Raw genomic sequence first — 72089 nt, 5'->3', positions numbered from 1 at the left:
CAATTCGGCGGTACGTCCACCCGGCCTCCCGCATGCCCACTATACGCCCTCGCTCAAAGTCCGTCAACTGCACATACGGTTCACGTCCACGCTGTCGCGGCATGCTACCAGTGTTAAAGACTGCGATGGAGCTCCGTATGCCACGGCAAACTTGCTGACACTGACGGCGGCGGTGCACAAATGCTGCGCAGCTAGCGCCATTCGACGGCCAACACCGCGGTTCCTGGTGTGTCCGCTGTGCCGTGCGTGTGATCATTGCTTGTACAGCCCTCTCGCAGTGTCCGGAGCAAGTATGGAGGGTGTGACACACCGGTGTCAATGTGTTCTTTTTTCCATTTCCAGGAGTGTATTTGTAGTTGCATGCTTGATGGTAGCAGACAAGCCTGTCTGCTAGAGAACGGTAGGACCAACGTCGGAACAGGTAGCTACGCTTTCTAGAGCAAAGAGGTTTTCCATTCTTAGTATGTTCCTGTCCGTACCTTGTCATGTTGGTATAGGGAGCTGCCTCTTTGGTCACTTCCGTTTGTATCGGGAAAGCACGCTCGGCAGGAGCGCAGATCAGTCTGTCCGTGGCGAGCGTCTGAAGTGCTAAGATCTCCGGCTAAGCACGTGTCTGCTAAGTCCGTAGGACAATGGATTTGTCAAGTACAGCCTAACTGAAAATTTAATAACCTTTATTTCAGGTTTAGCTCTAAAATATATAATGTTATCTTAAATTGCAACGCAGTGTAATTCGAGTGTGAAGTTCAAAATGTATTCCGGTAGTTGCTTTGTCACTACTTTGTGAGTAAAGTGGAACCATGTGTCGATCAGAAACTCTAACTAAGATCATCAATCTTAAATGCGAATGTGTGTGATATTATAACGTGTCGCCTTGACAATATTTTTCAATATAGCAACTTTTCTTAATGTTCAACTCTCGTGCGGTGTACTTTGTGAGACCAGTACCACGTGCTTATACAATTGTTTGACCCATCAGGTTAATAGTAAGACGATAGTAACCAGTTCGAGGTTTTTCTTTTGTAAATTGCTTTTCGATCTAATTTATTTTAATTATCAGAATTATTGTGGAGTTACACACTTTGTGTAAGCCAAGTTAACCACATGAAGCATGTGGTGTAAGCATCGAAGTATCCCTCAGCTATTCTTTTCGGGAAGATTTCACAGAGAGTTAGTATGAATTTAGTGTACCAGTGTGTGGTAATTACATGACGGACAGGATTGCTTTACGAACGTAACTTCTTTGGGTGAAAATTGAATCGGTTGGTTGTGGTTAATTTCCTCTTGCTTATGTTTCAACGTTCTTCATGTGTTATTTTATGAATGCAGTGTTGTATCAGTCTCCCAATCTTGGCTCCATATTTGATGTGTTCCTTAAGATTACTAACTCACATTTTCACAATCCTGAATAAGGCACCAGCTTAGTTATGACTCAAGTTTAATATGCTGAAATTTCAATGATCCATGTTAAAATAAATTTCCAAATATAAACTGATTTATTTCTTTTTTATTTAAATTCTTTTATATATATATATATATATATATATATATATATATATATATATATATATATATATATATATATCACCGGTTTTCGTATGACTATTAAAAGATTATAATTAATGTTAGTCTGGTTGGGAATTTGGTAAGCTAGACTGGATACCTGGTGAAACAGTTGCGCAGTAATGCAAGGTTAACTTCCACAGACAGCTCACTGCTTTTAACCCGCTTTTATTGTCTATAAGCACCGCTTTCACACGAAATTAATGCAACAACATTACACATGGCGACCCTGATTCCTCTAGACTCTGGAATCTGTGAAACGTTATATTGCAAGCGTTGTATAATCTTAATTTTTTTCCCCTGCAGCGCTCAAACAACTTCTGCGTTGTTTCTGAGCAGACTTTCAAATGATTAACGGCGTTGTTGAGCAGCGTTGTGTTGTTTGTCTTGTTGTTTTGTTTTCTATATTTGTGTGTTTTATATGTGTGTGTGTTTTTTTTCTCGCTTGTAAATTGCACTCCTTCGATCAAAGATAAACATTTGATTTGCGTTTGAAAAAGTGCGTACTAAGTTGGGTACCTTTCGTGCAACTGTCGTAATTTTCGGGGGATACATTTATTCTGATTAGTGTGTGGCGTACCGGGTATAAATTGAACTAATGCAGACACGTAACCAAACTAAAAGTGGGCGGTCCAATAACTTAAGCAGCATGGACCAAAGGGATAATTTTATTTCGAATATTAACGCGTCTGACGGTTCCGAAAATCCAGTAGGGAATACTTCAGACGAAATGCAAAACAGGTCGAACGGGCTCACAGCAGAGCCAGAAATTAATTTGCCTCCTACTAACCAAATTGATTTGGCAGAACTCATGGAAGCCTCATTGCAACAAAATAAAGAAAACGCAGAGAAATCTGAAAAATCGTTCCTGAGAACAAAAAGAATCATCTGAAAAATCGATTCGAGAGCTAGGCGAACAAATGACGCAGAAATCTGAAAAATCTATCCGAGAGCTAGGCGAACAAATGACCCAGAAATCTGAAAAATCAATCCGAGAGCTAGGCGATCAAATGACAGAGAAATCTGAAAAATCGATCCGCGAGCTAGGTGAACAAGTAGACGAAAAACTAATCCAGCACACACATAAAGTGTGCAGGGAGTGTCCGATTATATCTCACAAACAATAAACAACTTGGCAAGTGAAATAAAAAGTGATATTATGAATGAATTAGGCCGTACATTTGAACAAATCGATGACCGTCTGCAAGCCTTAGAACAGGGTCAACGGAGTCGCGATGCGGAATCGAAAGAGAGCGAAGAACAGCTACTTAGGAATTTCCAAGCGCTGAGAGAAGAATGCCAAAGGGAATACCAGCATGTTCTCTCCAGGGTCCAGGAGGCGGAAACGCATTGTCCCGCTTCCGTTAGCAACACAGTAGCTGACAACAGTCAAGCGATTCACGCACTCGAACAGCAAGTAGAACAATTGAAGCAGACTGGGGCGGAGGACAACAGACAAATACATGATAAGATTGCGGCATTAGCTGACATCGTAGGCATGATGAAGGTGACGGAGAGCGATAACAATACTACACCGGTAGCGGTCGTAGAGACTGAAGAAGTGCGTTCGCTTCTTAGATTTCAGAACGGACAGTTCGAAGTGAACAGGCGGCACAAAGCTGTAACAGGTGAATTACAAGAACGCGTGGCGCATCTGGAAAGCCGCATTGGGTGTGATTCCGAACTCGCCAATAGCACCAAAAATAGCCGTACGGACAGTGCAGACAGGGACTCCGGCCACAAGGGAGATTTTGAGGGACAGATATGATAAAAATAGAAACATTCAAGGGCCTCGCCGGGAGGAAATGCGGGGATTTGATTTCAAACAATTCCTTACGGTGAGAAAGTTTGAGATATTTCGAAATTCGCAAAAACTAATACATTCACGAGCATGGCTCGAGCAATTTGAGTTCTGTCTTCCCCCCGACTGGGCAAGTTCACATAAGATAGAATATATGTGTGGCTATTTGCCAATCAACGGAAAAAGCATGCGAAGTTCAGAAGAACGCGAAATCCTGAAGATGGGCTAAAATTTAAAGACGCGCGAAATTTGGCACGTACTTCTATGCGAGATGCCTTTAATAGGTTCCACAACGAAACATTGTCTCGAAATTTGGTAGAAAATCCGAAGAAATTCTGGTCGTATGTAAAGTACACAAGCGGCAAGACGCAGTCAATACCTTCGCTGCGCAGTGCCGATGGTACTTTTATCGACGACTGTGCCGCTAAAGCGGAGTTATTGAACGCAGTTTTCCGAAATTCCTTCACCAGGGAAGACGAATGGAATATTCCAGAATTTGAAACACGAACATCTGCTAGCATGAGTTTCTTAGAAGTAGATACCTTAGGGGTTGCGAAGCAACTCAAATCGCTTGATATGGGCAAGTCTTCAGGTCCAGATTGTATACCGATTAGGTTCCTTTCAGATTACGCTGATACTATAGCTCCCTACTTAGCACTCATATACAACCGCTCGCTCACCGATAGATCTGTACCTACAGATTGGAAAATTGCGCAGGTCGCACCAGTGTTCAAGAAGGGTAGTAGGAGTAATCCATTTAACTACAGACCTATATCATTGACGTCGGTTTGCAGTAGGGTTTTGGAGCATATACTGTATTCAAACATTATGAATCACCTCGAAGGGAACGATCTATTGACACGTAATCAGCATGGCTTCAGAAAACATCGCTCTTGTGCAACACAGCTAGCTCTTTATTCGCACGAAGTAATGGCCGCTATCGACAGGGGATCTCAAGTTGATTCCGTATTTCTAGATTTCCGGAAAGCGTTTGACACCGTTCCTCACAAGCGACTTCTAATCAAGCTGCGGAGCTATGGGGTATCGTCTCAGTTGTGCGATTGGATTCGTGATTTCCTGTCAGGAAGGTCGCAGTTCGTAGTAATAGACGGCAAATCATCGAATAAAACTGAAGTGATATCAGGTGTTCCCCAGGGAAGCGTTCTGGGACCGCTACTGTTCCTGATCTATATAAATGACCTGGGCGACAATCTGAGCAGTTCTCTTAGACTGTTCGCAGATGATGCTGTAATTTACCGTCTAGTAAGGTCATCCGAAGACCAGTATCAGTTGCAAAGCGATTTAGAAAAGATTGCTGTATGGTGTGTCAGGTGGCAGTTGACGCTAAATAACGAAAAGTGTGAGATGATCCACATGAGTTCCAAAAGAAATCCGTTGGAATTCGATTACTCGATAAATAGTACAATTCTCAAAGCTGTCAATTCAACTAAGTACCTGGGTGTTAAAATTACGAACAACTTCAGTTGGAAGGACCACATAGATAATATTGTCGGGAAGGCGAGCCAAAGGTTGCGTTTCATTGGCAGGACACTTAGAAGATGCAACAAGTCCACTAAAGAGACAGCTTACACTACACTCGTTCGTCCTCTGTTAGAATATTGCTGCGCGGTGTGGGATCCTTACCAGATGGGATTGACGGAGGACATCGAGAGGGTGCAAAGAAGGGCAGCTCGTTTTGTATTATCGCGTTATAGGGGAGAGAGTGTGGCAGATATGATACACGAGTTGGGATGGAAGTCATTACAGCATAGACGTTTTTCGTCGCGGCGAGACCTTTTTACGAAATTTCAGTCACCAACTTTCTCTTCCGAATGCGAAAATATTTTGTTGAGCCCAACCTACATAGGTAGGAATGATCATCAAAATAAAATAAGAGAAATCAGAGCTCGAACAGAAAGGTTTAGGTGTTCGTTTTTCCCGCTCACTGTTCGGGAGTGGAATAGTAGAGAGATAGTATGATTGTGGTTCGATGAACCCTCTGCCAAGCACTTAAATGTGAATTGCAGAGTAGTCATGTAGATGTAGATGTAGATGTAGATTTGGAAGGCAAACCGGCGATTCGCATGAGGTTGGCAGCGCGTCACTGCAACTCCACTCGGGAGTTTTGACAAGCCTTTCTGTCCGCCTATTGGTCGGAAGCGGCACAACATAGGGTCAAGCATGGCATAATTATGCTGCCAAATTTGAACCAGTCTGGTTTCGGCAGCCCAGCACGCCTATTCGACCACATGCTGCAGGCAAATCAATTTCTATACGACCCATACGGGCCTGCGGAACTAATTAGGATTTGCATCACCAAATTGCCGATGCACTTGCGCCACGTCATGCTTGCGGGACGATGCAAAGAGGACGTGGAAACGTTTAAGACCCTTCTCCAAGAGTTGGAATATAATACAGGAGAATTCCCGCCTAATCAGACACAAAGTTATTACGGGGCACAGCAGCGCGACCGCAGTCTTGGCCGTAGTACTAATCGACGGCGTGACTGGTCGTCGCGACGCGAACGGAACAATAATCGGGACCTGCCGTATAGAAACTGGGGTGACAGTCGCGAACACAGGTGGAACAACGGAAATGATCGAGGACGTGGACAAGATCGTGAACGCTACAGGTACGGCAACCAGAATCGATACTACGATGAATACGGTGGGAATAGGACTGTAGGCGGAGCACCTCATGATGTTGAAATTCGGCCGGCTAACCCTAGACATAATCCAGCAAATGGTAATGAACAAAACCGGCAATGAGAAACGATCAGCGCAGAAGGCGCCCAATCGGAACAAATGAGCGACCTGGCAAATGAGTAGAAAGGACAGTGAGAAGTAGAGAGGACGGTGAGGAGAAAGAATTGATTAGTTTAAATTTGTGACGTATGCATTTTGAATAATATGTTGGTAAAAATAATGATAAAGATGTTTCTGTGTGATTGATTGAAGTGATGTTTGCGGTTTTTTCTTTTCTTGTGCAATTAGGATTTAGGTTGGTTCAAATGTGAAGATAAAAGGCTTCTTTGTGAACAAGTGAAATGCTGTTTATGGTTTTTTTGTGTAAATTGAAAAGAGTCTCCTGAGAGAAGCAAGATCTGTGTTGAATTAATGCTAAATTCAGGGGAATATCCGATCTGTGGGTATTATGGGTCTGGCAAACTCAGGTCCCCAGCTGTTAGTAGCCTTGTTTCAGATTTTCTGCTTTCAGTGCTAGTATCTATCTATTACTATTCTATATCTGTCAGTATAAATGAGGATCTCTTACTATAGTATGCGTGCTGTATGAATATTTTAAAATAGGAGAACTCTGAGAAAGGAATGAGTAAGTTTGGAATCTTGAAAACAGGATGCGATATACGATTGTTTAACCAATGGCTTCCCAATATGCGCTAATATGATGATTATCTTTATTGTTGTGTATAGCTGAGTACGTAAAGTGCTGTCTGTGGATTTCGTAAGTAGATTGATTCCCTTCGTAATTTACGTGGCCCTGAAATATTATTGTTGTAGTCAAATGACGAGCAGTTGCCAGCAAATGGAGAATGGAACAGAAATATGGATCCTTTTTGTAGTCTTGATTGATGCTGAGCCAGAGCCTGAAAAATTATTCTGCTTCAATTCTTGTCCTAGAAACTCGACGTTTATGTGTTTTGCTGATGCTGTGAGCATTACAGCTTACTGTTTTCGCTGGTGCGGGATGCACTGCAGCCTATATGATTTGTACTGAGGAAATTTCCCGCTTGAAGGTAGAGGAAGATTAAATAATTTTGATTATGGGTCCGAAGGAAAGCTTGGTTTAATGTAATAAGTAGGAAGCAAAACATTTGTCATTTAAACTACAGGAGGATTCGGATCTTTTGTGTCTGTTGTAAGTTCGATATGTTAAGATGAAACTGTTTTACAGAATAGAGGAGACCACAATTTTGCCATTCATGAGAAATGAATCCAGAATAACCACCACAGGCGAAATAACTGATTTGGAACCGATAGGTAACTTAAAGAATGAACGAAATGGGAGCAAAATGGGTAATAAAATGTAGTATAACATGTATAATTAAAATATCTCTGCCCTTTTCAGAGTCATCTGTGTGATTAATTCTTGTGATAACGTAATTTTAGATGAAATTGTCTTACTGTTTTAGGTATGAACATATGAGTATGATAAATGTATAATTGCGAGTCTCTTATCAAGTGTGTCAACTGGTATAAATGTTTTGGCGTGCAAATAACAAATGTTCTTTTTACTATGTATGTTTAAGGAAAGTTTCTCCATATTTATCATGTGACAAGACATATGCCACGAGCGTCAAGAAGAGGACGAATTAGAAAAATGTTGTTGTGGTATAAACATGGTGTTTAAGTAGCATTGAAGTAGCTTGTTGGATTAACTAGTAGTGGATTGAAGTAGAATTTTGAGTAACGCATGTTTATGGGTAGTTAGTTTGTAGAATAGACAACAGGTGTGCATGTGTGTGTGTAAATAACATGTGAACCCTATGCTAGCCTGACCTATACTTGCACAAGTCATAATCCTATTCATTTTAGTAAATTAATAAGTAGCATTTGATTTATTAAAACGTAAGTGAAACACATTAGTGATGTGGATTTAGATATTATATTGTCAAGTTATTTAACTTTTATTTTTATATTGTCGAGTCATCTAATTTTTTTTTATTTGAAAAAAATTAAGTCTCACTTTTGTTCTTAAAAATTGTGAAAGACAATACTAAGTGGTGTTATGTATGGCATTTTGCAATCACATTACTATGATGAACAATTTCTGTGAATGCAGTCGAGAACGTGAAAGCGAACCGGCTAAACTCTTACGAGACAGCAGGAGCAACGAGGAGGAGGACCAGTTGTAAACTGGCGGGTTTCCCAGCAGGACACACTGCCAACCGGGCCACTTCGGGAGTGTGGTCGACAACAAAAGAAGGGTACGCGGCAAACACTGTCCCTTGCACCTGGAGCTAATGGTCGGCCGCACCAGTGCGAGCCTTCGTGGAGGCGATGACCTGAGATGGGCGAGCGGTCCACCGCGCGGAAATCCATCTGCTGGCAACGCACCACACGCACGCGACCGTGGAGAGACGGGCGCGGTGAAACGACAGAAGACAGGGGATAAAGGGCGTGAAGCCATTTGACAGGTACTGTCCAGAGAAAATGGTAGACTTCAACGACGCCTATAAACATTTCCTGACTGATGCCCACTGTCAAGCGACAGTAAATCATGCTTCGATCGATGTTCTCTGGTCGCTAAGGGTGGCACAAAGAAGAGCCTTTAAGTGTCATCCTTGCCCAGGAATATCAACCTGGCGTGTCAAACGAGGATACCGCACGAGTTTGACAACACAAACATGCAACGGGCCACCAGTAGAACCTCCCCTCCCCGTCGTATATGGTGCCTCGGAACAGTGGAACTACTGAGTGTGTCAGTGAACACTGATTAAACAGTTCTTAGTTCAATGCATATGCGTGTGTTTTTGTCAGAGAAACTTTGACTCGTGTGTTTTGCAGGGGTTCGATTTATTCGTGTTTTTTATTAGATTGACTCTTGTATTTTGCAGGTGTTTTATTTATTGGTGTTTTTTTAGACGTTGACTATTGTACTTTCAGAGCTGTTTTATTGATCAATGTTTGTTCTTGTGTGATGTATTAGATTTGTGCTATTTTGTTTCATAAATTCATTCCTGTGGCATTGCTTCGTTTATCAATCAGATACCTATTAATTCTCATTGGACTGTGATCGATTAGCCTTTGCATGGGGCATATTTTAATTCTACAAATTATTAGTTTTATAAGATATAGAATTTTTTTGCGATAACCACTTTGTAAAACATGTTTTTTCTCTTATCTTTCTTTTGCTTTTGCGGATTGCGCATTTTAATGTTCTGCTTTATAATACTGATGTTATTTTGATGTTTTTTTTAATTGCAGTGGCACCTTTGCTACTTTCATAAATTTTACTTGTTAATAAACAGTCATAAATTTTCCTGTGATCAGATGGCTCTTGCAATGAGCAGTTAGTGGTGAACTCCATAAGGGTAACAACCAGAAATTGTTTTCATATTAATGACACAGGAACCATTTTTTTTACTTGCTGACCGAATGAGGTCTACACTATCTTTTAAATAGGTGTCACAAATTGTTTTTTTTTTTCTCTTTGAAATTGGTAGATGCTAACGATGTGTTGAAATTATTGTATTTTAGCAAGTACCTGGTGACCTTTTGCTCTTTTCTTTACATTTTTGGTTTAAGTTGGGTGTGAGAAGCCTGCTTGGGAATGTTCTAGCATGGCCAGAAAATTCCCTGCACAGTCTATTCCCAGAGCGTTGGGGTTATGAAAGGACTCTGTTGCATTTCTTTCATGTTAATTTCTGAAATCTGTTGTCATTTACGGCATAAATTCCTCTTCTAAATTTACTGTGATGATTCTGACTACCTGGAAGGAGACTGAACAGTGAAACGTGTTACTTTTACAAATAAACTAGAACGATCTGTCACACTACTACACTTTAAAACACAGTTTATATGCAATTCATGTCACACAGTCTCATACGGAACCTACATCCGCTTTCTTTTATGTACTGTGTATGATAAGATACTGTCATCCCCCTTCCCTTCTGTGTGAGAGGATGAATGAGCAAATGTATTACTAGTTGCATGCTTGAGGGTAGCAGACAAGCCTGTCTGCCAGAGAACAGTAGAACAGGTAGCTACGCTTTCTAGAAGAAAAGAGGTTTTCCATTCTTAGTATGTTCCTGTCCGTACCTTGTCATGATGGTATAGGGAGCTGCCTCTTTGGTCACTTCCGTTTGTATCTGGAAAGCACGCTCGGTAGGAGCGCAGGTCAGTCTGTCCGCGGCGAGCGTCTGAAGTGGTAAGATCTCCGGCTAAGCGCGTCTCTGCTAAGTCCGTAGGACAATGGATTTGTCAAGTACAGCCTAACTGAAAATTTAATAACCTTTATTTCAGGTTTAGCTCTAAAATATATAATGTTATCTTAAATTGCAACGCAGTGTAATTCGAGTGTGAAGTTCAAAATGTATTCCGGTAGTTGCTTTGTCACTACTTTGTGCGTGAAGTAGAACCATGTGTAGATCAGTAACTCTAACTAAGATCATCAATCTTAAATGCGAATGTGTGTGACATTATAACGTGTCGCCTTGACAATATTTTTCAATATAGCAACTTTTCTTAATGTTCAACTCTCGTGCGGTGTACTTTGTGAGACCAGTACCACGTGCTTATACAATTGTTTCACCCATCAGGTTAGTAGTAAGACGATAGTAACCAGTTCGAGGTTTTTCTTTTGTAAATTGCTTTTCGATCTAATTTATTTTAATTATCAAAATTAATGTGGAGTTACACACTTTGTGTAATCCAAGTTAACCACATGAAGCATGTGGTGTAAGCATCGAAGTATCCCTCAGCTATTCTTTTCGGGAAGATTTCACAGAGAGTTAGTATGAATTTAGTGTACCAGTGTGTGGTAATTACATGACAGACAGGATTGCGCTACGAACGTAACTTCTTTGGGTGAAAATTGAATCGGTTGGTTGTGGTTAATTTCCTTTTGCATATGTTTCAACGTTCTTCGTGTGTTATTTTATGAATGCAGTGTTGTATCAGTCTCCCAATCTTGGCTCCATATTTGATGTGTTCCGTAAGATTACTAACTCACATTTTCACAGTCCTAAATAAGGCACCAGCTTAGTTATGACTCAAGTTTAATATGCTGAAATTTCAATGATCAATGTTAAAATAAATTTCCAAATATAAACTGATTTATTTCTTTTTATTTAAATTCTTTTATATATTATACATTGACACCGGTGTGTCAGACCCACCATACTTGCTCTGGACACTGCGAGAGGGCTGTACAAGCAATGATCACACGCACGGCACAGCGGACACACCAGGAACCGCGGTGTTGGCCGTCGAATGGCGCTAGCTGCGCAGCATTTGTGCACCGCCGCCGTCAGTGTCAGCCAGTTTGCCGTGGCATACGGAGCTCCATAGCAGTCTTTAACACTGGTAGCATGCCGCGACAGCGTGGACGTGAACTTTGAGCGAGGGCGTATAGTGGGCATGCGGGAGGCCGGGTGGACGTACCGCCGAATTGCTCAACACGTGGGGCGTGAGGTCTCCACAGTACATCGAAGTTGTCGCCAGTGGTCGGCGGAATGTGCACGTGCCCGTCGACCTGGGACCGGACCGCAGCGACGCACGGATGCACGCCAAGACTGTAGGATCCTACGCAGTGCCGTAGGGGACCGCACCGCCACTTCCCAGCAAATTAGGGCACTGTTGCTCCTGGGGTATCGGCGAGGACCATTCGCAACCGTCTCCATGAAGCTGGGCCACGGTCCCGCACACTGTTAGGCCGTCTTCCGCTCACGCCCCAACATCGTGCAGCCCGACTCCAGTGGTGTCGCGACAGGCCTGAATGGAGGGACGAATGGAGACGTGTCGTCTTCAGCGATGAGAGTCGCTTCTGCCTTGGTGCCAATGATGGTCGTATGCGTGTTTGGGGCCGTGCAGGTGAGCGCCACAATCAGGACTGCATACGACCAAGGCACACAGGGCCAACATCCGGCATCATGGTGTGGGGAGCGATCTCCTACACTGACCGTACACGTCTGGTGATCGTCGAGGGGACACTGAATAGTGCACGGTACATCCAAACCGTCTTCGAACCCATCGTTCTACCATTCCTAGATCGGCAAGGGAACTTGCTGTTCCAACAGGACAATGCACGTCCGCATGTATCCCGTGCCACCCAACGTGCTCTAGAAGGTGTAAGTCAACTACCCTGGCCAGCAAGATCTCCGGATCTGTCCCCCATTGAGCATGTTTGGGACTGGATGAAGCGTCGTCTCACGCGGTCTGCACGTCCAGCACGAACGCTGGTCCAACTGAGGCGCCAGGTGGAAATGGCATGGCAAGCCGTTCCACAGGACTACATCCAGCATCTCTACGATCGTCTCCATGGGAGAATAGCAGCCTGCATTGCTGCGAAAGGTGGATATACACTGTACTAGTGCCGACATTGTACATGCTCTGTTGCCTGTGTCTATGTGCCTGTGGTTCTGTCAGTGTGATCATGTGATGTATCAGACCCCAGGAATGTGTAAATAAAGTTTCCCCTTCCAGGAGTAGTTTTCGTATGACTATTAAAAGATTATAATTAATGTTAGTCTGGTTGGGAATTTGGTAAGCTAGACTGGATACCTGGTGAAACAGTTGCCCAGTAATGCAAAGTTAAGTTCCCCAGACAGCTCACAGCTGTTAACCCGCTTTTATTGTCTATCAGCACCGCTTTCAGACGAAATTAATGCAACAACATTACAGTATTTCTTCTGTATGCCATCTGTACTTCGTTCACACAGTCAAAGAGAAAGACTGGACGTGATTGAAGCTCAAAACGTAGTAAGATTCTTAGACACAGTGAAAGTAAAATTACGATCTAATACAATTTTAAAAGGACAACTTGAAATATTTATCGAAAATTGCGAAAAAATACAATACAAAATAAAAATATTGGCACTCGATATCGACATATCGACATCTTTTGGAAAAAAATATCTACACATCGATATTTTATCAACAGACCCTGTTGTCATTGCACAACACCTCCTGGTGCTCTTGGGAAGATCTAATTTAGGAAAAGTGAAGTCACGTTCCTTGTTTTCCCTTATGCTGTAGTCATCGAGGCGCTTTGCGTCGTTCTCATGACTGACAATAACGCTGGAATCAACTACAGTGTCGTCGGTTGTCCCTTCGACGCTAAGCTGTATTCTCCTCGTCGTCTGTCGCCATGGTTTGTAATGGTGGGCGGTAGTGTTGAGAGAAGCATGTTTTTCAGGTGTGTCTGCAAGATACGCGAGAAGGTAATATTTTTACCTCTTATAAGTATGACTTTCTTAGTCTCCCTTCCGGATGAGTGAACGTCTGTTATCTTTATACAGCCATTATGTTAGGCGGACCGTTCAATGCCGTGTTACGTTTTCGATAATCATTCAAGTTTTTGTAATATTTTCTTAGTGTTTTTCACGTGTTGGAGCAGCTGTTCTTGTCTTAAAAAATAAATATAATTTAAAATTAATCCAAATCTGCCGTCACTGACGCTGAAGAATACCGCCAGCCTCCGCCGGGCTGCCTTCCACCACCTCCTCGCTACAAATCATTTGCGTTGCGTCATGTTTGATGATTACTGTCTGCGCCGCAAGCTGATCGCTCATCCAAATTTCTAAAGCAGAGGGTAAGGAAGCTGACATGGTGGCGAATGCGGAGGTATAACATTTAATGTAGCCCACCCCGAAGGAAGACGTTCTCAACACGTCGGATATTCGACAGGCACATTTTCAGTTACTCTTTCCTACCACATGTGTAATGAAGAGACACAACAGTAGTCGTCGAGTGTGCAGTGCCATGGGCTAACCTTTCTTGTGCGTGCGGAGTCTCGTCGCGTTCAACAGACCGAGACACGCTCCGTATTGCCCCAGTGTTGGCAGTCCAGACAGTCAGAGCTGGTACCTTTGCTCCATGTCGCACGACGGACACACTCAGTGCTCTGCACACAGCAGCTGCGCAGTATCGCCAAGAATAACTGCTGAAACGCCGAAGTCGCCACCGCACAACCTCCCGGAAATGAATACACGAAGGCTACGTTAAGTAGATATTTGTTTCTACTACCGTGCCCATTTACAATTGTCCTTCGTGAATCGCACAAAAAATTCTAATCACTGAAGATACATACACTACTGGCCATTAAAATTGATACACGAAGAAGAAATGCACATGAGAAACGGGTATTCCTTGGACAAGTATATTATATTAGAACTGACATGAGCTTACATTTTTACGTAATTTGGGTGCATAGATCCTGAGAAATTAGTACCCAGAACAACCACCTGTGGCCGTAATAACGGCTTTGATAGGCCTGGGCATTGAGTCAAACAGATCTCGGATGGCGTGTACAGGTACAGCTGCCCATGCAGCTACAACACGATAACACAGTTCATCAAGAGTAGCGACTGGCGTATTGTGACGAGCCAGTTGCTCGGCTACCATTGACCAGACATTTTGACTTGATGAGAGATCAGGAGAATGTGCTGGCCAGGGGAGCAGTCGAACACTTTATGTATCTAGAAAGGCCTGTACAGGACGTGCAACAAGCGGTCGTGCATTAACCTGCTGAAATGTAGGAGTTCGCAGGAATCGAATGATTCACGGGTCGTAACACATCTGAAACGTAGCACCTGCTGTTCAAAGTGGCGTCAATGCGAACAAGAGGTGACCGAGACGTGTAACCAATGGCATCCCATATCATCACGCCTGGTGATACGCAAGTATGGGGATGAAGAATATACGTTTCCAATGTGCGTTCAATGCGATGTCGCCAAACACGGATGCGACCATCATGATGCTCTAAACAGAACATGGATTCATCCAAAAAATGACGTTTTGCCATTCGTGCACCCAGGTTTGTCGTTGAGAACGCCATCCCAGGCGCTCCTGTCTGTGATGCAGCGTCACGGGGAACCGCAGCCATGCTCTCCGAGCTGATAGTCCGTGCTGCTGCAAACGTCGACGAACTATTGGTGCAGATGCTTGTTGCCTTGCAAACGTCCCAATCTTTTGACTCGGGGATCGAGACGTGGTTGCACGATCCGTTAAGCCATGCGGATAAGATGCCTGTCATCTCGACTGCTAGTGATACAAAGCCGTTGGGACCCTGCACGGCGTTCCGTATCACCCTCCTGAACCCACCGATTCCATAGTCTGCTAACAGTCATTGGATCTCGACCAACACGAGCAGCAATGTCGCGATACGATAAACCGCAATCGCGATAGGCTACAATCGACCTTTATCAAAGTCGGAAACGTGATGGTACGCATTTCTCCTTCTTATACGATGCATCACAACAACGTTTCACCAGGCAACGCCGGGCAACTGCTGTTTTTGTATGAGAAATCGGTTGGAAACTTTCCCTCATGTCAGCATGTTGCAGGTGTCGCCATAGGCTCCAGCCTTGTGTGAATGCTCTGAAAAGCTAATCATTTGCGTATCACAGCAGCTCCTTCCTGTCGGCCAGTAGTGTACTTCAACTTCAGTCCTAATCACTGAACACGAATACACCATTGAACGGCAACTTTTAGTCTAGCCTTACCATTTGCCTTAAAAGTTAACTATTTCACGAATGAATGGTTGAGGGGAAGACACAACGACGAACGAGCAAAGAGTTGGATACGGCACACTTGGCCAGTGCCCTGGCACTCTCTCCTTGAAGATTGGCTGTTCTTGAGGTTCCAGTACCCAGCGTTCTTCCGAAACTTCGCCTCCCGGCAGCGTCGCCCTACCAATGGATGCGTTAGCCAATCGGGAGCAGGCATATATCCAATCTTCCTCACAACTTTGTTAGTATTTTATGTGCAAGAAAGAAACTTTGGTAGATGAAGCAGTGGAATGAGGCCTCTCATTCCGTACTTCCAGTGGAGTTGTGCGCCCTTCTCTGTAGTAGAGAGAAGGTCCACAGCCGAGGTGACACCTATCATTTGCGGTTAACCGTGCAGTTTTCGCGGTCGCCAGGCGTTGCGTCAGGCTGCCGGGAGCTTCGGTGCCTTAACGGCGGCGGCACTTAGGCCCCCATTGACCTGTCTGAGATTCAGTCTCAGACGATCATAAAAACGGATCTAGCGAGTTTCTTCACCCACGACATGAACAATTTCTGTTCACCAAAATCGCTCGTAATATTGCAATAGCTCCATCCCAAACCTATTACATAAGAGGAAAACCAGTGCAGAATTCTAGAGTAAATGCCTCCCTATAGTTGTAAGTTAAGGAATTGGTAAGGACAAAATAAATGATCAGTAATGAGTTAAAACTATAACTTCTTGTGGCTTGGTTTACTACGGGGTAGTGATCTCTCCTGAACAGCACGTTGCAAGGCGTCCCTGACATGCTCAATAATGTTCATGTGTGCGGAGTTTGGTGGCTAGCGGAAGCGTTTAAACGCAGAAGAGTGTTCCTGGAGCCACTCTGTAGCAATTCTAGACATGTGGGGTGTCGCATTGTCTTGCTGGAATTGCTCAAGTCCGTCGGAATACTCAATGGACATGAATGGATACAGGTGATCAGACAGGTTGCTTACGAACGTGTCACCTTCAGAGTCGTGTCTAGACGTATCAGGGGTCCCATATCACTCCAACTGCACACACCTCACACCATTACAGAGCTTCCACCAGCCTGAACAGTCCCCTGTTGACATGCTGGGACCATGGATTCATGAGGTTGTCTCTGTACCCTTACATATCCATCCGCTCTATACAGTTCGAAACGAGACTCATCCGACCAGGCAACATGTTCTCACTCATCAATGCCTATATTGACGGGGTAAGGCGAGGTGTAAAGCTCTGAGTCGTGCAGTCATCAAGGGTACTACATGTAACATTTATCACTGGTTTAGTACGTCTAGATATGCAGAACTGAGTTTTCGTGTGGTTTTGAAGTCGTGAATGACAGCATTCCCTGAAAACCGATCCGTTTGGATTCGATAATCGGCAGTGCAGCGTCTTTTGACTTCATCAGTCACTTTGAGTATCATATTTTCGTTCGTTTAATGCCGCTGCAGTTAACAAACTCTGGGAGCTCCAATATTAAGTGCTTTTTGGGGCCCCTTAGCGACATGGCTACCAAGAAGGGGAAGAAAACCATGTGAACTCCGAGTGCATGCCGGGGGTAGTCATTCCACACGTGGAGCGGGTCCTCACCATGAAGAGCACAGGGTGCAGCCAACTGCAGGTGGTGGCTCACATCGGCACCAGTGACGTGTGTCCATCTGGATCAGAAGAGATTCTCTTTGGTTTCGAGCGGCTAACACAAGCTGCCAGACTTGTTTCCTAGATGGAAGCAGAGCTGAACCATTGGCAGCACTGTCGACAGGACCGACTGCGCACCTCTGGTACAGAGCCGGGTGGAGGGTCGGAATCAGAGGCTCAGGCGGTTCTGCGACCGTGCAGGCTGCAGATTCTTCGACTTGCGCCAAATGCTGGTTGAGTTTCGGGTTCCGCTGTAGGTCAGGTGTCCACTATACGCAGGAGGCGGCTACACGGGTAGCAGGGGCTGTGTGGCGTGCACTGGGTGGTTTTTTAGGTTAGAGGCTCTCGGAAAAACACAAGAAGGGCTTCAGCCACAAAGGGTGCAGGCTGAACACAGGAAGAACGTAGATACAGAAACCATCGGTTTAACAGTTGTAAATTGTCGTAGCTGTTGTGTTGGGGAAGTATTAGAGCTCCAAGCGCTAATAGAAAGCAATGATGGTCAAATCGTTATAGGCACTGAAAACTGGCTAAAGGCGGAGATAAGCTCAGCCGGAATTTGTTGCCAAGAACCTAACGGTGCTCCGAAAGGATAGGCTAAACACGGTTGGTGGTGGTGTGTTTGTTGCTGTTAGAAGTAGTTTATCTTTTCGTGAAATTGAAGTAGATAGTTGCTGCGAGTTAGTATTGGCAGAGGTCGTTGTTGCCAATCGGAATAAAATAATAATTGGATCCTTTTAAAGACGTCCAATTCAGATGATACAGTTGCTGAAAGGTTCAAAGAAAACTTGAGTTTGTTTCGAACACGTACCTGACTCATATGATTATAGCTGGTGGTGACTTTAATGTAAACCTCGCTGTGTTGGCGAAAATACATGTTTAACATCGGAGGTAAGCATAAAACACCATCCGAAATTGTGCTAAACGCATTCTCTGAAAATTATTTCCAGTAGTTAGTTCATGAGCCCACGCGAGTAGTAAACGGTTGTGAAAACACACTTGACCTCTTAGCAGCAAATAATCCTGAGTTAATAACGAGCATCAAAACGGATACAGCGATTAGTGATCACAGGGTTGTTGTAGCGAGATTGAATATTGTAACTCCTAAATACTACAAGAATAAACGGAAAATATACCTATTCAATAAAAGCAGATAAAAATTCACTTGACGCCTTCCTGGGAGACAATCTCCACTCCTTTCAAATATCCAAATAATAATATAAGCGTAGACCAGATGTGGCTTTAATTAAAAAAATAGTTGTTGTTGTTGTTGTGATCTTCAGTCCTGAGACTGGTTTGATGCAGCTCTCCATGCTACTCTATCCTGTGCAAGTTGCTTCATCTCCCAGTACCTACTGCAACCTACATCCTTCTGAATCTGCTTAGTGTATTCATCTCTTGGCCTCCCTCTACGAGTTTTACCCTCCACACTGCCCTCCAATATTAAACTGGTGATCCCTTGATGCCTCAGAACATGTCCTACCAACCGATCCCTTCTTCTTGTCAAGTTGTGCCACAAACTTCTCTTCTACCCAATCCTATTCAATACTTCCTCATTAGTTATGTGATTTACCCATCTAATCTTCAGCATTCTTCTGTGGTACCACATTTCGAAAGCTTCTATTCTCTTCTTCTCCAAACTATTTATCGCCCATGTTTCACTTCCATACGTGGCTACACTCCATACAAATACTTTCAGAAAAGACTTCCTGACATTTAAATCTATATTCGATGTTAACAAATTTCTCTTCTTCAGAAACGCTTTCCTTGCCATTGCCAGTCTACATTTTATATCCTCTCTACTTCGACCATCATCAGTTATTTTGCTCCCCAAATAGCAAAACTCCTTTACTACTTTAAGTGTCTCATTTCCTAATCTAATTCCCTCAGTATCATCAGAGTTAATTCGACTACATTCCATTATCCTCGTTTTGCTTTTGTTGATGTTCATCTTATATACTCCTCTCAAGGCATTGTCCATTCCATTCAAATGCTCTTCCAAGTCCTTTGCTGTCTCTGACATAATGACAATGTCATCGGCGAACCTCTAAGTTTTTATTTCTTCTCCATGGACTTTAATACCTACTCCGAAATTTTCTTTTCTTTCCTTTATCGCTTGCTCAATATACAGATTGAATAACATGGGGCATAGGCTACAACCCTGTCTTACTCTCTTCCCAACCACTACTTCCCTTTCATGCCCCTCGACTCTTATAACTGCCATCTGGTTTCTGTACAAATTGTAAATAGCCTTTCGCTCCCTGTATTTTACCCCTGCCACCTTTAGAATTTGAAAGAGAGTATTCCAGTCAACATTGTCAAAAGATTTCTCTAAGTCTACAAATGCTAGAAACGTAGGTTTGCCTTTCCTTAATCTTTCTTCTAAGATAAGTCTTAGGGTCAGTATTGCCTCACGTGTTCCAGTATTTCTACGTAATCCAAACAGATCTTCCCCGAGGTTGGCTTCTGCTAGTTTTTTGATACGTCTGTAAAGAATTCGTGTTAGTATTTTGCAGCTATGGCTTATTAAACTTATTGTTCGGTAATTTTCACATCTGTCAACACCTGCTTTCTTTGGGATTGGAATTATTATATTCTTCTTGAAGTCTGAGGGTATTTCGCCTGTTTCATACATCTTGCTCACCAGATGTTACAGTTTTGTCAGGACTGGCTCTCCCAAGGCCGTCAGTAGTTCCAATGGAATGTTGTCTACTCCGGGGGCCTTGTTTCGACTCAGTCTTTCAGTGCTCTGTCAAACTTTTCACGCAGGATCGTATCTCCCATTCCATCTTCATCTACATCTTCTTCCATTTCCATAATATTGTCCTCAAGTACATCGCCCTTGTATAGACCCTCTATATACTCCTTCCACCTTTCTGCTTTCCCTTCTTTGCTTAGAACTGGGTTTCCATCTGAGCTCTTGATATTCATACAAGTGGTTCTCTTATCTCCAAAGGTCTCTTTAATTTTCCTGTAGGCAGTATCTATCTTACCCCTAGTGAGGTAAGCCTCTACAGCCTTACATTTGTCCTCTAGCCATCCCTGCTTAGCCATTTTGCGCTTCCTGTTGATCTCATTTTTGAGACGTTTGTATTCCTTTTTGCCTGCTTCATTTACTGCATTTTTATATTTTCTCTTTTCATCAATTAAATTCAGTATTTCTTCTGTTACCCAAGGATTTCTACTAGCCCTCGTCTTTTTACCAACTGGATCCTCTGCTGCCTTCAGTACCTCATCCCTCAAAGCTACCCATTCTTCTTCTACTGTATTTATTTCCCCCATTCCTAACAATTGTTCGCTTATGCTCTCCCTGAAACTCTGTACAACCTCTGGTTCTTCCAGTTTATCCAGGTCCCATCTCCTTAAATTCCCACCTTTTTGCAGTTTCTTCAGTTTTAGTCTACAGGTCATAACCAATAGATTGTGGTCAGAGTCCACATCTGCCCCTGGAAATGTCTTACAATTTAAAACCTGGTTCCTAAATCTCTGTCTTACCATTATATAATCTATCTGATACCTTTTAGTATCTCCAGGGTTCTTCCATGTATACAACCTTCTTTCATGATTCTTAAAACAAGTTTTAGCTATGATTAAGTTGTGCTCTGTGCAAAATTCTACCAGGCGGCTTCCTCTTTCATTTCTTAGCCCCAATCCATATCCACCTACTACGTTTCCTTCTCTCCCTTTTCCTACACTCGAATTCCAGTCACCCATGACTATTAAATTTTCATCTTTTTTCTTTTATTTCATCATACATTTCTTCAATTTCTTCGTCATCTGCAGAGATAGTTGGCATATAAACTTGTACTACTGTAGTAGGTGTGTGCTTCGTATCTATCTTGGCCACAATAATGCTTTCACTATGCTGTTTGTAGTAGCTTACCCGCATTCCTGTTTTCATATTCATTATTAAACCTACTCCTGCATTACCCCTATTTGATTTTGTGTTTGTAACCCTTTAGTCACCTGACCAGAGGTCTTGTTCCTCCTGCCACCGCACTTCACTAATTCCCACTATATCTAACTTAAACCTGTCCATTTCCCTTTTTAAATTTTCTAACCTACCTGCCCGATTTAGGGATCTGACATTCCACGCTCCGATCCATAGAACGCCAGTTTTCTTTCTCCTGATAACGACATCCTCTTGAGTAGTCCCCGCCCGGAGATCCGAATGAGGGACTATTTTACCTCCGGAATATTTTACCCAAGAGGACGCCATCATCATTTAATCATACAGTAAAGCTGCACGCCCTCGGGAAAAATTACGGCCGTAGTTTCCCCTTGCTTTCAGCCGTTCGCCGTACCAGCACAGCAAGGCCGTTTTGGTTATTGTTACAAGGCCACATCAGTCAATCATCCAGACTGTTGCCCTTGCAACTACTGAAAAGGCTGCTGCCCCTCTTCAGGAACCACACGTTTGTCTGGCCTCTCAACAGATACCCCTCCGTTGTGGTTGCACATACGGTACGGCTATCTGTATCGCTGAGGCACGCAAGCCTCCCCACCGACGGCAAGGTCCATGGTTCGGGGTGCAATTGAGAGATTTATACCAAATAAATTAACAAACGACGGAGCTGATCCTCCTCGGTACACATAACGGGTCACAACACTGTTACTGAAACAAGAAAAAAACATGCAAAATTTAAACGGGTGAAAAATCCCCAAGATTGGTGATCTTTTACAGAGGCTCGAAAATTAGTGCGGAATTCAACGCGAGAAGCTTATAACAGTTTCCACAACGAAACGTTCTCTCGAAACTTGGCAGAAAAACCGAAGATTCTGGTCGTATGTGAGTACGCTAGCGGCTAGACACATTCAGTGCCTTTTCTGCGCGATAGCGACGGAGATACTTTCGACGACAGTGCTGCCAAAGGAGAGCCTTTCGAAGTTCCTTCTCGAAAGAAGACGAAGTTAATATTCTAGAATTCGAACCCAGAACAGCTGCCAACATGAGTACCGTACGAGTACATATCCTCGGAATAGTGAAACAATTTAAATTACTTGATAAAAGCAAGTCTTCTGGTCCAGACTTCATACCAATTAGGTTTCTTTCAGAGTACGCTGATCCAATTGCCCCATACTTAACAATTATATGCAACCCTTCGCTTGACGAAAGATCCGTACCCAAAGACATCGGTTTACAACTGGATTTTGGAACATATATTGTGTTCGAACATTGTGAATTACCTCGAAGAAAACGGTCTATTGGCACGCAGTCAACACGGATTCAGAAAACATCGTTCCTCTGAAACACAACTAGCTCTAGATCTACTGATAATATTGACAAGGGATTTCAGATTGTTTCCGTATGTCTGGATTTCGGAAGGCTTTCGTTACTGTACCACACAATCGGCTTGTAGTGAAATCGCCTGCTTATGGGATATCGTCTCAGTTATGTGACTGGGTTCGTCATTTCATCTCAGTTCGTAGTAATTGACGGAAAGTCATCGAGTAAAACAGAAGTGATTTCTGGCGTTCCCCAAGGTAGTGGTATAGCCCTTTTGCTGTTTTTTGTCTATATAAATGATTTCGGAGACAATCTGAGCAGCCCTCTTAGGTTGTTTTCAGATGACGCTGTTGTTTATCAACTAATAAAGTCATCAGAAGATCAAAACAAATTGAAAACGATTTAGAAAAGATATCTGTATGGTGCGAAAATTGGCAACTACCCTAAATAACGAAAAGTATGAGGCCATCCACATGAGTGCTTAAAGGAATCCGTTAAACTTCGGTTACACGGTAAATCAGTCAAATCTAAAGGCCATAAATTCAGCTAAATACCTAGGAATTTCAATGACGAACAACATAAATAGGAACATAAAGAAAATGTTGTGTAGATGGCTAACCGAAGACTGCGTTTTATTGGTAGGACACTTAGAAAATGTAACAGATGTTCCGGGTGATCAAAAAGTCAGCATAAATTTGAAAACTTAATAAACCACGGATTAATGTAGATAGAGAGGTAAAAATTGACATACATGCTTGGAATGCCATGCGGTTTTATTAGAACAAAAAAAAGTTCACAAAATGTCCGACAGATGGCGGTGCACAGCAAAACGTTAGTGACTGCGCATGACAATCGTGTATAAAAGGAGCTGTAATGAGAGAGAGAGTCAGATGCGCCAGCAGTCGCAGCATCTTGACATTACCTGAAAAGGCGCTTTTAGTAAAACTTTTTATCAGAATGGGGAATGTGCTAGTTCAGCGTTTCGATCCTATCGCCATAGGAAGGGGATTCGAACGGGTAAAAGTCCGTTGACAAATGCAGCTGTGGCGAGAATGATTTCAAAGTTCGAAGCTTCGGGTTGTTTAGACTACAGACCCCGTAGTAGCCGACCGAGCACAAGGTGTAATGCTGCTGAGACAGTTCAGGAAGAAATGGAGACTGTAGCGGGTTCGTCTGTGCACGGGGAAGTCAGCGCTCGTGCAGTCGCACGTCGCACCGGCATTCCATACACTGCTGTTTGGTTGGCACTGAGGCGTTCCCTCCGATGCTATCCGTACAAAATCGATCGACATCATGAACTGTTACCTGGCGATTTAGTGAAGCGGAGGGCATTTGCGGTGTGGGCGTTTCCAAAGATGGCGGAAGATGACGATTGGTTGAATGACGTGTTGTGGACCGACGAAGCTCATTTCACGCTCCGAGGGTCTTGTCAACGCCCAAAACTGCAGAATTCGGGCTACCGAATATCCTAGAACTGTCGTGGAAACTCCATTCCAGGACGAGAAAGTCACGGTATGGGTTGGATTTACCACATCTACCGTTCGAGGAAATGCGTGATTCTGGTTTTGCAACTGCTACCGTGACGGGTGAGAGGTACGCCGATATGTTACAGAATCGCATCATCCCCAGCCTGGCTGATAAACACCTGTTGGAACGTACAATGCTTATGCAGGATGGCGCTCCACCCCATAGATGTGTGAGAGATCTCTTGCGCGTGTCGTTTGGTGATGATCGTGTGCTCAGCCGCCACTTTCCTCAAGCTTGGCCTCCCAGGTCCCCAGACCTCAGTCCGTGCGATTATTGGCTTTGGGGTTACCTGAAGTCGCAAGTGTATCGTGATCGACCGACATCTCTAGGGATGCTGAAAGACAACGCCAATGCCTCACCATAACTCAGGACTTGCTTTAGAGTGCTGTTCACAACATTATCCCTCGACCACAGCAATTGTTGAGGAATGATGGTGGACATATTAAGCATTTCCTGTAAAGAACATCATCTTTGCTTTGTCTTACTTTGCTATTCTGATGAGATGAAGCGTCATCTGTCGGACATTTTCTGAACTTCTGTATTTTTTTTTGGTTCTAATAAAACCCCATGTCACTCCAAGCATGTGTGTCAATTTGTGCCTGTCTATCTACATTATTCCGTGATTCATTCAGTTTTTAAATTTATACTGACTTTTTGATCAGCCGGTACTAAGGAGACTCCAGAATGAGATTTTCACTCTGCAGCGGAGTGTGCGCTGATATGAAACTTCCTGGCAGATTAAAACTGTGTGCCCGACCGAGACTCGAACTCGGGACCTTTGCCTTTCGCGGGCAAGTGCTCTACCAACTGAGCTACCGAAGCACACGTAGCTCAGTTGGTAGAGCACTTGCCCGCGAAAGGCAAAGGTCCCGAGTTCGAGTCTCGGTCGGGCACACAGTTTTAATCTGCCAGGAAGTTTCACTAAGGAGACTGCCTACACTACGTTTGCCCGTCCTCCTTTAGAATACTGCTGCGCGGTGTGGGATCCTTACCAGACAGGACTGACGGAGTACATCGAGATAGGTCAAATATGACAGCACGTGTTGTATTATCGCGAAATAGGGGAGAGGGTGTCACTGAGCAGTCGTGGACTGTGCGGCTGGTCCCGGCGGAACTTCGAGTCCTGCCTCGGGCATGGCTGATTCTCCTTAGGACAATTTAGGTTAAGTAGTGTGTGAGCTTAGGGACTGATGACCTTAGCAGTTAAGTCCCATAAGATTTCACACACATTTGAACATTTTTTTGTGTCATATGATACAGGATTTGGGGTGAACATCATAAAAACAAAGGCGTTTTTCGTTGCGACGAAATCTCTCGAAATTCCAATCACCGACTTTCTCCTCCGAATGCGAAAATATTTTGTTGAAACCGACGTACACAGGGAGAAACGATCACCATGATAAAATACGGGAAATCAGAGCTCATACGGAAAGATGTTGTGTTCGTTCTTTTCGCGCCCTATACTAGATGGGGATAATAGAGAACTGTGAAGGTGTTTCGATGAACCCTCTGCCAGGTACTTAAATGTGATTTGCAAAGTATCCATGTAGGAGACGAAATGAACTAGATGAACTTTAATTTAAAGTCGGCACTCAGGGTGTCAAATTACAAATGTGTTCACAATTTATTTTCTTGGAGATGTGGTTCGCCTAATCCAATTAAGTGAAAGGATGTTTGTTTTGTGCCATAATGATTTCGGCTCTTTTTATTTGTGAAGCATCTTCAGTGGCGATTTGTGATGTTATCGGTGCGTAGTACTGTCCAGGAATTGCACTTGGTCGGTCTGCGTGCTCTGGGTGTGGGGCTTTCGGCGTTTTACGAACACATCTCGACTGAACACCTCACTTCCGCTGTTCACTGCGTTTTGGTTTACTGTCTGTAGTGCAGACTACGTACAGTAAATAGAGCGAACCGAAACACAGTGAACAGCAGAAATGAACGTTCAGTCCAAATGTGCTCGTAAAACGCCGGAAGGCGCACATCCGGAGTACGCAGACCAATTGAATACAACTGCAGGAGGTCACATACACACCAATAACATCACAAATCGTCACTGAAGGTGCTTCACAAATAAAAAGAAGCGAAACGCGTATGACACGACACAAACAACCCTTTATTCAGTTTCATTGAACGAATGACATCGCCAAGAATACAGAGGAAACTATGGAATGACGAGGTAAATAGAAAAAATGACCACGATTTATTTCTTTGAGAGGGGGCATTGGGTCGTAGGACGCATTTGGGTGCCATTATGCGAACCCGATCAGTGGGAGGTTGGAGGCCGGCCAGAGGCAAAGCTAAACAGTGGACGTTTATCGGTGCACCGCCGGCTTCGAGACGTCTCTCTGCTCAGGTCGCACTCTGGCCACGCCACGTGGACCGGCGGAGGTGCAGCCTGCACTCCGGCAGAGGGCGGTGCTGCGAGCAGTCGCTGTTTAGTCGGGAGAGTGAGTCATACCGCTGCTGCAGCGTCAGTATTGTGAAAAGTGACGGGTATGGCGGCGCCTTTGTTCTCGTCTGGGGCAGGAAAAGGCACTGTGTATGCCTGCCCTTAAGGACAGACGTGGGGCAAAGTGCATCCCTGTACTTAAACATATGTATCTCTAAAACTATTACAGCTAAAATAGCAAAACTTAAGGCTATTATGTACAACGTAATGCTTGATATTCTGTGCAATTTTTGCTCGAAAATGCGCATCGACATCTATTTTATAAGGATTTGAACTATTAATTGTTCCTATAATTTACCTTTTCTCGTAAGCTAATCGAGCAATAAAACCAGAATTTCACAGTTTACATCTGCATAAGAGGCTAATAAAATGTGAGGAACAGATTTCCGTTTACGGTCTAGTTCCTTAGAAATTAATTTTGCAGTTTTGTGTTACCCGGAACCGATCTATTTTTCTCAATTTTTAGAAGAGAACTTTTCTCGGAGAAAAGATAACGGCAAAGTGCTACACAGAACTATTCAGTAAGTATCCAGAATGAGATTTTCACTCTGCAGTGGAGTGTGCGCTGATAAGAAACTTCCTGACAGATTAAAACTGTGTGCCCGACCGAGACTCGAACTCGGGAGTCTTGGTCGGGCACACAGTTTTAAGCTGCCAGGAAGTTTCATATTCAGTAAGTAACTTTTAAGAACTATACCAAATTTCTGGATGTTACATGTCAGTTTACGGCAGTTCGCTTTTAAAGTTTTAATTTCAATTTTTCACAATACTCCTCTACCTTTTAACGAGACATCCACCTCTGGCATTACTTCTCCTCAACAGTAGTTGTCGATACCAGTATTATTTTTCAAATTTTGGACACCTCAATATTATCTCAGTTGCTTTTCTGAAGACTTTCATGTAATTTCATACACAGTATGCTATTTCAAGCTAAAATTTATGAAAAGGGATATTACAGTTTCGACATTGTAATCCATAAGTACAAGTTCTGAATGTACAGTTAAAATTATTTTTTTTTAGAAACATTTGAAATTACGAAGTATTGGCACACTTAAAACTTCTATTATGAATCACACAATCCTATACTATTTATTATATGTATTTCCTAATTCATTTATTAAATAATAATTGAAAATAATAGAAATTCATTTTTAAGAAAAATTGTAAATGCTGTAGAATATTGTTATTGTCACACAGTGTAGGAGCTTGCCTGTGATGCCCGATCGGACGTATTTTTGTACTTTGTGCGAACAATGTGATTTCGGCTATCTTAATGTGAAAATTCGAAAGACTGTACGGTATACTAAACAGTGAAAAAATATATTTACGTATAAACATCAGTCTTCCAAATTTATTTAGGTCAGTCCAACCGTGAGGATCGACAATGTGACATTTTCAGCTTCAATAATCAGATCCCCAGACAAGAAGAACTGGAGCCAACTCTACATGAAAAGCTAAGTAAACTGTAAAGTTTATTGAGATCTTCGCTGCTCTCAAATCTTCATAAAAGACTAATGTGGACCATAGACGGAAGCAGCAAGGAGTGGCAGATTACAGCCTCTAGTGACTAATCCTGTCCATATCCATAGTCTTTACTCCGTTCCTCGCCTTCCTGGAATAATCTCTTCCCATGCCTCCTTTGTCTGGCCAACTTTTGCATTTTTTCTTCTGGTGCTTGAGCTTTGATCGGTAGTACTTAAACGAAGCTTCTATCTTGAGAGTGAATACATCTGGATGGAAACCTAGTCTCTGCATGCACTGAATCCTACCTACATTTCTTCTACTGAACACTAGACCGGCATCACATGCGTCTATCTTCACAACAAACTTTCCACACTGATGCCAGTTCTGTCTCTCTGATCACGCAGTCTAGGGCCGTTTGATCAACAGTCACCACACGCACGTGGAACAGTAGTCATTTGGCTAAGCATTGCTAAGTCATTTAACCTAAATCCACTGGAAAACTTGTCTTTGGCATCATCAATTACTTCGCTAAGTTTCTTCTTCGATTAACTTAGTGACCTGTAGAAAATTGTTCTTCACACTTACGAGCACTGATATTAAAATTTTCTTTACCTTTTACACTTGAAATCCATTCCCCAATTTTTTTAAATATGCATCCACTGTTACGACTTAATTCGAGCAAAACAGTTTGATATATGCGAAAATAGAAACTGAAATAAGTTTGTTGCTCGTACTATTAACAAAAACTAAGCTGTAAACAAAGGAACAAGCAAAGATAATCTTTCTTGGATCCTTCTAGTGCTCATCTGCAGTTTGTTTCGATTGTGCGAACGAAAAATCAACGCACAAAAAATTTCTAGCGTAAAGAACGTGTGGATCACAGAATAGAAAAACGTATTTCTAGCTAGAATTCAATTATGAAACTTTGCGATGTTATTCTTAGAAAATCAGTCATTCGCAATTTTGCCCTGCATCTGTCCTTGAGGGTGCCGTGTGGTTAGCGCTCTGTCAGAATGACATCCTGCAGCCCTGTCTGCGGGATGAGGCTGGCTGGATGCAGGAGTGACTGCGACATCTACGTCAGTCGCCCCGAACCCTTCAGAGACCGTGATTCTGAAAGGCATCAAACATCAGACAGCAGCCTCCAGTGAAGCTGAGCACCTAACAATATTCCAGGTACTAGAGATAATATAAGTAGAAATATATTAGCGATCGTTTTTAGCACTTACATAGAGTTTTTGCCTCGATCGTAATTATTTTATTTTGCACGTTTCACGCCATAAACAGCAATGTATACGAGGGACGTTCAATAAGTAATGCAACACATTATTTTCTCGGCCAGTTTCTGTTGAAAAAATGCGGAATTTGCTGTGGGACATAACGGAATATTCCCGCTTCAGCCCCTATGGTTCCATAAGTTCCAATAGGTGGCGGCTCTGAACGTAGCCTTCAAAATGATGTCTGTAACGGAGCTACGTTCCGAGCAGAGATCTGTCATTGAGTTTCTTTTGGAAGAAAATCAGAGCATCGCATGTATTCTTGGGCGTTTGCAGAGTATCTACAGAGACTGGCGGTGAACAAAAGCACGGCGAGTCGTTGGGCGAGGCGTCTGTCATCATTGCCCACACCTGTCCGACCTCCCGCTTCCCAGCCGGCCGTACACGGGTCTGACTACTCCAGTGTCGTTACTTTACAGAGTGTTGCGCCACAAAAGTGCAAAAGAACTTCTCCTTCTCCATGAGAACGCCGGGCCTCCGGGCCTCACACAAGTGTGCACACACGAGAGGAGGTCACAAAACGTCACTGTACTGTTCTTCCTCGCCCACCCTACCGCCTGGATCTCGCACCTTCCGATTTCCATCTGTCTGGTCCAATGAAGGGTGCACTCCGTCGGAAGCAGTACGTGGGTGATGAGGAGGCTGCTGATGCGGCAGGATGTCGGCTCCGACATCGACCAACTGAGTAGTACCGTGCTGACATTGAGGCTCTCCCGGTGAGGCGGGGTAAGGCCGTTGCTTTGAACCGAGATTGTGTTGAAAAATAGGGTTCTGCAGGCAAAAGATTGGGGAATAATATGGTGTTTCGGAGTCCTAAGTAAAACCAACCTGTTTTCAGAAAAAAAATGTGTCGCGTTACTTACTGAACGTCACTCGTGCACCAGAATGCGTCTCAGGGGGAAGAAGTAGTGTGTACAAGACTGGGTAGCTAATTCCGTCGTAAGATGCTGAGTACACAGCAACAATGAAGAGATCTAAAAACAAACTGTCAGATTATATCGTACACTACACAGTTTTCATAGCTACCTCCCTCGGAAATACAGAGGGCGTTTCAAAAACCCGCATCCGGTTTTGCAACACCCTGTCTTCTACACGAATGAAGATAACGAGTTTGGCCGGATATTAAATTGCGGATAACGTAACGTACCAAATGATTACGGACTGTCACCTTGCGCTGAAAGCGCAGCTTGTCGAGGAGGCGAGAGAGAGCGGATGTTGGTTCTCACGCCGGCGGAGGTGGCGCTGGCTACTGTGTACTTGCTTAATGCTGTGTGCAGTGCGTTACACATACTCTATGAAGCTGAAGAAGTACTGTTATATATTAATCGATCTTTATCATACCTTCAATACCAAACTCTATGGATAACAGAACCGTACGCCAAAATTTCAAATCAATTACTTTAGTATAAATTTTTACGTAAAACACGCAATAACCGTCGTGGCATTGTGAAACTGAGATAGAGATTGTAATGTATTCACCTGAAGTATCAGTTGAAACTACAAGAGTAGAGCTTGATATAATTTAATTTTCTGGAAATTTCTTTAGTTTGAATGCTGTGTGCAATGCGTTACACATACTCTATGAAGCTGAAGAAGTACTGCTACATATTAATCGATCATTATCACACCTTCAATACCAAACTCTATGGATAACAGAACCGTACGCCAAAATTTCAAATCAATTACTTTAGTATAAATTTTTACCTAAAAGACACAATAACCGTCGTGGCATTGTGAAACTGAGATAGAGATTGTAATGTATTCACCTGAAGTATCAGTTGAAACTACAAGAGTAGAGCTTGATATAATTTAATTTTCTGGAAATTTCTTTAGTTTGAATGCTGTGTGCAATGCGTTACACATACTCTATGAAGCTGAAGAAGTACTGTTATATATTAATCGATCTTTATCATACCTTCAATACCAAACTCTATGGATAACAGAACCGTACGCCAAAATTTCAAATCAATTACTTTAGTATAAATTTTTACGTAAAACACGCAATAACCGTCGTGGCATTGTGAAACTGAGATAGAGATTGTAATGTATTCACCTGAAGTATCAGTTGAAACTACAAGAGTAGAGCTTGATATAATTTAATTTTCTGGAAATTTCTTTAGTTTGAATGCTGTGTGCAATGCGTTACACATACTCTATGAAGCTGAAGAAGTACTGCTACATATTAATCGATCATTATCACACCTTCAATACCAAACTCTATGGATAACAGAACCGTACGCCAAAATTTCAAATCAATTACTTTAGTATAAATTTTTACCTAAAAGACACAATAACCGTCGTGGCATTGTGAAACTGAGATAGAGATTGTAATGTATTCACCTGAAGTATCAGTTGAAACTACAAGAGTAGAGCTTGATATAATTTAATTTTCTGGAAATTTCTTTAGTTTGAATGCTGTGTGCAATGCGTTACACATACTCTATGAAGCTGAAGAAGTACTGTTATATATTAATCGATCTTTATCATACCTTCAATACCAAACTCTATGGATAACAGAACCGTACGCCAAAATTTCAAATCAATTACTTTAGTATAAATTTTTACGTAAAACACGCAATAACCGTCGTGGCATTGTGAAACTGAGATAGAGATTGTAATGTATTCACCTGAAGTATCAGTTGAAACTACAAGAGTAGAGCTTGATATAATTTAATTTTCTGGAAATTTCTTTAGTTTGAATGCTGTGTGCAATGCGTTACACATACTCTATGAAGCTGAAGAAGTACTGCTACATATTAATCGATCATTATCACACCTTCAATACCAAACTCTATGGATAACAGAACCGTACGCCAAAATTTCAAATCAATTACTTTAGTATAAATTTTTACCTAAAAGACACAATAACCGTCGTGGCATTGTGAAACTGAGATAGAGATTGTAATGTATTCACCTGAAGTATCAGTTGAAACTACAAGAGTAGAGCTTGATATAATTTAATTTTCTGGAAATTTCTTTAGTTTGAATGCTGTGTGCAATGCGTTACACATACTCTATGAAGCTGAAGAAGTACTGTTATATATTAATCGATCTTTATCATACCTTCAATACCAAACTCTATGGATAACAGAACCGTACGCCAAAATTTCAAATCAATTACTTTAGTATAAATTTTTACGTAAAACACGCAATAACCGTCGTGGCATTGTGAAACTGAGATAGAGATTGTAATGTATTCACCTGAAGTATCAGTTGAAACTACAAGAGTAGAGCTTGATATAATTTAATTTTCTGGAAATTTCTTTAGTTTGAATGCTGTGTGCAATGCGTTACACATACTCTATGAAGCTGAAGAAGTACTGCTACATATTAATCGATCATTATCACACCTTCAATACCAAACTCTATGGATAACAGAACCGTACGCCAAAATTTCAAATCAATTACTTTAGTATAAATTTTTACCTAAAAGACACAATAACCGTCGTGGCATTGTGAAACTGAGATAGAGATTGTAATGTATTCACCTGAAGTATCAGTTGAAACTACAAGAGTAGAGCTTGATATAATTTAATTTTCTGGAAATTTCTTTAGTTTGAATGCTGTGTGCAATGCGTTACACATACTCTATGAAGCTGAAGAAGTACTGTTATATATTAATCGATCTTTATCATACCTTCAATACCAAACTCTATGGATAACAGAACCGTACGCCAAAATTTCAAATCAATTACTTTAGTATAAATTTTTACGTAAAACACGCAATAACCGTCGTGGCATTGTGAAACTGAGATAGAGATTGTAATGTATTCACCTGAAGTATCAGTTGAAACTACAAGAGTAGAGCTTGATATAATTTAATTTTCTGGAAATTTCTTTAGTTTGAATGCTGTGTGCAATGCGTTACACATACTCTATGAAGCTGAAGAAGTACTGCTACATATTAATCGATCATTATCACACCTTCAATACCAAACTCTATGGATAACAGAACCGTACGCCAAAATTTCAAATCAATTACTTTAGTATAAATTTTTACCTAAAAGACACAATAACCGTCGTGGCATTGTGAAACTGAGATAGAGATTGTAATGTATTCACCTGAAGTATCAGTTGAAACTACAAGAGTAGAGCTTGATATAATTTAATTTTCTGGAAATTTCTTTAGTTTGAATGCTGTGTGCAATGCGTTACACATACTCTATGAAGCTGAAGAAGTACTGTTATATATTAATCGATCTTTATCATACCTTCAATACCAAACTCTATGGATAACAGAACCGTACGCCAAAATTTCAAATCAATTACTTTAGTATAAATTTTTACGTAAAACACGCAATAACCGTCGTGGCATTGTGAAACTGAGATAGAGATTGTAATGTATTCACCTGAAGTATCAGTTGAAACTACAAGAGTAGAGCTTGATATAATTTAATTTTCTGGAAATTTCTTTAGTTTGAATGCTGTGTGCAATGCGTTACACATACTCTATGAAGCTGAAGAAGTACTGCTACATATTAATCGATCATTATCACACCTTCAATACCAAACTCTATGGATAACAGAACCGTACGCCAAAATTTCAAATCAATTACTTTAGTATAAATTTTTACCTAAAAGACACAATAACCGTCGTGGCATTGTGAAACTGAGATAGAGATTGTAATGTATTCACCTGAAGTATCAGTTGAAACTACAAGAGTAGAGCTTGATATAATTTAATTTTCTGGAAATTTCTTTAGTTTGAATGCTGTGTGCAATGCGTTACACATACTCTATGAAGCTGAAGAAGTACTGTTATATATTAATCGATCTTTATCATACCTTCAATACCAAACTCTATGGATAACAGAACCGTACGCCAAAATTTCAAATCAATTACTTTAGTATAAATTTTTACGTAAAACACGCAATAACCGTCGTGGCATTGTGAAACTGAGATAGAGATTGTAATGTATTCACCTGAAGTATCAGTTGAAACTACAAGAGTAGAGCTTGATATAATTTAATTTTCTGGAAATTTCTTTAGTTTGAATGCTGTGTGCAATGCGTTACACATACTCTATGAAGCTGAAGAAGTACTGCTACATATTAATCGATCATTATCACACCTTCAATACCAAACTCTATGGATAACAGAACCGTACGCCAAAATTTCAAATCAATTACTTTAGTATAAATTTTTACCTAAAAGACACAATAACCGTCGTGGCATTGTGAAACTGAGATAGAGATTGTAATGTATTCACCTGAAGTATCAGTTGAAACTACAAGAGTAGAGCTTGATATAATTTAATTTTCTGGAAATTTCTTTAGTTTGAATGCTGTGTGCAATGCGTTACACATACTCTATGAAGCTGAAGAAGTACTGTTATATATTAATCGATCTTTATCATACCTTCAATACCAAACTCTATGGATAACAGAACCGTACGCCAAAATTTCAAATCAATTACTTTAGTATAAATTTTTACGTAAAACACGCAATAACCGTCGTGGCATTGTGAAACTGAGATAGAGATTGTAATGTATTCACCTGAAGTATCAGTTGAAACTACAAGAGTAGAGCTTGATATAATTTAATTTTCTGGAAATTTCTTTAGTTTGAATGCTGTGTGCAATGCGTTACACATACTCTATGAAGCTGAAGAAGTACTGCTACATATTAATCGATCATTATCACACCTTCAATACCAAACCCTATGGATAACAGAACCGTACGCCAAAATTTCAAATCAATTACTTTAGTATAAATTTTTACCTAAAAGACACAATAACCGTCGTGGCATTGTGAAACTGAGATAGAGATTGTAATGTATTCACCTGAAGTATCAGTTGAAACTACAAGAGTAGAGCTTGATATAATTTAATTTTCTGGAAATTTCTTTAGTTTGAATGCTGTGTGCAATGCGTTACACATACTCTATGAAGCTGAAGAAGTACTGCTACATATTAATCGATCATTATCACACCTTCAATACCAAACTCTATGGATAACAGAACCGTACGCCAAAATTTCAAATCAATTACTTTAGTATAAATTTTTACGTAAAACACGCAATAACCGTCGTGGCATTGTGAAACTGAGATAGAGATTGTAATGTATTCACCTGAAGTATCAGTTGAAACTACAAGAGTAGAGCTTGATATAATTTAATTTTCTGGAAATTTCTTTAGTTTGAATGCTGTGTGCAGTGCGTTACACATACTCTATGAAGCTGAAGAAGTACTGTTATATATTAATCGATCTTTATCATACCTTCAATACCAAACTCTATGGATAACAGAACCGTACGCCAAAATTTCAAATCAATTACTTTAGTATAAATTTTTACGTAAAACACGCAATAACCGTCGTGGCATTGTGAAACTGAGATAGAGATTGTAATGTATTCACCTGAAGTATCAGTTGAAACTACAAGAGTAGAGCTTGATATAATTTAATTTTCTGGAAATTTCTTTAGTTTGAATGCTGTGTGCAATGCGTTACACATACTCTATGAAGCTGAAGAAGTACTGCTACATATTAATCGATCATTATCACACCTTCAATACCAAACTCTATGGATAACAGAACCGTACGCCAAAATTTCAAATCAATTACTTTAGTATAAATTTTTACCTAAAAGACACAATAACCGTCGTGGCATTGTGAAACTGAGATAGAGATTGTAATGTATTCACCTGAAGTATCAGTTGAAACTACAAGAGTAGAGCTTGATATAATTTAATTTTCTGGAAATTTCTTTAGTTTGAATGCTGTGTGCAATGCGTTACACATACTCTATGAAGCTGAAGAAGTACTGTTATATATTAATCGATCTTTATCATACCTTCAATACCAAACTCTATGGATAACAGAACCGTACGCCAAAATTTCAAATCAATTACTTTAGTATAAATTTTTACGTAAAACACGCAATAACCGTCGTGGCATTGTGAAACTGAGATAGAGATTGTAATGTATTCACCTGAAGTATCAGTTGAAACTACAAGAGTAGAGCTTGATATAATTTAATTTTCTGGAAATTTCTTTAGTTTGAATGCTGTGTGCAATGCGTTACACATACTCTATGAAGCTGAAGAAGTACTGCTACATATTAATCGATCATTATCACACCTTCAATACCAAACTCTATGGATAACAGAACCGTACGCCAAAATTTCAAATCAATTACTTTAGTATAAATTTTTACCTAAAAGACACAATAACCGTCGTGGCATTGTGAAACTGAGATAGAGATTGTAATGTATTCACCTGAAGTATCAGTTGAAACTACAAGAGTAGAGCTTGATATAATTTAATTTTCTGGAAATTTCTTTAGTTTGAATGCTGTGTGCAATGCGTTACACATACTCTATGAAGCTGAAGAAGTACTGTTATATATTAATCGATCTTTATCATACCTTCAATACCAAACTCTATGGATAACAGAACCGTACGCCAAAATTTCAAATCAATTACTTTAGTATAAATTTTTACGTAAAACACGCAATAACCGTCGTGGCATTGTGAAACTGAGATAGAGATTGTAATGTATTCACCTGAAGTATCAGTTGAAACTACAAGAGTAGAGCTTGATATAATTTAATTTTCTGGAAATTTCTTTAGTTTGAATGCTGTGTGCAATGCGTTACACATACTCTATGAAGCTGAAGAAGTACTGCTACATATTAATCGATCATTATCACACCTTCAATACCAAACTCTATGGATAACAGAACCGTACGCCAAAATTTCAAATCAATTACTTTAGTATAAATTTTTACCTAAAAGACACAATAACCGTCGTGGCATTGTGAAACTGAGATAGAGATTGTAATGTATTCACCTGAAGTATCAGTTGAAACTACAAGAGTAGAGCTTGATATAATTTAATTTTCTGGAAATTTCTTTAGTTTGAATGCTGTGTGCAATGCGTTACACATACTCTATGAAGCTGAAGAAGTACTGTTATATATTAATCGATCTTTATCATACCTTCAATACCAAACTCTATGGATAACAGAACCGTACGCCAAAATTTCAAATCAATTACTTTAGTATAAATTTTTACGTAAAACACGCAATAACCGTCGTGGCATTGTGAAACTGAGATAGAGATTGTAATGTATTCACCTGAAGTATCAGTTGAAACTACAAGAGTAGAGCTTGATATAATTTAATTTTCTGGAAATTTCTTTAGTTTGAATGCTGTGTGCAATGCGTTACACATACTCTATGAAGCTGAAGAAGTACTGCTACATATTAATCGATCATTATCACACCTTCAATACCAAACTCTATGGATAACAGAACCGTACGCCAAAATTTCAAATCAATTACTTTAGTATAAATTTTTACCTAAAAGACACAATAACCGTCGTGGCATTGTGAAACTGAGATAGAGATTGTAATGTATTCACCTGAAGTATCAGTTGAAACTACAAGAGTAGAGCTTGATATAATTTAATTTTCTGGAAATTTCTTTAGTTTGAATGCTGTGTGCAATGCGTTACACATACTCTATGAAGCTGAAGAAGTACTGCTATATATTAATCGATCTTTATCATACCTTCAATACCAAACTCTATGGATAACAGAACCGTACGCCAAAATTTCAAATCAATTACTTTAGTATAAATTTTTACCTAAAAGACACAATAACCGTCGTGGCATTGTGAAACTGAAATAGAGATTGTAATGTATTCATCTGAAGTATCAGTTGAAACTACAAGAGTAGAGCTTGATATAATTTAATTTTCTGGAAATTTCTTTAGTTTGAATGCTGTGTGCAATGCGTTACACATACTCTATGAAGCTGAAGAAGTACTGCTATATATTAATCGATCTTTATCATACCTTCAATACCAAACTCTATGGATAACAGAACCGTACGCCAAAATTTCAAATCAATTACTTTAGTATAAATTTTTACGTAAAACACGCAATAACCGTCGTGGCATTGTGAAACTGAGATAGAGATTGTAATGTATTCACCTGAAGTATCAGTTGAAACTACAAGAGTAGAGCTTGATATAATTTAATTTTCTGGAAATTTCTTTAGTTTGAATGCTGTGTGCAATGCGTTACACATACTCTATGAAGCTGAAGAAGTACTGCTACATATTAATCGATCATTATCACACCTTCAATACCAAACTCTATGGATAACAGAACCGTACGCCAAAATTTCAAATCAATTACTTTAGTATAAATTTTTACCTAAAAGACACAATAACCGTCGTGGCATTGTGAAACTGAGATAGAGATTGTAATGTATTCACCTGAAGTATCAGTTGAAACTACAAGAGTAGAGCTTGATATAATTTAATTTTCTGGAAATTTCTTTAGTTTGAATGCTGTGTGCAATGCGTTACACATACTCTATGAAGCTGAAGAAGTACTGCTATATATTAATCGATCTTTATCATACCTTCAATACCAAACTCTATGGATAACAGAACCGTACGCCAAAATTTCAAATCAATTACTTTAGTATAAATTTTTACCTAAAAGACACAATAACCGTCGTGGCATTGTGAAACTGAAATAGAGATTGTAATGTATTCATCTGAAGTATCAGTTGAAACTACAAGAGTAGAGCTTGATATAATTTAATTTTCTGGAAATTTCTTTAGTTTGAATGCTGTGTGCAATGCGTTACACATACTCTATGAAGCTGAAGAAGTACTGCTATATATTAATCGATCTTTATCATACCTTCAATACCAAACTCTATGGATAACAGAACCGTACGCCAAAATTTAAAATCAATTACTTTAGTATAAATTTTTACGTAAACCACGCAATAACCGTCGTGGCATTGTGAAACTGAGATAGAGATTGTAATGTATTCACCTGAAGTATCAGTTGAAACTACAAGAGTAGAGCTCGATATAATTTAATTTTCTGGAAATTTCTTTAGTTTGAATGCTGTGTGCAATGCGTTACACATACTCTATGAAGCTGAAGAAGTACTGTTATATATTAATCGATCTTTATCATACCTTCAATACCAAACTCTATGGATAACAGAACCGTACGCCAAAATTTCAAATCAATTACTTTAGTATAAATTTTTACGTAAAACACGCAATAACCGTCGTGGCATTGTGAAACTGAGATAGAGATTGTAATGTATTCACCTGAAGTATCAGTTGAAACTACAAGAGTAGAGCTTGATATAATTTAATTTTATGGAAATTACTTTAGTTTGAATGCTGTGTGCAATGCGTTACACATACTCTATGAAGCTGAAGAAGTACTGCTACATATTAATCGATCATTATCACACCTTCAATACCAAACTCTATGGATAACAGAACCGTACGCCAAAATTTCAAATCAATTACTTTAGTATAAATTTTTACCTAAAAGACACAATAACCGTCGTGGCATTGTGAAACTGAAATAGAGATTGTAATGTATTCATCTGAAGTATCAGTTGAAACTACAAGAGTAGAGCTTGATATAATTTAATTTTCTGGAAATTTCTTTAGTTTCATTATCGAAGATTTCTGATGTAATTAAAAGTTCTTTGGAAAATTATTATTTAATCCTGTTTTGGTTGTATGAGTGTTTAGAAGAGACTGAGAGAGTGAGTGGAGGGCATACGTAATGTGAAAATGTGATAGTTTGTTAAAACTATGTAAATGTAAGCGTAAGAAAGTCGTTGTACAATAGGAGAATTTGTGACGCATGTCCGAGTGACTTTGATTCCGCAAAAGGCAGCCAGAAGGGGGCGTCGAGTATTAAAGTTATTAGTAATTTATTTTGTGGAAAGAAACAGTATTTTGTTTTCATTACATTTTATTTAGTTTCGGAATTACGAGATCTCTAGTCCAAATTACTTGTGGTAATGTGATTGGCTGGCATTAGAAATACCCCGAGTATAGAAGTGCTATAGATGATCTGATTGGCTGCTTAACATACTAGCCAATAGGAATGCAGCATTTCCCGCGCGTTTGAGTAGGGCTACGTGCCTCAGATGTATGAATCGAGACAGTCGCTCGGGAGCCGTCTTCTCGTCAACATGTATACTAAACCACGCTGATCAAATTTGTAATAAATTGGCGCGTTTGATCGGTTCTCGCGTAATTGCCGAAAATCAACTACAGTATTGAGTGTTTTGTGAAAGTTTGAGCATTGTGAGTGGTTTATTTAAGGAGATATTCGCTTGTGGAAATTTCGTGTCGCACATAAACTCCGCGTGGCGTACTCTGTACAGATTACGAGACATGATTTTGGTTGTGAACTAGTTACAGAGACAGTCAGAAACATTGTATCATTGATATCGGGATATTAAATACGGACTCGATAGCCATTTTCCTTGTTTTAAAGACTATAAACCAACTAAAAGGAAATTTTTGACATTTTTTTCAAACGACTCATGCAAGAATCCCGAACCCTCGATACTGTAACGAACTTTCAGCTTCTACTCATGGACTGGAGTTATGCGGCCTTTGCTTTCTACGTATTTACTCGAAGGTTTGTGAACGGCCGGCCGCTGTGGCCGAGCGGTTCTAGGCACTTCAGTCCGGAATCGTACTGCTGCTACGGTCGCAGGTTCGAATCCTGCCATGGGCATGGATTTGTGTGACGTCATTAGGTTAGTTAGGTTTAAGTAGTTCTAAGCTCTAGTGGACTGATGACCTCAGATGTTAAATCCCATACTGCTTAGAGCAGTTTGAACCATTTTTAGTGAACACTACTTTTGTCGGCTAAACCAGTATCTACCATAGCCGAATGAAGGTTCAGGCAAGCTGAAGCCTATCCATGTATGTAGGCTGATTGTTTAAAGGATAGTGAGAGAGCAACCCGCCCCACCACAACAGGAGTGCAAAATTTATTATTCTTAAAGCAGCCTTTCGATTTGTAGGGCTATACTTTTGGCATGCACGGCCTTACAACATTCTCGTATTTTTTACTATTACGTTTCAGTCGAAATTTATTTTAATTTACACTAACGTTCACCGAGATAGGTGGCGCAGTGGATAGCACACTGGACTCGTATTCAGGAGGAAGATGGCTCAATTCCGCGTCCGAACATTCTAATTTAGGTTTCCCGTGATTTCCCTAAATTACTCCAGGGAGATGCCGGGATGATTCCTTTGAAAGGGTACGGCCAACTTCCTTCCCCGTCCTTCCCTAATCCGATGAGACCGATGACCTCGCTGTCTCGTCTCCTCCCCCAAACAACATTCAGTCACATTCCCTTAATTTTTTTTCTTTATTGAATTTCAGTTACCCACCTGGGGCCAGCTGGCAGCAGCATATGCGCTGATCTTAAGCGGAGAGACATTAATTATAGCCAGCCGCGGTGGCTGAGCAGTTCTAGATGCTTCAGTCCGGAACCGCGCGCCTGCTACGGTCTCACGTTCGAATCCTTCCTCGGGCATGGATATGTGTGATGTCCTTAGGTTAGTTTGGTTTTGCCGGCCTCGGTGGTCTCGGGGTTCTAGGCGCGCAGTCCGGAACCATGGGACTGCTACGGTCGCAGGTTCGAATCCTGCATCGGGCATGGATGTGTGTGATGTCCTTAGGTTAGTTAGGTTTAAGTAGTTCTAAGTTCTCGGGGACTGATGACCACAGCAGTTGAGTCCCATAGTGCTCAGAGCCATTTGAACCATTTGAATCATTAGTTTGGTTTAAGTAGTTCTAAGTTCTAGCGGACTGACGACCTCCGATGTTAAGTCCCATAGCGCTTAGAGCCATTTGAATCATTTTGAACGTTAACTATGCAACAGGAAAGACATTCAAAACAACATAAAGGAGAAAATATGGAAGAAAATTGATATAAAAAGGGGGAACAGAGCATACAAGAGGAGGTGACTGTAAAAATAGAAATAAAAATAAAATACAAGTAATTTGCGCAGAAAACGACACACTGTGAGAATTAAAAGAACACAAGGCGAAGTACTGCGTGCACATAAAAGTTGCAGAATGGTTAAAACAGTCACACGATGGGCGACGTAGCACAGAACAATCATGGCCAATAAAACTATGTACAAGTCAAGCACACAATTAAAATCGCAGTACTTTGCGTAACATTAGAATGGCACTGAACACAACACTGAAGTAGCACAGTGATGATGAAGAACAAACTGGGAGGATCTGCCAGGGGTAGGGATAGGAGGGAGAAGGGAAGAAATTGTGGGAAGGGTCATGCTAGAGGGGGGGGGGGAGAGAAAGAGGAGATGGGGCGGGGGCGCGCTGGTGTGGGCTGGAGAGGGTAGGGCAGGAGAGGAGGAGGGAGTGCAGAGAATCAAGGGGGGAAGGAAAAACCACTCTGGGTGAAGAAGGGGAGGGGAAAGGGGGGACAGGGAAGGGGGGGGGGGGGAACAAGGCCTGCCTACAGTTGGTTGGAAGGATAGACTTCATGGCGAAGTTCATCATCTGCGAGAGGGAAGTGCTGGAAATTGCCCTGATGAAGGATATGGAGGGCAAGGAGGTGGAGAGAGGGGGAATACAGCGATAGAGGCACGGCAATGGGTGGGGGTGGAGAGGAAAGAGGACACCAGGAGGTGGGGGGAATCAAGCCTATGGACAGTGTAAAGGATGCGGATATGTTGGAGGAAAAGGAGGAGGCAGTGGAAGGGGGTGAGGTCATACAGGAGCTGTGTGGGGGGTGAAGGCCACAATGGAAGGCAAGGTTGAGTGTGTGGCATTCAACGATTTGGATGGCCTTATAAAAGTATGGGATGGGGTTGAGATCCAGGCAGCACTGGCATAACAGATGAGGGATTTGTAGGTGTGGAGGTTGGTGGAAGGATGCAATCCCCATGCCTATTTAGACAGGACTTTCAGGAGGTGGAGGTGTGTGCATTCTGCTGGTTGGTGAGGAGATGAGGAGTCTAGGTGAGGTGACAGACGAGGGTGAGGTGACAGTCGAGGTGATGTGACAGTTGAGGGTGAAGCAACGGACGTTGGAGGGAGAGAAGGTGGACAAGGTTAAAGAGTTGGTCTTCATCGGAGAAGGAGGGTCGGAAGCCATTCTCGGTAAGGGGGAGGAGGTGGTGTTGATTAAGGTGGTGATGGATATGACAGGAGAGGACGGATTCGAAGACCTCAATGAAGAAAGAAGTGGGGCTGAAGGGATGATAGGAAGAGGCGGTACAAGGGGATTTGTTGGGTTTGAGGAGCAAGAGGATGTGGGCGGGAAGTCTTCCACAGGTGGGGGTAGAAGCTGGTGGAAGCTGTGTCATGTTTTGACTGGAGGAGAAGTTTAATGTTATGTGCTATGATTGAAGTGTTGGTGTTGGAGGAGGTAACTGCCCCAAGTACTGGAGACTGGGAGTGAGTGAGGTATCGGCGCATTCCATGACGTTGGGGAAAAGGGTGTAACCAGAGTGGGGATCATCAGGGACGGAGAAGACCTCGGAAAGGTGGGAAGTAAAGTGGTTGGCCTTACTGACGATGTCGGGAAGGGGGAGGTCGTTATGGAGAAGGGGGTTATGGGGCGGGAAATGGGAATCAGTAAGGCGGTGGAAGGCCGACCAGTACCTGGAGGAGTTTATAGGGAGGGTGGTGTTGAGTCACGTACAGGTCTGGCGCCACTCCCAGCGTTTCTTTGCTGTAAACAGGTTCCGAATGTGTCGCTGGAGTTCGTGATGGCGGTGGAGTGTATACGTGTCATGAGTGCGCAAGAAGTCACCATCCTCTCGGGTACACTACTAATAGCCAGACTCACATCACACTTCTGAGAGTATGTGTGCAGTTACTGCATTCACTGCTCTTGGTACATGGCGTTTCTTTCTAGCTGCAGTTCTAAGAAGGGGAAGCATATGGAATCTTTGACAAACCCTCAAGAAAGATAATTCAGGCACTGCTAGGCGAGACGGCCAGCGGTGAGGTGTGAGATGGGTATTCACCTCGCGGCCTGCACCAACTGCCGGTAGTGACGCAGTGTCGCCGAAAATCACAGCGCTCAGCTGCAGTGATGCCACCTGTTGTTGCAACGGAGAACGACAGAGGCCTCTTTCCGTTTTATCGCCAACTCGACGTACGTTGCGTAACGAACGAGCAATCTACACGAGGGAAGTCCCAACTAGAGCCAAGTAAACTGGCATCTCACAGCTGACGCCAACGTAAACTTTTACTTTCGATGGCTGTCAGAATTCACGAGTTCCTGTAAGAGATGCAGTCCTGCGAAATCGCCTAAATACTTTTGGACCACCCCCTTCTTTTATATCTGCAAGTTGTAAAGGATGGAATTGTGTTGGTAAGGCTCCTTCGATACTCCGCAAACCATGTTAGCGATGTACGGCAGGCGGTATTAGTGGCAGCGGCAGCACACAGGGACGTCGCCAGCCAGATGACTAGGGAAATGGGAAATGGGAAATGGGAAATGGGAAATGGGAAATGGGAAATGGGAAATGGGAAATGGGAAATGGGAAATGGGAAATGGGAAATGGGAAATGGGAAATGGCAGGGGGGGGGGGCGAGAACTCCGGGTTCCGGTCAGGTCCCCCACCCGAGGTCGTTGGCCCAGGTGCCTAAAAATACACAGGTAACGCAAGTTTGGTATCTGCACTGTGATTCTCAACCAACGTCTAGGGGAAGAGGCCCTCAATGAACCCGCTGGATTGTTTAAAAAACACATAAGTACTCAACTCGTGATTAATTGACGGAAAATTGTACTGAATTGATGTAAGCTGTGAGCATTAAAACAGTAACTTAAAAAAGACGTTCTTTGATTTTTTGCTTTAAAATGTACTGACTTTACCCAAGAAACGAAGTTTAAAATGAAAAATTTCGAGAAGGGGTCCAAGAATACTTCCCCAGGGCCCGCAGGTCCTAGCGCCAGACTGAGCACATGGGCGTCACAAGCCAATATGTTACGGGATTAGCACGACAAAGAGGATGAGGAAATGAATAAATTCGTGTACAATGATTCAAGTAGGAAATTGTTTATGAAACGTTAATATTACTATCAATTAAAATGAATATTTTAAAAGACTTACATGTCAGGAAAGTTAATTAGAACACCATCTTCGCGTAGTTTTTCTACATTCCTGCAACATTTTGTCAATGAAAACATCTTCATTGTCAAAAAGTAATTTTTTGTGGATGCCCATCATTGCTATGCCAGTGAGACGACTTTTTACCATCGTGCTTCTAAGTAAAGTTTTATTTGTCTTAAACTGCTGAAAGACCGTTCGACTGTGCATGTTGTACAAGGGACAGTAATCAAAGTTTTCAAAGCTTTTTGCGTTTCTGGAAAGAAGTTTTTCGTTTCTTTAATTACATCACAAGTAGTTAGCTACTCTTGGTTCTACGTATTCTGCCATAAATTCAAAGTTCAGTTTCACTTTTAATGTTTGACAGATCGTAAAATCGGGCGAAGCTTTCACAAGCTCCTATCTGTTGATCAACTGACATGGTTTCCATCTGCGCTGTACGAATTTACAAAAAAAATCTTCGAATCTAGGTGGAGGGACAGTTGCTCCCCCTCCCCTGCTACCCTCCCCTCCCCCCCCCCCCCCCCCCCTACCTTGGCGACGCTCTCGGCACCTCTGTCATTCCCTTCTTCGCTGTTGGTGAACAGTACGAGCTGTGATTTCCTTGATTTTCACGCGAGATGTATCAAGCACGGAGGAATATGTCGCCCTTCTGTTCTTGGCACTCGCACACTCCCGGAACTTCTACTGTACACGCCACCGTGATGAACACCCCGTCTCTGGTGAAGTCTGCGCTGGAGTTTGTTCGACGTTCCCGTTTACTAAAGCACTCGCGTTTACTAAATCATCCAGGGACGACACGCGACACTTCACTCTGTGTTCCCCATCTCCTCCATTAATGTAACGTCGTAAGGGTCCCCAGACTCACGAGGAATTCTAAAGAACTGCTCGAGCGAGGGTTTTGTGAGCCACTTCCTTCGTGAACGAATTAAAATTCCTTAAGGTTCCCTCAATGAATTTCCACCTGGCACCAAATTCTCCGGTATCTCTTTCTATGTGGTCATCCCAATAAACACCAATGTTCCACTGAAATGTTACCAATACTGTTCTACAAAAATCTACCTACACTGTCTTGCGTATGCACGCGCCTACAATTGGTACTATCTTGAAAATATTCCTCTGCCGACTAAAAATCGTGAACCCATCCTAGCATTCTCTTGTTGATTTTCCAAATGTGGTAACAAATACGACTGCGTGAACTGAAAAGGGAACAGAGATAAGAGTAGAATAGTACAGAAAGGTTTTGCTACACTGAACAGTTGTTGCTCTTGTTGTTGATGTTGTGGTCTTCAGTTCTGAGACTGGTTTGATGCAGCTCTCCATGCTTCTCTATCCTGTGCAAGCTTCTTCATCTCCCAGTACCTACTGCAGCCTACATCCTTCTGAATCTGCTTAGTTTATTCATCTCTTGGTCTCCCTCTACGATTTTTACCCTCCACGCTGCCCTCCAATACTAAATTTGTGATCCCTTGATGCCTCAGAACATGTCCTACCAACCGGTCCCTCCTTCTTGTCACGTTGTGCCACAAATTCCTCTTCTACCCAATTCTATTCAATACCTCCTCATTAGTTATGTGATCAACCCATCTAATCTTCAGCATTCTTCTGTAGCACCACGTTTAGAAAGCTTCTATTCTCTTCTTGTCTAAACTATTTATCGTCCACGTTTCGCATCAATACAAGGCTACACTTTATAGAAATACTTTCAGAAACGACTTCCTGACATTTAAATCTATACTCGATGTTAACAAATTTTTATTCTTCAGAAACGCTTTCCTTGCCACTGCCAGTCTTCATTTTATATCCTCTCTACTTCGACCACCATCAGTTATTTTGCTCCCCAAATAGCAAAACTCCTTTACTACTTTAAATGTCTCATTTCCTGATCTAATTCCCTCAGCATTATCAGAGTTAATTCGACTACATTCCATTATCCTCGTTTTGCTTTTGTTGGTGTTCATCTTGTATCCTCCTTTCAGGACCCTGTCCATTCCGTTCAACTGCTCTTCCAAGTCCTTTGCTGTCTCTGACAGAACTACAATGTCATCGGCGAACCTCAAAGTTTTTATTTCTTCTCCATGGATTTTAATTCCTTCTCCGAATTTTTCTTTTGTTTCCTTTACTGCTTGCTCAATATACAGATTTTATAACATCGAGGAGAGGCTACAACCCTGTCTCACTCCCTTCCCAACCAATGCTTCCCATTCATGTCCCTCGACTCTTATAACTGCCATCTGTTTTCTGTACAAATTGTAAATACACTTTCGCTCCCTGTATCTTTCCCCTGCCACCTTTAGAATTTGAAAAAGAGTATTCCAGTCAACAATGTCAAAAATTTTCTCCAAGTCTACAAATGCTATAAACGTAAGTTTGCATTTCCTTAGTCTATTTTCTGAGATAAGTCGTAGGGTCAATATTGCCTCACTTGTTCCAACATTTCTACGGAATCCAAACTGATCTTCCCCGAGGTCGGTTTCTACCAGTTTTTCCATTCGTCTGTAAAGAATTCGCATTAGTATTTTGCAGCCGTGACTTATGAAACTGATAGTTCGGTTATTTTCACATCTATCAACACCTGCTTTCTTTGGGATTGGAATTATTATATTCTTCTTGAAGTCTGAGGGTATTTCGCCTGTCTCATACATCTTGCTGTCCAGATGATAGAATTTTTTTCAGGACTGTCTCTCCCAAGGCTGTCAGTAGTTCTAAAGGAATGTTGTCTACTCCCGGGGCCTTGTTTCGATTCATGTCTTTCAGTGCTCTGTCAAACTCTTCACGCAGAATCATATAACCCATTTCATCTTCATCTACATCCTCTTCCATTTCCATAATATTGTCCTTAAGTCCATCTCCCTTGTATAGACTTACTCCTTCCACCTTTCTGCTTTCCCTTCTTTGGTTAGAACTGGGTTTCCATCCGAGCTCTTGATATTCATACAAGTGGTTCTCTATTCTCCAAAGGTCTCTTTAATTTTCCTGTAGGCAGTATCTAACTTGCCCCTAGTGAGATAAGCCTCTACATTCTTACATTTGTCCTCTAGCCATCCCTGCTTAGCCATTTTGCACTTACTGTTGATCTCATTTTTGAGACATCTGTATTCCTTTTTGCCTGATTCATTTACTGCATTTTTATAAATTTCTCCTTTCATCAATTAAATTCAATATTTCTTCTGTTACCCAAGGATTTCTATTAGCCCTAGTCTTTTTACCTACTTGATCCTCTGCTGTCTTCACTACTTCATCGCTCAAAGCTACCCATTCTTCTTCTACCGCATTTCTTTCCCCAATTCCTGTGAATTGTTCCCTTTGAACATAGTTTTACGAAAGAAGCTGTTAATGTATTTGATAATAAATACTTATCATCATGAATGTATTATCAATTTTGAAATACGTCCTTCACACATAGAGCCATCAATGTGTATAAAGCTAAAGGCTTAGGATGAGCACGTATTACCAGTTCCGTCATACCGCCATGAGACAATAATTTTAAACATTCATATCATGGGTTTGAGGACACTCCCGAATAATGATGCGTGGGTGATGCGAATTTTATTAGTACCGACAGGTGGGTCGAAGAGACCACCGGAGTGGAAGAGGTGGTTATGACTAATTATGAAAGTGAAAAATGAAACTGTGGTGATGAGGAGGGGAAGGGGATGGAGCGGACACCCATTCATCCAAGCAGGCGAGAAAGTGGTTGATGAACAAACAAAGCTCTTTGCTGACTTGCAAGAGATAGAAAAGGAATTAGGCCACAACCAAAGAAGAGATGGGTAGATCACTTTAAGAAGACGTTCTATCAGTATATTTTAAATGGCTCAAGATGATCTTATAAATCTTAGAATCAAACGAAGCAATGAGGTTATTTTCTTTATGTAAATCACTAGAGTATTCGGACCATTTCGTCACTAGGAGCAATATTCCCACTTCTTGCCCTAAAGGGACCTGCTCGTTTTCCAGACTAACGCACGGCTGCAAACCAAATGACTACAGTGCCTTAACAGTTGCCTTACTCGGCAACTAACAAGGGGAGGCCACGACGTTTGGAACGCGGATTTACTGCAGACTTCGTACACTCGCAGTACTCCACGAGGACAGCAAAATGTGTAAGCAGTAGAGCGTACTTCTCAAGCGTTATTGAGAAAATCGCAACATAATTTCGGTCGTCAAATATATAAATATATCTACATGTGTGCGTGGCCATTTTAACCATGAAGCGGCTGCAGCCATGTGGTGCCGGCACCGTGCCTTAGCGTGTTCGGTCAGAGCGTTAGCTACCATTTATAATAAAAAATAACCGAGCGAACGGACCATAGACAAACTGAATTGGTGTCATTGGACGTCCGCCCTGAACAATATAGAACAAAATGTTTTTTTTAAAGTGTTTGGCGTTCCAGCCGCTGGATCGAGTTGCGTTCGCCAGTTTTTTATTTTTTTATTTTCAACACAGTCATTTTCTTTATTATTTATATCACAACTGATATAATGGGGAAAGTATGTGTAATCGGATGAAATTTTATTAAATTTACAATCTTATTTGGCGATCTACTAATTTTTATTATCACAAACAATGTAATATTCATAACTATCGACTAGTAAACGACCAAATGCATAAAAGCATACTAAAAATGTATGCTTATCCGTGATTTGAGAAATCCCTTATTCCTCGAAGGAGCCCGAAATGACTTGTTACCTCCAGGTTTTGACCGACACAGACGGCTTTCGGAAGATGTACAATTAATAGTCGCTTTCGACATTACAAGTTGCAGGATGGACTTTTTCGTAAAAACATTGCAGACATATAGTTAAACGGCACCAGCTCCATTGAATAAATGTTATTTTTCCGCATACGCAAGGTCTTTTGATGTTTTCTGTGGAAAAACAAACGTTGTTAACATTTTCAAAAACCTCTCTTTCAGACGAAAGTTTGGAAGCAAACCATGCATAACGCAGTATTTCCTTAAAAATCGGCGCTGATAATTGGTTATGCATTATCGAGTGTCTTTAAAAAAATTGTTTTACATTGTTCGCTGAATTTGTTCAGGGCGGACGTCCGATGACAGCCGTTCAGTTTGTTTGTTCATCAGTTCGCTCAGTTTTTTAATTATAAGGGAGGCTAACGCTCTGACCGAACACGCTGAGCTACCGTGGTGGCGCCCCTGTTCATGGTTAAAATGGCCGTGCACAGATATATATATTTTTGACGACCGAAATTATCTCGCGATTTTTCAGTAACGCTCGAGATGAGATGTGCGCGCTACTGCTGTCCTCATGGATTACTACGAGTGTACGAAGTTTGCAGTAAATCCACGTTCCAAACGTCGTGGCCTCCCCTTGTAAGTCAGAACGGCGCATGCGCGTCTAGCAGCACATTTCGAATGACGTGGGCGTGACGCTGACACCAGTTTCTCTCGTGTGTGAGTGGACTCTCGGAAAGTGTAACATATTCAGAAAAAAATCGCCAAATATTTGTGACAAGCAAGTCCCTGCGATCGTTTCACTCACACCAGTCTTCCTTGATTGATTCCAGAATGAGCATCCCATTATGTGTAAGTAACATTAAATACGGGAAAACATACTTGTATTTCATTAAGAAGAGAGTCACAAATCTGTTACAAACGTGAAAACAAAAAATAAATAACCAGCACATAGTGGGACGCGAACCTACCTCCTTCGACTCTGTAACTCTGCCTCCAGAGCCACAAAACCACGGGCGTTCGGGTTGGCCGAGCGGTTCTAGGCGCTACAGTCTGGAACCGCGCGACCGCTACGGTCGCAGGTTCGAATCCTGCCTCGGGCATGGCTGTGTGTGATGTCCTTAGGTTAGTTATGTTTAATTAGTTCGAAGTTCTAGGGGACTGATGACCTCAGATGTTAAGTCCCATAGTGCTCAGAGCCATTTGAACCACAAAACCACGAAGAACACATGTAGTTGTTTCCAACATATTTCACGTCATCTCGTGAAATCAGGTGTACTGCCGTAGGTCTGCGTCTTCCCAACACGATGTTCCGACGTCGTAACTCGGCATCTCCATTGGGTGTTTCCACCGGTCGCAGGAAACACGTGATGTAGGTGACGAGTTACGACGTCGAAATATCGTGTTGGGATGACGCAGACCTCCGGCAGTACAACCGATTCCACGAGATGATACCGAATCACCGGGTGTGAGGTGACAGGCGAATTGTGGCGCCCTGAAAATATTCTAAGTTCAGAGTTGACATGACTGCCTGGAGGCCTCTCGGCGGGCCGCAGCCCGGCAGGAACCCCGTGGTGTCGAACGTTAGCTGAGCAAGAGGGCTAGCCCCAGCGATTGGTCCAGCCAACGCGTGGCTGGGAATTCCATGGTGACGCCGTGTCGACGAAGGAGACACGCCGGGAGTGCGAAAGGTGGTGTACTTTGTGAAACCTTAATGGGAGACGTTTCACAGTTCGTATAGAAATTAATAGTAGCCAGATGAATCATGATACCTCAACAAGAAACGTGTACATTACCATTATTTGCATGACGACTGGGATGGTGTAATCAGATTTTCAATATCTTTATTAGTTTAAAGTTTAGTATCTGACAGTAAATTATACAAGCAACACCCAGCAACGAATATCCAAAATCTAAACGCTTCATCCGATTTCGTCGATCGACGTGTATTTAGAAAGCTATTAGTGTGAACCTAAATTGGCATAAATGACAGGCATGTAACTTGAATCGTACATGAGTTATTGGAGGTCAATGTGGCCGATTACTATCGATCGTGTCAGGCCATGAGTACTCCACAGTTACACGAAAAAACGGTAGCAACATGCCTATAAATATATTTATTGATCTATGTCTTTGTTTGTATCCCATATATACTATTCATGAAGAAATTGGTCAAATATTTATAAGCACAGAGACATTAGGCTACTGGCCTACTTTTGGTTACTATTCCTTTGATATATGTTTATTGCGTTTATTTAATTTGTTTATGTATTTAATAATGTCTGTTAGAGAGTGTTTATGGTCCAGCTGTAGGAATATTTATTTAATTTCAAGTTATTTAAATGTAAATCCAGTATTTCGAATGTGTTTCATTATGTTTGTGAATGTGCGTTGGCTTGAAGACATGGTGGCAGTGGTGTAGCCAATCACAGCGCTCGTGAATGACGAGACTGGATGGAACTGCCAGAGGACACAGGGGGGTCCGGGACGGTACGACGCGAGGGTCACACGGTGGCGAGACAGACTGCGAGTGTGCAGCGGTTAAGGCGTGGTGGCGAGGGGTCGAAACACTTCCGAGTGTGAGATTTCCGAAGTTTCTGCAGTGAAGACGTACGATGCGTTTAGAAGCGAATATCGCACGAGCTATGTTGTTGTTCATAACTAATCAAGTGCAGTAGGAATCTATTGTTTCCCTGTTTTTCAACTTATATTTTATTTAACTGGTGGACGATCGACACCAGTAAGAGTTTTGCAGAAATATACCACATTCTCAAAAGTACTTCTACTGTCGTACTCATCACTTAAAGTCGTTGGGATAGTACCTGCACATATTATTTATTGCAATCTTTTACTTGTAAAACTCTAAGTTACATTCGTGATTGATGAGTGATAGGAACCTTCGACCATTCGATTCATATTGTTTACTGTAGACTCAGCGGTATTTGGCTTGTAATGCGGCAACTACGTATCCCAGCCCCTAGACAACAAAACCAGCCAAAACTTTTACTATTTCAACACTGAGTCAGAGGGAATGTAGTTGAGGGCCACCGTCACACCATTTCATTTTAATGTTTTTGAAAGCCGGCACGGGAAAGTCTAAGAAATTACTGTATCGTCTTACGATCTCCTGAAAGATTTTATCGTTGATGAGTCGTTAACTGACATTTAATTATTAAAAAGTCATACCAAGGGTGACGTGTTTATCATTTATCTTCAATCCAACGTTGCTTGAAACGGCATACTGCCTTAAGAACGAAGTCAAAACGGAAAAAGAAGGAAACACGACGAAATAAATACGGCGTGTCTAAAGTTGTCCACTGCTGTCGTTGCATCGTGTAACACGTCATTTTGTCAGGTCCGAGTAAGAAGAGAGTGTCACGTACTGTTCGTGACGTTACTGCGCAGAACGAGAATACGTTTCTCCAACGATGGCATCCTAAGAGCCACTAGAGGAGGAAAAAATGTGCAAACGCAGATAATGGGCGGGCCCACATGCGTGATCGAATGACTGTCACGTAAAAGATTGCACCGCATAATCGTTACTGAGTGTGGGCCTCAACAACAGGATGTTGTTAAGAATGAGCACAGATGAACGCTCGTTTAATCAGAAGTAAGAAACACTGAATCTTACATTTTTTTACGCTCCAGACACACGTCGATATGCTCTATATCTGAAATATAGGTTCTTCAGACTAGACCATTTCTGTTCAGAGAATACAGGTGTCGGGTATTGAAGAGCGGGGGAGTGTACTTCTCAGAAGAACCGGACTCCCGTGTAAAATTCAAGATGATAGAGAAGAGATTCTACTGCAGGCTGCTGCAGCTGCGTTATATAGTAATGGGAATGCGGTTTACAGACCGCAAAGGGAGACTAACGAAATATTGGAGTATGTTGTTTAATTGTGTAGCGCATCACAAGATAATATTAGATGATTTTAATGATCATCACCCAGCTTGGGGCTCAGACCTTAAAAGCGGCTTCAACAAAATATAACGGAAATTTTCGATTAAGATTACTTAATCGTCTTAAATGACTGTTTTCTGAGGAGCACAACTGCACCAAGCCAAGGACTGCACGTTATAGATATATGGGCTGAATCACCTAAAACTTGCACCGTAAATATTGAGGAAATGGAGAGAGCTGTTGATGTGTGATTTTCACGGAATGGATTCGTAGTCAGCGGCTCGTATTGTTAGCCAATAAACAGATTGTAATAAGACTTAGAAATCGCATTTCTTGTGAAATCATACACTTTTTTTAAAAGAAATGCAATAATGCCTACTGACATTAACTAACTAGAAGTAAAATTATATTGTCAGTTGCATTTCTTGCAGGAGTCTAGGGCGAGTCGGTTACGAGGTATTATAATTTGTAGAGTTTCCACACCCACACTTATTTGTGTGACATTCAACCCGTGTAGTTGTTAGATGCGGTGCAGTTATTTTCACTTACAGTGTGCTTGTGTGTTTAAGAACCTTTGTAGCTGCAGTTTATGGCGGGCCATGGCCCATCGAACATGGGCTGGTGTGAAGTAGAGGTTACACCACTAGTTTAAGTATCATTTTAGACTTTGTACATATGTACTGTTTGTGTTTCCCCTATTTTCGTTTATAAATGCACATGGCCCATCGAACATAGGCCGGTATGAGGTAGAGGTTACATCACTAAGTAACATTTTAGACTCTGTACATGTGTACTGTTTGTGTTTCCCCTATTTTAGTTTATAAATGCATAGCCATGGTGTTCTTTTAATCATAGACAAAGGTCTTCTTAGTCACTTGTAGGTTTCATTGTTCTGAAGAAGGTGTAGTTATCTACGCCGAAAACTAGGTTAACACTAGGTGCTTTTTTCACAGTCGAGGCGGGTTTCTAGTTTTTTAATGCTTGTGTGTTCCTTGAGTGCACTGTGACTTGCTAGTCAATTAGCGCGCGACACGTCAAGCAGTAAGTAGGTCGTGAGTCGACGATCGGATTTATAAGTACAGGGAAAAAGCCTACATATTCATGGTGTACGCAAAGCGTAGGAAGGGCAGTTCGGTCTTGTACGGTGTCATCATCATCATCATCATCATCATCAGCCAAACCGATCACTAGAAAATGTAGCCTCTTTGAATGGAGGTGCAACATAGGATCCCTGAAGGTTCTTCCATTTCTGTCAATCTCAAGCTTCCTCTTGCCGGCTCACTCCGACTGTCTTCCTATCTGTCCGCTGTCTTCCCTTTGGTTTTTAGTACAATGTGATCCAATCTAGTACTTGTTTCGACCACTTGCCGTCTTTTCTTCAACCGATATGACTAGCCGACTGCAATCTCAAGCTATTCACTCTTCCCGTTATCTCACTGACATTTGTTGTCTGTCTGATATCAACAGCTTCCTTTCTTTCTGTCTTTCTTTCTGTAGCCCAACATCTATCTTTCAGTTCCTCATTGGTCTGCTGTTGGTTAAATGACGTCCATCCCTCAGAGTCATAGCTTATTACTGGCAGTACACATTGGTCAAAAACTGTTTTCTTCAGCTCGGCGGACATCTTGGACTTCAAAACTGAGGAGTTTCATCCATACGCTTGCCAGCCTAATTGAACAGGTCAAAATATTTCTGGTTTTATGTCACATTTCATATTTAGCAGTTGACCAACACACACATACTCTGTGACCCATGCGTACTTCCATCAGATATATTGTCCATTCATTCATTATGTTCTTGGTTTTATCATAATTCACTTATAGGCCAACTTCAGAGAAAACTGAGGCAAGTTCACTATCCAGTATATGAAGTTCTTTTACACGTTTTGCAAATAGCACAATATCAGCAAACCTCAGGTCAACTAATCTCTTTCTCAGAATTTGGTTTTTCTTTGTTTGCCAATCTAATTTAGACATTGCCTTTTCGAGAACTGCTGAAAATATTCACTTTGTTCTACGTTCTTTTCGAGGGGAAATTCATTGGTTTCTTCAACTACATTCACAAACGCTTTGGAGGTTCTGTGTACATTGTGTAAAACTTTAATATAAGTCTGCTCTATTCATCGCTCTGTTAGAGCCTCAAACACAGCAGGGTGACTGATATAATCGAATACCTTTCCAAAATGTGTAAAGGCAAGGCGAAGAAGTAGATGGTACTCATTTGTTCTGCTAAATGTTTCGCATGGAGTGAGGATATGATCATTGTACTAAGCCCTGCGCGGAACCCAACTTGCTCAGCGGTTGGGCAGGTCACGTTTAGTGCTCAATCTCTTAATTATTAGGATTGTTTTGACTTTATTCCAGTCTCTTAGTAGTTTTTCACTCTGCAAGCCATCTGATAACAGTTTAGCCAAATGCCTTATAGATTTGTCATCCATGAGCTTGAAAATATAGACTGAAAAGTCATCACTACCTGGAGCAGTTCGTTTTGTCATTTTGTCTATGGCGTGTTTGATATCTGAGAGGAGTATTTCTGGGATATGGAAAACAGAGGCATCCATTTTGTCTAGGATTAAAATATCATCACTGATTTTACTGTACAGTTTACTATAAATATTCTCAATATGTACGAGTGTCTCTTTCTTACCTGTGTCCAACACTATTAGCTGATTATCTCCAATCATAGCCTCCCTCTTGGCTATTTTTAAACTACATTTATTTTCAAGACTGGCTTTTAGCATATCTTCTTCAAACTTCTTAACGTCATCTTTCATGGTCTTTCTCATAGTCTCACACAGTTCTGTATATTCTATCTTATCTGCGAGTGTTTCTACTTTCATTTTTCTTCTCTTGTCTATCAAACTTATCATTTTATTTGTCAGCTTCTTTGCTTGGTTTTGAGATTTGTGCAAGCCACCCATTTCTTCAGCTGTTGTGACTAGTATTTTTGTAACTAGTTCCGCTTAACATTCTTTTGATTTTCTCTTAATTGCATCTTGAAATCTCTGAGTTTTTGGAGATTTTTGAAATTAAAACTTTTCTTTTTCCTTTAATTAGTTTCACTTTTTCGTCTTTTGTATTTACTTCAAATCTTGCTCTTATAAATCGATGATCACTGTTTGTGTTGAACCTGTTCAACATCGAGACATCTTTAACGTTTTGAGGCCTAATGGTAAGAATTAAGTTTATTTCACATTTAAGTTTGGACCCTTCCAAGTACATTTGCGACTCGGTTGCCTCTTGAAGGACGTATTCATAACAAGTGTTTTCATGCATTGTGCAAACTAAACCATTCTCCCACCTCTGCCATTTCATTCATCTATTCCATGTTTGCCAGTAACTGAATCACCTTCCTTGTACAGCTTTGGCATTAAAATCATCAATTATAAATTTATAAAAGCAATCTCTACCTTTTTATGAGAAAGATTCTTACTGAGCGATTTTTTTAAAAACCTTTACATGGGACTTGATATAACAATACTACATATGGGCGAGGCTGCTTTTACCTTATCCTACAACGCTGAGGCTCTGCCATCGCTCCCCACGACCGGCCCATCCAACACGATACATCAGACTGCTCGCTAGTAACAACTTACTCCTACTGCTACACAAGTTCCTACTGCAGTCAATACTGCTCTTTGGTCTCAGATTCTCTCCTAGCTTACATATCGCAGGCAGCGCGTGAGCAATCCATCGAAATTACATCTGCTCGACTTCGCTATGAGTACAAAGTATATTAATAAATGACATAAAGTGCACATGTACTGTATAAGTCTTTAGCATTTTTACATGAACTGATCACATTAACAAATGAAATAAAGTGCACACGCACCATAAAATGCCTTAGCATATTTAGGACAACTGATCATATTAACAAATGAAATGAAGTGCACACGCACTGTATAAGTCTTTAGCATTTTTTACAAAAACTGAATACATTAACAAACGAAATAAAGTGCACATGCGCTACAAAAACTTTTAGCATTTTGTAACTACTGAATTCATTAAGAAAAGAAATAAAGTGCACACGCACGATAAAAATCTTCAGCATATTTAGGACAACTGATCATATTAACAAATGAAATGAAGTGCACACACACTGTATAAGTCTTTACCATTTCATAAGAACTAGGAAAGAAATGAGAAGGATTGCATCATGGTTGTAGCACAGTAGGTTGCACGTAGCTGCACTGAAAGTCCATATCTTTCTACAGTAGCACAACACCAAGTGAGACAATCTGAAGTTCTCTTCCCTGAAGTGTTTATCAGTGTAGCCAAGACACTGAAATCTTGTATTAATATTGTATGTTATCATTTGGTAGTACATTAGGCACACCAAACAGTGGGACCATAATGACATCTACTTTGGTCAGAGTGGTGGACAACTTGATATGTCAACACCACATTCTTGTAGAATCCATACTCTCACATCAACTGAGAATTAGTGCAAAAACCAAATATAGTGCTCCATGATCATGAGGATGGACAGTTCATACGGATATTGCAGTAATTGCTGGTAATTAGATCAGAAGGTGAAGGGCACATTAAGTCTTATGCTAGTCATCATAGAATTACACTAGTGTATCAACCGAACTGAATAATTTTCTGCATTATTCAGAAGTCATCATTCAAAACAAGACTTAATTAATGGCATAGCATTTATGCATAAGTCATCATATTACAGTGGTATTCATTTAAAACAGGAGCTATTGAGTGTAGCATCAAGCTACTGGTGTTTATATGTATATGATATCATGTAAGTGACATAAGACATATTTAAAATGTAAGACATTGGAACTATTACTCGAGGTTGGTAGTCCAATAATACATAGACATAATGGAATCAATACACAGAAAATTTGCATTATCTTTAGGACTAAAAATATATCTTAAACTGGTAGCATTATTTAATTGTGTACTGGTAATAGTTGAGACTCTTAATAATTTTTTTTTGCTAGAAATGCTTTGCGCTGGGGTCGATAATTAATTGCTGGGGCACGAAAATATTTGCTTTTGACTTATTGTTGGAAATAAGGATTATTAACGTCATTCGCCATGAGTCAGCTGTAGCAAGGTTATGAAACAAGTACAGTATATGTGATCACTTTCATAAATGATAGACACAACTGGGTAAAAAAATGCAAGTATTAGAATAGGTTTCATAACTAAGTGCTTATAGCGTATTAATATCATGAAAAGCCTCTCCTGGAAAATATACAAAATGGATTATTGACCTGAAAGAAAAAAAATGTGTATTATGCTGTAAAGTAGTAAACATCGAATTAACAGGTAATGAAATGTGTACTTAATATGAATATACTCTAGCTGTCTTTCCCGAAACATTCAATCATTATACTATGCGACATAAGACATACTGTCAAAAGGAACTGCAACACATACTTAAATAACTACATAGCATTTCTTAACTAATACAAAATATATAAACCTCACCATTATCGTCATTCGCAAAGAAAAACTTCATTATTCATATTACCATAACTTCATCACTATCGTCACCTGCAAAGAAAAACTTCATTATTCATATTACCATATTCTTCATATAACTATTCATCCTCATTTACTATCATCTGCAAAAAACTGACACTTCATTATTGATATTCATATTACCATTTACTTCATACAACTATTCATTATCATTCATTACTTCATATAGTATAGAGTTTCTTACTTCTAGCATATTTCATCACTAAAATCAACATCTGTAGTTGAGTCTGACAGTCTGCATCAATCGCCTTGTATTCTGAAAGAAAAATAATTAGTCAAGACTGCTGTCATACGATGTGTACAGTATATTCTGGTTAACGCTTGTTAATTCTGATCCATTTACTCTTCATGACAAGATATTGCATTTCTTTCCTTCATTCTGATAGTAAAAAATGATGAATAAGGATTAATATCTTGCATTTAATCACATACTCATTAAATGAAAACATGTTTCTAGTGATATAATTAAGCATACAGCATAGCATGACAGAAAACATATTAGGTCAAAAACATAGACAGTTTTCAAGTGCAAAAAATGTACACACAGTATCATAATGTAGTAGCAAAAAATGTAGAATAGTCAAGATATTGAGATATCATAATGCAAAATGTCAATGTCAACTGGTGTTTGTTACATCTTAAGTATTTCATAGTGCATACAGACAAAAATTCTACTTTCGATACGAAAACAATCATACATACACAAAAATCGAAAATGTGCACGGTCTGATATATAACGACAAGAAAAGCGACCTGCTAACCTTACCTTGCCGGGCACTTGCCAGGAAAAAATATGATACTCATCAGTAAGTGTTCACATCAATAACCGGAAAAGGCATTACAATCTGATAAATCATTAAGTATGTTCATTCAATAAAGGGTTTAATATTGGAGACATGGTGATTGCCTTTGCTTTTTCTGGTTCTGAAAGTTTCAACATGTACCACATTGGGATGAGGAATGCTGCGAATTCTGTTAGGACATGTGTATAGAAGCTCAAATTTACTGCATCTGCTCTTTCCTCTGTTGGATAAATAGTGTGTGCGTACTAATATCTTCTTTCCAATGTGAAAGTCACGGCGTGTACTGTTTTTGCTGTTTTCTCCGGCGCTCTGTGGCACGTTTGATGTTGTTGACCGCAATCTCAATTATTTCATGGTGGCGTAGTCGACGAGATGGAAAGAATACTAATTTTTTAATTTTGTCAGGTGGTTCAACATTTTTCAATATAACAGTCGGAGATAGCATAGTAGATTCATTTGGTATGGAGTTAATTACATCCTGGAATGAGAGTATGTGTGTATCCCAATCAATATGTCTTTTATGGCAGTATATTCTACATAACTTACCAATTTCTTTCATCAGTCGTTCACAAGGGTTCGAAGAAGCGTAATACTTGGATATATAGATCGGAGAAATGTTTCTAGCTCGTAACATACGTGTCCATATCGCAGATTGAAATTGTGGTCCATTGTCGGAAATTACTTTCAATAAATGCCCTACATAAAATAAAAAATGTTTTACAAATGCATTCGAAATAGATTTAGCAGTAGCTTTGCGCAACGGAGTGAAGGTAACAAATTTCGAAGTGAGTTCAACAGCGACAAAGATGTAGCAAAAGCCCCTGTTAGTTCTGGGAATCGGTCCAAAAATGTCTACAGCGGCCATGTGTCTCAATTTAACAGGTACAATAGGATGTAACGGAGGAATATGTGAAGTCGTGTCTCATTTAGCTTTCTGGCAGATTTTACATGACGCTAAAACTCGTCGAATACGTTTTGTAAGTAGGCTGTTTAGGATTTTTTATTGGTAACGCCGCCGCCACGTAGCGCTCTGTATGAAAATCACTGGCTGTGCTATGCGCAGTCTTGGTTTAGTTTGCATTGTTGTCTGCCATTGTAGTGTTGAGCTGCGGCAGCTGGATGCTAACAGCGCGTAGCGTTGCGCAGTTGGAGGTGAGCCGCCAGCAGTGGTGGACGTGGGGAGAGAGATGGCGGAGTTTTGTAATTTGTAAGAATTGGTGTCATGAACTGCTATATATATTATGACTAGTGAGGTAAATACATTGTTTGTTCTTTATTAAAATCTTTCATTTGCTAACTATCCCTATCAGTAGTTGGTGCCTTCAGTAGTTTGAATCTTTTATTTAGCTGGCAGTAGTGGCGCTCGCTGTATTGCAGTAGCTTGAGTAACGAAGATTTTTGTGAGTAAGTGATTTGTGAAACGTATAGGTTAATGTTAGTCAGGGCCATTCTCTTGTAAGGATTTTTGGAAGTCAGATTGCGTTGCGCTAAAAATATTGTGTGTCAGTTTAAGCACAGTCGTGTATAATTGTTCAAAGAGGACGTTTCACATAGACCAGTCTTGTATAAATTTTTCTAAGGGGACGTTTCATATGTCGACCCTTAGCCACGGATACCTCACTGGAATCTTCTGATTTTTTTCTTGTAGTTTGTGTAGTTAGTGTAGCCTTTGTTTATTACTAGCGCGTAATCATAGAGAGAATTTCCTTTGTAGTTGCAGTCTTTCATTGTTGTACAGTAAAACAGTTGTAGCATGCATGTAGATTTGCACCAAGTATTTCGCAGCTTCGCTTGCAATTAACTAGATATTATTTTCAGTGCTATGTTAATGTGTTCTCTTATTTTTGTTCTTCAAATTGTGTTTTTCTGTGTTGTCGTGTGAAAAATTGTGACAATAATGGCGTGTGAAAAACGTAACACTAGGCTCCAAAGTAAATTACAGTGAAGACGAAAGTAGTGTGTTAGCGTCACCATGTAATGAATTCACTAACGTTCAAAGTAGTAATTTGGTAATAGCGCATAGGGAAATGGAGCGGGCTGCAAATAATGGTGTAGGCAGTGAAATAATTAGTGAACAGGGAAGCATTATCGATAGATCGGTCGGCAACAGCTCGCCTCAGGATTCCGAAATGACAGGACACAATCTTGCAAATACTGTAGATTCAGATTTTGCGTCCTCACCGTTTTCTCAAATAAATCAAGACACATTTTCTGCTTTTCAAAATGCGAATATTGCCGGTTCAAATGCACTGCCGAAAAGCACTGAGGAACATGTTTCAGACACCAGTGCACTGTTATTACAGTTAATGCAACAAATGGGACAAAGGCTACAAAAGTTAGACACAACGCTTGAACAAAATCAGAAACAAATGGGACAAAATCTTCAAAAGTTAGACACAATGGAACAAAATCAGAGACAAACACAACAAAAGCTTCAAAACTTAGACACAACGCTTGAACAAAATCAGAAACAAATGGGACAGAATCTTCAAAAGTTAGACACAATGGAACAAAATCAGAGACAAACACAGCAAAAGCTTCAAACGTTAGACACAATGGAACAAAAGCTACAAAAGTTAGACACCACACTTGAACAAACACGTGAAGATTTAACTAATGAGTTACATAACATCGAATCGAAATGTCAAAAAGTCTGTAATGACGTAAAAACACAAATTTGTGAGCATTTCCAACCTATTTTTTCGCGGCATGAAAATGCATTACAGAATCACGAAGCAGCCATAAAAGAACTGCAAACTATTGTTCATGAAAATCATGAGACCTTGCAAGCTAAAATTGACTCAGTTGCATCTACCGATTCGGTTACGCAACTTGCAAAAACTCAATCGAACTTAAAGGACACAGTAGATACTCTGAAAATTGGTTCAGAAAGACACACAGAGGAAATAATTTCACTGTCGGATAAAGTAGCCAAACTTGCAGATCAGTTCACTAACTTATCTACGAAGGTAGATGATGATCTGAATGACACAAAACCTGTAGCCTTCACTGACACTGAAGAGTATGAACGAATTAGGAAATTCAAACAGAATCAAAATCAAATCAACACACTGTACAAAAGAGAAATGCGGGAAGTACAAGATCAGTTGGCTCATGTAATACAAGAATTACATATTTCAGAGGACACTCGCGCCCCAGTATGGGAAGAGGGACATAGCAATACAGAACAACCACAAAATAATAACACAGGGCATCTCGGAAATCATGAAAGTAATTGGCAAGGTGCACCGAATTTTGAGATGGAACCGCCGATACGACGTAACAATGACCGATATGCTACCCGCCGACACGATGATTTTGACTATAAACTGTTCATTACTGCACGTAAATTCAAAACATTTAAGAATTCTGGCAACGACATTCATCCACAAGCGTGGCTCCATCAATTCTCTCATTGTTTTCCTCCCAACTGGTCATTAGAACACAGATTAGAATTTATGTGTGGCTACTTAGAGAATGAACCAGCTGTAAGAATGCGATCGGTCATTCACGATTGCCACAGTGAAGGAGAATTTTACCATGCCTTCCTCTCAGCATATTGGTCCCAAGCCACACAAGACCGAGTAAAACATAGCATCATAATGATGAAACATTTCGAACAACCTCAATTTTCCAGTCTTGTCAAATATTTTGAAGACATGTTACATAAGAATCAGTATCTTTCAAATCCATACAGCCCCTCAGAACTCATCCGCATTTGCTTAATCAAATTACCTGAACATTTACGACAGGTTATTTTAGCAGGATGATGCAAAGACGACATTGAAGCTTTTCAGGGACTGTTACAAGAACTGGAAATTGACACTGACAATCGCGGAACGCGAAAACAGGAACACAACAATTACAGATCACACCTGTCACAATTCCGCGATGACAGAAATAATACACGGCAAGGCTATTCGTACAACGTAAATCGTGACCAAAACAAACACCACTCATATGAGAACCACTGGCAGAGTAATAGCTACAGAGAAAGATCGCATTTCCGTAGTAATGATTATAACAGAGACAATCGTAGAAACAGACAATATGGCAACCAGAACTATTATCATCACGGGAGATGGAATAACTTCAGACGCAACGGTCCAGCGTGCAGTTACGATTCAGGGAGAAATTCTCCACCACGTGACCGACAAGAAATTAATTACAGAAATTACAGACATGACGACAGACGATATGATCGTAACGACAGACCTGAATTGTATCAGAACTGGCGAGCTTCAAACAGGGTAGGGCCCTCTCGGCAAGGTGAATTTGTAGAAGTTAGGTCTCCGAATCCCAGTAACGACGCGCGCGAACAAAGAGGTAACAGACAATGACTCGCACCGCAGGCAGCCGCGTGCGCCGGCTGGCTCAGAGAAAAATAACATAAGCTAACCTTGAGCAAAATTCCAGTGTTCTTTACTGCCGTATACCAGATGATGTTTGACTTCAAGTTGATTTGCTGCATTCTGAGGAAGAGTAAAGGTTTACGCCACATTTCACATGTAAAACCGTTTATTGAAATATAATCTCTTTTTAACTTTGTCTTTGCCATAAAACATTTCACTTCACATTTCTAGTATGCTTTGTCACACTGAGAAACTGTTAACATGCAACAATGTTTTGAAGTTAACTATTTAGTCTAGAACCTAGGGAAGATTTTTAAACAGAAATTACGAATGCATTGTTATAGTGAACAGACGACACAGTGTTGTTATTTGTACATTCTTGCTTGTTAGTTGCACGATTACGTAACGACTATAAGGCTTACATACTTAGAACATATACTGTTAATGAGATTTTAATGCAACATTTTGGTTTAGTTGAAAAGACATTCTTTATTTGAAGTACTTTCTGTGAGATTAAAGATGACTTAGCATTTGGTTTCTTTGATAGCTACACGATTATATCACGACGCTACTAATGTGTGACACAATTTACATTGTGCTTTTGCGGTGTATCAGTTTTACATCTGCCCAGTTTTTCTGAATTCTTCTGGAAAGGAAAACATGTTTTAGTAGTAACTTTGTGATATAGCTACAATGAGACAGCCTTTTCTGTAGCACAGCAATACGTACAGTACAGTACTTACTTCATCACGGCAATAAGCGTAATAACTGAGATATCTATACGCAAAGCATTTCAATTTCGTTTATCATGATGAAGCAAAGCAAGCGGTGTATCATGTATAAGATACAGAGGCGAGCGAGTGCACGGGACTTACCCTAGTTCACTGCTAGTAGCGTCACGTCATCGTAACGCGCCTGCATATAGTATTGCACCACATTTAACATAAAAGTAAAAATTAAGATTTGTGTGTAAAACTTTGTTAAAGTATAGTTCTATGTAATAATGTTTCAGGTAACAAATCTTAATGTTATAAAATTAGTAGTTTACGTAAAATTCACGTTTTGAAAGAAAAATAGGAGGCGCTAAATAATGACGCTAGGAAGCCAAAATTTGGTGAGAAGGTGCAGTAAGAAGTCATTAATGAGTGGTGCTGGTTTCCAAAACCATAAAACTAAAATTGACTCCAGAATCCGCGTTTTTCGGAAAAATCAGAGGCGCGAAATAATAGAGCTACAATATTGAAAATTGGTAGGATGCTTCAGTTCACCCTAATAATAATAATGGAAATACCACAATCAGTTACCTCTTCTAGTTTTTTAGTAATTTAGTAAAAACTACTTTTGTGAGTAAAATGTACATAAGCATTATAGATTAAGTACTTTAAATTTTAATGATAAAACAAATTCTTTAAGACCAATGATCAGATAGGACAATTAACAAAGCTACACCAAGTTTTAGTCTTGTAGCATAATTAACAGCTGATACAAGTCTTGATAAAGCTATGGTTCAGAGGTAACAATCTACCGTTAGTTCCATTGTAAAAATTCTAGAGAGTAAAGTTTTAATTTTAGCGGGCTGAGATTTTCTACGTGCTTCTGTACTACTCAGATGTATGTATACAAAAATTGAGAAGTTTGTAAAGCTATTATTAAATGTGATATTTAAGATTATGTGCCTGAGATAGCGATCATTTGGAGGCTGCAGGCATCTGCATAGGAACGGAAAGAACAGATGCTCTCTTGGCGGTACGCGCCGGAGCTATATAAAAAGAGCGGCAGAGGCAGTAGTAAGCTCACTCCGCATTAGACCAACGCCTAGTCCACGCGAGCTTAACGTCCGATCGCGCCTCGCCTCGGGTGACGTCATAGCGGGCTGTGACATGCGCGTACTTAGCAATGTAAACGGACATTGAAAATCGCGAGGACTGTACACCGTCCTGGATCGTTTAGACTTCGGTAACAAACTGTTATTGTGCCGTCCGTGTGAAGTATAATTCCGCGTGGCAAGTGGTGACTAACTCCACTTTTAAGGCGAGCATTAATCTTTTTTTTTTAACATTATTGCGAACTATTAATAGAGCACCGTTAGTTAGAGTAATGAACTATTCGGGAGGAACTTGCTGTAGAAGTCGCCTCTGAACTATTAAACGATTGGCTGAATTAACAATATTTAATGTCTTTAGCATTTTCAGAAGTTTCGAGTAATTTGTGTGAGCCTTTAAGATAATAAAATCTTGTTTGGAACTTTAAATTTTATTGAAGCAGCCCTAATCTCGTGAAGAACTATGGATATTTTTCGTTTAGCTGGGCTTTACAGGAATGTGGCCGTGCAGACTGGGAACTAAGGTCAGTAAGTTTCCCTTCGCTTTCTGACTGGCCACCAAATTAGTTGCCAGGCTCGCGTGATTTAAGGTGGCAATGTTCAACTTTCATTCAACATTAAACAACGACTTCTTCGCCGTCCCACATATGTTGCATCGGCAATAGTCTGTTACGTGAAATGAACATTCAAACAACTCATTCGACAACTTCTTCGCCGCCCCACATATGGTGCTTATCGGCCGGGAAAACTGAATTAAAAGCAAATAAAAGTGCTCGATGTGTGAAAGCGATTGGTATAAATTAACGAACTCGGTAGGCAATAACAGGACACTGAATTGAACTAGTGTGGGAACAGTGTTACCAGTAAAGGCGGGTGTAGTGTATAAACAATAAGTGTCTACCGCTGTACGTTGGTTAGTGACGATGGTGAGGAAGGCGACGATGCTGGATCGCGGCTGCCGACGGCGCTGAGACTAAAGGAAGACGGTGCGTCATCGCGGAGCTGCGCTGATCTGCGAGACAACTGCCGGCTGCGCCGAGCGGTCAACGGTGCCTTGCTGCCCCCCCCCCCCCCCCCCTGGAGCTATTGCAGTAGGCGATTCCTGTGGCGGTACTCGACGCTACAGCTGCTGCTGCTGCCTTCAATACGTCGCGACGCGTCGCATCACGATTGCTGGTACACCGCGACGACATCATTCGTCGAAATCAAGCATTTAAGTTAAGTCAAAGACTTTTAAAATATTTATTAACTGCTGCTAACAAACTAAAAGATATGGAAAGTAGTGTACATTTCAGAAGGGAACCGGTCTCTGACCAAGAATCCTCAGGATCAGGAATTGAGTTTAATGAGGATGGTTCCATTAATCCCTCAAATATTGAACTAGAACGTAATTTGTCACCAGTAAATTATGACTTTAATTTAAATGAGAGTGCAGGGATGCAATCAATAAGTGAAATAGAAGTCAAAAGGGAGCCAGTAGAGTTGCTAACTTTGTCAGGTAGTGAAACTGAGCTCAATATATCTCCAGCTCAGCCAAGTCAAGAGATACAAAGTATCAAGGTAGAAGCTCCGGATTGGATGCAAATACTGTTTGCCAAACTCGAATCAAACCAAAATAAAATTGAGGCTAAAATTGAAAATAGTAATAAAGAGTTGGAGAATAAAATTGAGGTTAGTAATAAAGGGTTGGAAAATAAAATTGAGGCTAAAATTGAGGATAGTAATAAAGAACTAAAAGAAGAACTGCAATCAAAATGGAATAGTTTGAATTATAAGATAGATGCTATTCATCATGACATTCAAGTAAAAGTAGGGCAACAGTTAACTAAAATGCATAGTACTTTCAAATGTGAAATAGATCAAATTCAAAAAAATTATCAAGAGGCAGATGAACTTTTGGAAGAGAGGTTGTCCGAAAGATTGAGCAACGAGTCCAAACTTTGCTCTGACAAAGTTAAAGAGGTACAAATTAAAGTAGATACTTGTCAGAAAAACATTGAGAAAGTAAAAGAAACCTGTACCGAAATTCGTGGTGCAGTGGAACAAAGATGTTCTGCCAGGATAGAAGCAGTAGAGTCACAAGTAGAGGAATTAAATACTAACATTGCTAACCTAGAAAATAGAGTAACCTCTGTTAATTCTAGTCATTCTACTGTACAGCATGTGACTTCAGTTGACGCCGCTTTTATAGGGTGTCGACAGTTTTTGCGCTTTGATCCTGATAAGTACATTCACCCTCTTGAATTTTGGAATGACTTTGAGGATGTTCTCCCCAACACTTGGTCAGAAAGAGAAAAAATTTCATTTATAAGAAGTCATTTGTCAGGTGATGCTTTGCGATGGTCAGCGGATGTAATGATCAAATGTAAAACTTTATCTGAATTTAAGTCTGCATTTCTCAACGAATACTGGTCACATAACAAACAAAATGATGTGTTAAGGGAATTCTGGAGTGGTAAGAAGTTTTTCCCAGGGCGTGAATCAGTAAAGGATTTCGCTAGGAAGTGGGTTTCAAGACTGTCACATTTGACAGAAAAGATGAAGCCAGATATGATCATTATGGGTTTAGAAGGTAAGCTGCCGTGGTACTGGCAGAAGAGGATCATTTCCGCCCCTAGAGATAATATAGACAAATTTATTGAATATCTGGAAAGAGTGGAAAGAGTAGCTGCTGCTGAGGAGCAGGTGCAGCAGAATAACAAATCTTCTAACAATCACGTACAAAATAATGGAAACGTGAACGTTAGAAATATGGAATTTAGGCACACCAAAACAAACTATCGAAACCAAAGCCGTGGCAGAGGAAGAGGGGGTAGATACTCACCACACTTTCGTAACAACTACTATGACGAAAGTGGAGAAGTAAATACTATGGCATTAAGACAAGAAGGGAGTCATGATGCTACTATATCTAGTGGTGTCACAGATGAACACAACAGGCCGCGTGTGGGAAACTAAATCCCATCTATGAGGAAACTGGCGCTCACCAGGCGGTAACAGTAACACAGCCAGTAACGGAAACACAGACAATCAGCCAACATACACAGACAGACAACATGGATGACGAAATAAATACAGATAATACCAGTGATGTGTTAAGCCACTCTCACAAAATAGTGGATAGTATTTTGGATACACTAGAAAAATGGGTCAAGGAAGAACAGGAACTCAAGGTAGATAATGGGGAAGAAATAGATAATGGGTTTGAGTCTGATGGGAATAATGATGAAGTAAAAGCTTACATCTTCGATGAAAATGGCAATCCAAAAGCTGAAGTAGAAGAAGCAGAAGTAGAATCAGTACTGCAAAACTTTAGAGAGGAGGAAATGATGAATGAAGGGGGTAGAAATAGTAACGAGGTGAAAGAATCTAGTAGCTGTGTAAACGTGCCACAAATGGTTGAAGGTGACGACATTCTTATGAACAGCAATATTGCGCAGGGACGCAGTTGCTCAGAGGTAGAGGATAGTTTGGCTGATGTGCAGCAAACAAAAGTAGAAAAAGTCGTCAGATGCTTCGATTTAAAGTTAGTGGACAGATTAGAGAAAGCAGCTAAGATTATAGAGCATGATGAGCCCCAGGATGTAAATGTAAATGTAATTGCAACTGATCAGAATTACTTTACCTGGAAGACCATAGAACGAGATTTATTAGACGAGGTGTGTGAGCAACCTGTTCAATGTAAAATAACTCACCCTGTTATCAAAGTAAACATATCAGGAGTCACTGTGCTAGGAAGCATTCAACATGGGCTATCAAGAAGTGCTGAATTATGGAATGAATCAGAACTTCCTTTGGCAGAAAGGAATGAGGTAAGTATGTTGACAGTACATGAGCTCAGAGAGGAGAGTGCCTTAAAGAAAGTATTTAAGAATTTAAGACGAGAACAGAATGAGGATGATCAATTGAAGCTAGTTAAAAGCTATTTAGGGGACCCTAATTATCCAAAGGTAGCACAATATTACTGTCTACACAAAGGAATTTTGTTCCGTAGGAGGAAGGTAACTTTAGCAGAATGGAAAGTGTGTTTTCCTTCACAGCACGTAGATCTGCTAATAGATTATGTACATCTAAGGTATGGTCATTATGGTACAAAAAAGTGCATTGCTAAACTAAATGAGAAAGTCATCTTTGATAACATGCATCGTAGAGTTGCAGAAAGGTTAGCATCCTGTGTTATTTGTCAAAAGGTAAGAGCAGTAAATAAAATAGTGCAAGGGGATATGCATCACGTAGACCCAAGTGAACCCTTAGAGTTATGTGCAGTTGATCTTTTTGGACCTCTCCCGACATCTAAAGGAGGATGTACGCATGTTTTTGTGGTGATTGATGGGTTTAGTAAATATGTTAAACTGTATCCGAGTAAGAGAGCCAATGCCAAAACACTTGTAGATAAATTGGAGAAAGATTATTTTGTGAAAATTGGCAAGCCAAAGAACCTATTGTCAGATAATGGTCCTCAATTTGTATCAGAAAAATTTAAGTTGTGTCTTGAAAGGAGCGGAACTCGGCATATAAGGATTTCAGCATACTTTCCGCAAGGAAATATGAGTGAAAGGGTTATGCGAGAACTGAATAGACTATGTAGAACCTACTGTGCTAGGAAGCATTCAACATGGGCTGATCATATTAAGTATTTTGAAGAGATAATTAATAATCTGAAACACGATGCCACAGGTTTTGCTCCATGTGAGCTGATGTTCAATCAGGAACCACATAATATCATTCCGAGTATGATTGACTTTCCAGTTCTAAGTCAGAGTACATTGGATGAGAAGAAAGCACAGGCCAGGGCAAATATACGCAAAAGAGCTTTAGATAGGAAAAAGAGGCATGATGCAAGGGCTTCCCCCACTAGTTTTAAAATTGGTGAGCTAGTGCTGGTCAAAACAAAAGAAAAATCAAAGAAAATTTCTGCAGAAACTAAAAAGTTTATGCATGTATATCATGGACCATTTAGAATAGTAAGTAAACCTCATGCAAATGCCTATCGTTTGGAATATCCAAAGAGTAAGAGAGAACTAGTTCTAAGAAATATTGTGGATCTAAAGGAATTTAAAATTAACAGTAATTAATTACTGTAGGGAGTCTGCCACTCTTTGGCGGATACACGGTTTGGCGTACCGTGCAGTCCCAGCTGGGTGAAACTTTATTTCCTTTTCAAGTTTCATTCCCTTCTTCTGGTCTATCATAACAGGTAAGAATCACATATGTCTTCATGTTGTATATATGCTATTAGGTTTTAAGTATTCTTAGTAAGGATCTACCTAGTGAATGGCAAAACAAAAGTCTGAGTACCAATAAGAGGCAAACATGGCTAAAATAAATAAATTAAAATATTTCATGTAATTGTAAAGGGTTAGAAACTACAACTAAGAGAGACACTTTGCAGTATACGAAGTACGGTATGAATATGAATAATCCATGAGATTATGCAGAAGGTAGTATGTTGCTAGAAATAAGGTTGTCTGAAGGAAAACAGCGTAAGAAGGTAATGCTCATAGAGGCAAGCAATGGCGTTTTAGAATTAAATAAATGGAGATGTGTGGAAGTGGTGTGAGGATCGCACCAAATATATAGAAACAGGACGTCAATAGGCTGACAAAAGGAAAAGGGAGAAAGAAGTGGAGAAATGAAGTATTTTGAATCTGGAAGAAAAGGGAGAAAATGAATAAGGTGAAGAAGTGAAGTAAGTAAATTGAAGTAAATGATGTAGGATTAAAGAATAATTCCCTCACGTCTCGTGAAATGGTGAAAAACGCTAAATCTTGCTTGAGGCAAATAAATAGTTAAACAGACAACAGAAACACACAAATACTGGAAAATGCAGAAATTTGGAATCGGTATACTGAAAATAACTAATTTCTTTAGTAATTCATACAATAAAGCAAAGTGCTGGTCAGCAAATGACTTCTTTGATGAACTAATCCATACGATAATTAAGCCAGAGTACATTAAAACTAA

At 40.6% G+C, this 72089-nt stretch overlaps 1 protein-coding gene and 1 non-coding gene across 2 annotated transcripts; both read right to left on the bottom strand.

Moving 5' to 3' along the window:
* Positions 1–24698: 24698 nt before the first annotated feature.
* On the bottom strand, positions 24699–24773 carry Trnas-cga (transfer RNA serine (anticodon CGA)). Its single transcript has one exon. It is a non-coding gene; the product is annotated as a tRNA-Ser (tRNA).
* Positions 24774–55937: 31164 nt separating this feature from the next.
* Positions 55938–56564, bottom strand: LOC126267935 (uncharacterized). Its single transcript, XM_049973246.1, has one exon. The coding sequence runs from the start codon at positions 56562–56564 to the stop codon at positions 55938–55940; it is 627 nt and encodes a 208-aa protein (XP_049829203.1).
* Positions 56565–72089: the final 15525 nt, after the last annotated feature.

Source organism: Schistocerca gregaria, chromosome 4, assembly GCF_023897955.1.
Source record: "Schistocerca gregaria isolate iqSchGreg1 chromosome 4, iqSchGreg1.2, whole genome shotgun sequence".
Taxonomy (NCBI): domain Eukaryota; kingdom Metazoa; phylum Arthropoda; class Insecta; order Orthoptera; family Acrididae; genus Schistocerca; species Schistocerca gregaria.
The sequence above is the reverse complement of the archived record's forward strand: the minus strand, read 5'-3'. Positions and strand labels throughout refer to the sequence as shown.

Coding starts and splice junctions, on each gene's coding strand:
- LOC126267935 (XM_049973246.1), bottom strand. CDS start 56,564: ATGGGTGGCTTGCACAAATCTCAAAACCAAGCAAAGAAGCTGACAAAT.